General features: G+C 38.3%; 1 protein-coding gene and 1 pseudogene across 2 annotated transcripts; both read right to left on the bottom strand.

Moving 5' to 3' along the window:
* Positions 1–18,157: 18,157 nt before the first annotated feature.
* LOC108350862 (uncharacterized) lies at positions 18,158–62,172 on the bottom strand. Of its 2 annotated transcripts, XM_087659745.1 has the most exons (8): positions 62,099–62,172; positions 47,902–48,041; positions 46,170–46,304; positions 44,887–44,985; positions 19,795–19,929; positions 19,018–19,128; positions 18,485–18,586; positions 18,158–18,331 (listed from the first exon to the last, which is right to left on the bottom strand). In XM_087659745.1, exons 4-8 carry the CDS (start codon positions 44,957–44,959, stop codon positions 18,315–18,317), a joined length of 438 nt encoding a protein of 145 aa, XP_087515871.1. In that variant the 5' UTR covers positions 44,960–44,985; positions 46,170–46,304; positions 47,902–48,041; positions 62,099–62,172; the 3' UTR covers positions 18,158–18,314. The 2 variants fall into 2 exon arrangements, with proteins under 2 accessions (XP_087515871.1, XP_087515870.1); XM_087659744.1 differs by lacking the exon at positions 47,902–48,041 and having other exon boundaries at positions 62,099–62,158.
* A 6,837-nt stretch (positions 62,173–69,009) lies between these two features.
* Positions 69,010–70,805, bottom strand: LOC148006277 (uncharacterized; annotated as a pseudogene).
* Between the last annotated feature and the right edge of the window lie 1,284 nt (positions 70,806–72,089).

The following is a 72,089-nucleotide window of genomic DNA, read 5'->3' as shown; positions in this document are numbered from 1 at the left end:
AACTGATTTATTTGAGTTAATTTTATACCCAGCCACTTTGCTGAAGTTGTTTATCAGCTTTAGTAGTTTTCTGGTGGAACTTTTGGGATCACTTAAATATACTATCATGTCATCTGCAAATAGTGATATTTTGACCTCTAGTTTTCCGATCTGTATCCCCATGATCTCCTTTTGTTGTCTGATTGCTCTGGCTAGAACTTCAAGAACTATATTGAATAAGTAGGGAGAGAGTGGGCAGCCTTGTCTAGTCCCTGATTTTAGTGGGATTGCTTCAAGTTTCTCTCCATTTAGTTTAATGTTAGCAACTGGTTTGCTGTATATGGCTTTTACTATGTTTAGGTATGGGCCTTGAATTCCTATTCTTTCCAGGACTTTTATCATGAAGGGGTGTTGAATTTTGTCAAATGCTTTCTCAGCATCTAATGAAATGATCATGTGGTTTTGTTCTTGCAGTTTGTTTATATAATGGATCATGTTGATGGTTTTCCATATATTAAACCATCCCTGCATGCCTGGGATGAAGCCTACTTGATCATGGTGGATGACTGTTTTGATTTGCTCTTGAATTCGGTTTGCCAGAATTTTATTGAACATTTGCATCGATATTCATAAGGGAAATTGGTCTGAAGTTCTCTTTCTTTGTAGTGTCTTTGTGTGGTTTAGGTATAAGAGTAATTGCGGTTTCGTAGATGGAATTCGGTAGTGCTCCATCTGTTTCAATTTTGTGGAATAGTTTGGATAATATTGGTATGAGGTCTTCTATGAAGGTTTGATAGAATTCTGCACTAAACCCGTCTGGACCTGGGCTCTTTTTGGTTGGGAGACCTTTAATGACTGCTTCTATTTCCTTAGGAGTTATGGGGTTGTTTAACTGGTTTATCTGTTCCTGATTTAACTTCCATACCTGGTATCTGTCTAGGAAATTGTCCATTTCCTGAAGATTTTCAAATTTTGTTGAATATAGGTTTTTATAGTAAGATCTGATGATTTTTTGAATTTCCTCTGAATCTGTAGTTATGTCTCCCTTTTCATTTCTGATTTTGTTAATTTGGATGCACTCTCCGTGTCCTCTCGTTAGTCTGGCTAAGGGTTTATCTATCTTGCTGATTTTCTCAAAGAACCAACTTTTGGTTCTGTTGATTCTTTCTATGGTCCTTTTTGTTTCTACTTGGTTGATTTCAGCTCTGAGTTTGATTATTTCTTGCCTTCTACTCATCCTGGGTGTATTTGCTTCTTTTTGTTCTAGAACTTTTATGTGTGCTGTCAAGCTGATGACATATGCTCTTTCCTGTTTCTTTCTGCAGGCACTCAGCGCTATGAGTTTTCCTCTTAGCACAGCTTTCCTTGTGTCCCATAAGTTTGGGTATGTTGTACCTTCATTTTCATTAAATTCTAAAAAGTCTTTAATTTCTTTCTTTATTTCTTCCTTGAACAGGTTATCATTGAGTAGAGCATTGTTCAATTTCCACGTATATGTGGGCATTCTTCCCTTATTGTTATTGAAGACCAGTTTTAAGCCGTGGTGGTCCGATAGCACGCATGGGATTATTTCTATCTTTCTGTACCTGTTGAGGCCCGTTTTTTGACCAATTATATGGTCAATTTTGGAGAAAGTACCATGAGGAGCTGAGAAGAAGGTATATCCTTTTGCTTTAGGATAGAATGTTCTATAAATATCCGTTAAGTCCATTTGGCTCATGACTTCTCTTAGTCTGTCGACATCACTGTTTAATTTCTGTTTCCATGATCTGTCCATTGATGAGAGTGGTGTGTTGAAATCTCCCACTATTATTGTGTGAGGTGCAATGTGTGTTTTGAGCTTTAGTAAGGTTTCTTTTACGTATGTAGGTGCCCTTGTATTTGGGGCATAGATATTTAGGATTGAGAGTTCATCGTGGTGGATTTTTCCTTTGATGAATATGAAGTGTCCTTCCTTATCTTTTTTGATGACTTTTAGTTGAAAATTGATTTTATTTGATATTAGAATGGCTACTCCAGCTTGCTTCTTCTGACCATTTGCTTGGAAAGTTGTTTTCCAGCCTTTAACTCTGAGGTAGTGTCTGTCTTTGTCTCTGAGGTGTGTTTCCTGTAGGCAGCAGAATGCAGGGTCCTCGTTGCGTATCCAGTTTGTTAATCTATGTCTTTTTATTGGGGAGTTGAGGCCATTGATATGGAGAGATATTAAGGAATAGTGATTATTGCTTCCCTTTATATTCATATTTGGATGTGAGGTTATGTTTGTGTGCTTTCATTGTCTTTGTTCTGTTGCCAAGACGATTAGTTTCTTCCTTCTTCTAGGGTATAGCTTGCCTCCTTATGTTGGGCTTTACCATTTATTATCCTTTGTAGTGCTGGATTTGTAGAAAGATATTGTGTAAATTTGGTTTTGTCATGGAATATCTTGGTTTCTCCATCAATGTTAATTGAGAGTTTTGCTGGATACAGTAACCTGGGCTGGCATTTGTGTTCTCTTAGGGTCTGTATGACATCAGTCCAGGATCTTCTGGCCTTCATAGTTTTTGGCGAGAAGTCTGGTGTGATTCTGATAGGTCTGCCTTTATATGTTACTTGACCTTTTTCCCTTACTGCTTTTAATATTCTTTCTTTATTTTGTGCATTTGGTGTTTTGACAATTATGTGACGGGAGGTGTTTCTTTTCTGGTCCAATCTATTTGGAGTTCTGTAGGCTTCTTGTATGTCTATGGGTATCTCTTTTTTTAGTTTAGGGAAGTTTTCTTCTATGATTTTGTTGAAGATATTTACTGGTCCTTTGAGCTGGGAGTCTTCACACTCTTCTATACCTATTATCCTTAGGTTTGATCTTCTCATTGAGTCCTGGATTTCCTGTATGTTTTGGACCAGTAGCTTTTTCCGCTTTACATTATCTTTGACAGTTGAGTCAATGATTTCTATGGAATCTTCTGCTCCTGAGATTCTCTCTTCCATCTCTTGTATTCTGTTGGTGAAGCTTGTATCTACAGCTCCTTGTCTCTTCTTTTGGTTTTCTATATCCAGGGTTGTTTCCATGTGTTCTTTCTTGATTGCTTCTATTTCCATTTTTAATTCCTTCAACTGTTTGATTGTGTTTTCCTGGAATTCTTTCAGGGATTTTTGTGTCTTCTCTCTATGGGCTTCTACTTGTTTATTTATGTTTTCCTGGAATTCTTTCAGGGATTTTTGTGTCTCCTCTCTATGGGCTTCTACTTGTTTATTTATATTTTCCTGGAATTCTTTCAGGAATTTTTGCGATTCTTTCAGGCATTTTTGCGATTCCTCTCTGTAGGCTTCTACTTGTTCTCTAAGGGAGTTATTCATGTCTTTCTTGAAGTCCTCCAGCATCATGATCAAATATGATTTTGAAAATAGATCTTGCTTTTCTGGTGTGTTTGGATATTCCATGTTTGTTTTGATGGGAGAATTGGGCTCCGATGTTGCCATGTAGTCTTGGTTTCTGTTGCTTGGGTTCCTGCGCTTGCCTCTCGCCATCAGATTATCTCTAGTGTTACTTTGTTCTGCTATTTCTGACAGTGGCTAGACTGTCCTATAAGCCTGTGTGTCAGGAGTGCTGTAGACCTGTTTTCCTCTCTTTCAGTCAGTTATGGGGACAGAGTGCTCTGCTTTCGGGCGTGTAGTTTTTCCTCTCTACAGGTCTTCAGCTGTTCCTGTGGGCCTGTGTCTTGAGTTCACCAGGCAGCTTTCTTGCAGCAGAAAAGTTGGTCTTACCTGTGGTCCTGAGGCTCAAGTTCGCTCGTGGGGTGCTGCCCACGGGCTCTCTGCAGCGGCAGCAACCAGGAAGACCTGTGCCGCCCCTTCCGGGAGCTTAAGTGCACCAGGGTTCCAGATAGTCTTTGGCTTTTTCCTCTGGCGTCCGAGATGTGTGTGCAGGGAGCAGTCTCTTCTGGTTTCCCAGGCTTTTCTGCCTCTCTGAGGTTTAGCTCTCCCTCCCACGGGATTTGGGTGCAGAGAACTGTTTATCCGGTCTGTTTCTTTCAGGTTCCAGCGGTGTCTCAGGCAGGGGTCCTGCCTCTCCTGGGCCCTCCCCCACGGGAGCCCAGAGGCCTTATACAGTTTCCTCTTGGGCCAGGGATGTGGGCAGGGGTGAGCAGAGTTGGTGGTCTCTTCCGCTCTGCAGCCTCAGGAGTGCCCACCTGACCAGGAGGTTGGGTCTCTCTCTCACCGGGTCTGGGAGCAGAGAGCTGCTGCGGGCCGGGATCCGCGGGTGTGGGACTTCCGGTAAACACAGAACGTGCCAGGTCCTAGAGAAATTCTGCTTCCCTGTGTCCCAAGCTCACCAGGCAGCTTTCTTGCAGCAGAAAATTTGGTCTTACCTGTGGTCCCGAGGCTCAGGTTCGCTCGTGGGGTGCTGCCCAGGGGCTCTCTGCAGCGGCAGCAACCAGAAAGACTCTTTCAGGGATTTTTGCGATTCCTCTCTGTTGGCTTCTACTTGTTTATTAATGTTTTCCTGTGTTTCCCTAAGGGAGTTCCTCACGTCTTTCTTGAAGTCCTCCAGCATCATGATCAAATATGATTTTGAAACTAGATCTTGCTTTTCTGGTGTGTTTGGATATTCCACGTTTGTTTTGTTGGGAGAATTGGGCTCCGATGATGCCATGTAGTCTTGGTTTCTGTTGCTTGGGTTCCTGCGCTTGCCTCTCGCCATCAGATTATCTCTAGTGTTACTTTGTTCTGCTATTTCTGACAGTGGCTAGACTGTCCTATAAGCCTGTGTGTCAGGAGTGCTGTAGACCTGTTTTCCTCTCTTTCAGTCAGTTATGGGGACAGAGTGTTCTGCTTTCGGGCGTGTAGTTTTTCCTCTCTACAGGTCTTCAGCTGTTCCTGTGGGCCTGTGTCTTGAGTTCACCAGACAGCTTTCTTGCAGCAGAAAAGTTGGTCTTACCTGTGGTCCCGAGGCTCTAGTTCGCTCGTGGGGTGCTGCCCACGGGCTCTCTGCAGAGGCAGCAACCAGGAAGACCTGTGCCGCCCCTTCCGGGAGCTTCAGTGCACCAGGGTTCCAGATGGCCTTTGGTGTTTTCCTCTGGCGTCCGATATGTATGTCCAGAGAGCAGTCTCTTCTGGTTTCCCAGGCTTGTCTGCCTCTCTGAAGGTTTAGCTCTCCCTCCCCGGCACCTCTTATATATATAAAAAAAAAAAACATTGGCTTATGATTACGGAGCTTTAGTCCACAATTATCATGGTGCAAAATAAGAATAATTGAAGGTAGAGTGCTGAAGAAGGAGATGAGAGTCCCAAATCCTAATCAAAATGTAATAGGAAGAGACAATGACCATGGCTTGAGCATCTGAAATCTCAAAGCTCACACCCAGTAAACTTTGTCCAACAAAGTCACATGTTCTACCACAAGGCCAACCTTCAAATCTCAAGCAGCAAATTTCTGTAGTGACCAAGCATCCATATATCGGAGCCTGTATGTATGCATTAGAAAATCAATGTTTGCAGGGATATGTGTAATAGTATTTATGGGGAGAGGTTTTTCAAATGCCCCCTTTGCTCACAGATAAAAAGAGGGAATTTTCTGTCTGCTAGAACCCCCTTTAGCTTCTAAATATTAACATATTGAAAACCTAAGCTGGGAAAGTTTTGAGATATTCTAACCTGAGTAGGCTACTAATCACAAGAGAATGTCCTTGTCATCTGGCCTTGATCAGACTCCCTTTTGTCCATATGGGTCTTCATAACTGCTAACTCCTCGCAACCTTATAGTAAAATCCACCCTGTTCTCTCCATGGGGTTTCTCTACTCTTTCCTTTCCTTCTCTTCTCTCTTCCTTCTTCTTTACTAGTATCAGAAGTTCCTCCTTATTCTCTTCTGCCCAGGTAATCGACTGATCAGATCTTTTATTAACCAAATAGAGGTGATAGAAAAAAAATTATTTTCACAAAATAGAGACTGGACAGTCCCAAGTTCAGAGAGAGATAGATATCTCTGAATGTAATATCTATAATTTCTTTTTTCATCTTTGAGCAATAAGATGAACAAACCACAACCAAACCCACTGAATGACCAAGATTCTGGGCCAAGAATGAATGACCAATACCGAACCCTGGCTCTCAAGAACCTAGAAATAATATACCTCCTGAGAATGTCCTTGAATTCCAAATGTCACACATCTCAAAACTATCTGCAATCCACAAAATCTCAACTCTGCTAGAATATAAGCAAAATGGCAGTGAACTGCATTGGAAAATCTGAAGCATCCACATACCTGGCATTAACTGAAAACATATTCTGATAATATTTCTGTGTGTTTTAAAGAAACTAAAATTTAAAATTGAGATGAAGATATGAGATATTGGGAGAGAATCTTTAGGTTCAGAAAGGAGACAGCGAAGGTGGCTATGCCTAAGATACACTATATATTTAAATATATTTTTTTTAAAAAGTGTTATAGGCCTCTGAAAAAATACATTTTAAACAAAAAATAGCAAATTACTCAATTTATTGTAATGAGATATTCAGACTTTTGCTTAATTATTTTTTGAAGTTTACTGGCTTTTGTGTCACTGTTGTATTGTTGTGGCAATGCCACCAAACCATCTCGATCTTCTTGATCTTATTTCTGAATGTCAATAATTCAGGAACATTCATATTACATTCCACTGAATTCTAATCCCATGCTTTAAAATAAGGCAATTCCAAACACTTAATATGTACTGTCACACAGTTTGCCAACATGTTCTGATAATTTTAAAAAAAAGAGTGAATTAACAGGTTCATCACATATTACGCAAACTTAAATGCTTTGTGAGCCTCTTCAGTTCATTATTTCACCAGCAACTGAACACCTATACTCTTCTGCTTCAGAAGACAGAGAAGATTCTTGAAAATGATGCTTCTTCTTGCACTTGAAAGTTTGGTGCCTGCTGCTGAGGAACACTTAAAAGTACATGGATGATTTCTCAGGGATTTAGGCAGGAAGAAATGGGGCTCTGGTGAACTTATAACTGACTAGACAATCAGTATGATTATGTGAATATATTCGTTCCTTTTTTGATTTTGTTCCTGTAGTATGTCCCATGTTTTAAAACATTATTTGTTTATTTTAAGGTATAATTACATCTTTTGAAGTTCTTATATTGCCTAATTTTATTTTATCTGGGTAAAGGCTATGAAAAATAAACTCGTATTGATGCCCCTTTTTAACTTGTGAATAGATAACATTATTTTCAGAGCTGAAAGTCAATATACATTGGCAATAAATGTTTCACTATCTACACAAATTCAGGGATGACTATTAATCAAGATAATAGAAGCAAAGTCAATTTTACACATGCAGGGTAAACACATTGCATGATACATATTTAAGGAATAATTTTCTCTTTTTTATAATCATTATATGAGATAATATTAATTTTAATCCAGAAATATCTCCAAAACAGGAATTTATTTTTTGTAGTTTGATTTTGCACATTTGTATGTGTTTGTACGTCTGGATGTATGTCCGTGACTATAGATTTTGAATGGAATGTTGCAGGGCAAATATAGAAATCAGGGACAAAGTCACACAAAGTCTACATTTTTAACTCTTTCCTCCTCTCATCTGAATGATACCTAAAAAGAAAATTGCTCTTAATGCCTTGCCATACAAAGAATTTTGACATCAAATGTGATTGCTTTTATATTTACTTTGAATGCATTTAGTATGTAGATTTTATTACATATTTTAAGACTTTTTATGTTGATGCTGCTTCCTAGCAAGAACCTAGAATCTATTTTTGTCCTTTTTTCTTAATCATATTTTACATGATATAAAACAGTTTTCATGTATATATATTGTCAAATAAAATATTATGCAATTATAAGGTAAACACAAGAATATACAATAGTGCAAGTAGCATATTATATATAAACTTTTTCTATCACAATATTAAATACTTTCAATCTTTGCACTTCTTTGTGTTAGAGATTTTTTTTTATAATTTTGTTGAAGATGTTTATTGGCCCTTGAGTTGGGAATATTCACTTTCTTCTATACCTATTATTCTTAGGGTTGGTCTTTTCATTGTGTGCTGGATTTCTTGAATGATTTGAGTTAAGAGCGTTTTTTGGTATTTTTGACTATTGTGTAAATGTCTTCTATGTTATCTTCGTTTGTTGTTGTTGTTGTTGTTGTTGTTGTTTTTGTTGGTTTTTTTTTGTTTTGTTTTTTGTTTTTCCGGAGCTGGGGACCGAACCCAAGGCCTTGCGCTTGCTAGGCAAGTGCTCTACCACTGAGCTAAATCCCCAACCCCTATGTTATCTTCTATGCTTGAAATTATCTCTTCTATCTCCTGTATTCTTTTGGTGCTGCTTTCATTTGTGACTCCTGTTCTTTTTTCTAGGTTTTCCATTTCCAGTGTTGTGTCCTTTTGTGTTTTCTTTATTTTTTTTTCTGTTTCCTTTTTCAGATCCTGGGATTTTTTTTTCAATGCCTTCACCTGTTTGGTTGTATTTCCCTATAGTCTTTATGAGATTTATGTGTTTCGGGTTGGGGATTTAGCTCAGTGGTAGAGCGCTTGCCTAGCGAGCGCAAGGCCCTGGGTTCGGTCCCCAGCTCCGAAAAAGAGATTTATGTGTTTCCTCTTTAAGGGCTTCTATTTGTTTATGTGTGTTCTCCTGTATTTCCTTAAAGGAGTTATTTATGACTTCTTAAATTTCTCTAACATCTTCATGAGTTGGGATTTTAGATTTGTATCTTTCTTTTAATGTGTATTCTGATATCCAGGGCATGGTTTGTTGCGAGAACTGGGTTCTGATGTTACCAAGTAGCACTGGTTTCTGTTGCTTATGTTCTTGCACTTGCCTCTTGCTATCTGTTTATCTGCAGTGTTAACTGCCTTGCTGTCTTTAACTAGAGCTGTCCCTCCTGTGAACCTGTGATCCTCTGATACTGTGAACTTGGATATGTCAGGATTCCTGGGGGTCAAACTGCCTCTGGGTATGCGCAGAGTTAGTGGAGAACCAGAGCCCAGGGTCCATTCCTGGGTGCAGGAGAAACCAGAATGGATGTGTGCCTCTGGCTGGGAAAGTGTTCTTGTGTCCACTTAGTCCCAGTGGTCCCTGTTAGACCAGGTATTGTGGGGTCTCTGCGATGATCCTGTGTGTGTCAGAACTTCTGGGCCTCAAGCTACCTCTGGGTTAGGGTGAAGGAGATGGAAAGCTAGAGCCCAGGGTTTGCTGTCAAGTCCAGGTGCAAACTAGAAGGTTTGAAATATATATATATATATATATATATATATATATATATATATATATATATATATGTGTGTGTGTGTGTGTGTGTGTGTGTGTGTGTGTGTGTGTGTGTGTGTGTGTATTGCTGTTATTTTAGGTTCCACATTGGAATCTTAGAAGTTCCTTTATTCATATGTAAAGAATCTTCGAATTTCTCTTCTGTGTCCTTCAATTTAGCATTTAATATTTTAGTCTTGTCTTTAAAGTAGTCTGTTGTTTTCTGTCATCTCTTAAACAAAATACATGAAATTATAATCCCTATTTTTCATATACTTATTTTAATGTTGACAGTTAAAAAAACAACCAAAACAAACAAACAAAAACTCCATGGGATCCAAATTCCTGCCTGTACAATGTTTTCTTTTTTTAATGTAGAAAATATTTGCTTTATTCATTTCTCCATCACCCTTCTTTATATGGAAACATTCTTTTCTCTCCTTTCTTTGGAGACTTTATTTTTTATATCTAAATTCTATTTCTATGATTGTGTATGTTCTCCTTCTTTAGCATTTATATAACTTTTAAAACACTTTACCCATATTTTTCTCTTCCACAAAATTTTATATGCAATTATTCATATATTTATTTGCTTATTATTTTTTCTTTTAAAATTTTATTGGCTATTTTATTTATTTATAATTTAAATGTCATCTCCCTTCCTAGTTAGACCTGCTATCCCCTTCCCCTTTCCCACTGATACTATGATGGTGCTCTCCCACCCACCCCTACATACTTCAGCACCCTAGCATTCCTCTATGTTGGGTCATTGAGCTTCCAGAGGATCAAGGCTCTCCCCTCCCATTGATGCCAGATAAGGTAATTTTCTGCTGCATATGTAGCTGGAGCCATGGGTCTCTCCATGTATACTCTTTGGTTGGTAGTTTAGTCCCTGGGAGCTTTGGTGGTATCTGTTTCGTTGATAGTGTTGTTCTTCCCATGGACTTGCTATCTCCTTCAGCTCCTTCAGTCTTTCCCCTAACTCCTCCACTGGGGTCTCTATGTATAGTTCTATGGTTAGCTGTGTGCATTGGTCAGGCTCTGGCACAACCACTCAGTAGAGAGCTGTACCATGCTTCTATCAACAATCACTTCTTGGCATCAAGAATATTGTCTGGGTTTGATTGCTGTATATAGGATGGATTCCTAGGGACAGCAGTCTTTGGATGGCTTTTCCTTTAGTCTCTGCTCCACTCTTTGTCCCTGCATTTGACAGAAGGAATTCTGGATTAATATGGTTGAGGTAGGTAGGTGGCTCCATCCTTCAAACAGGTGTGTGCCTTTCCACTGGATATGGTCACTAAAGGTTCTCTCTGACCTTTGTTAGGTATTTCGCCTAGTTTCATCCCTGTTGTGTCCTGGGAAATTCTTTGCTCCCTGTCATCCTGAACTTTTTAGTGACTACCAGAAATTTCTGATAACTCATAGCTACATACTTCCATTCAATTACTTGACCCTTTGTACTCCTACCCTGTCTCCAACAGCAGATCCCACCCCCCTATTTTCCATACCCCTACTCTTTCCCTTTCAGATCGCTCCCCCCTCTACCTCCGATGATTAATCGCTTCCCCCCTCATGTAGGACTGCAACATCCACACTTTGGTCTTCCTCTTTGGTTTCATATGGTTTGTCAGTTGTATCATGGATATCCAGAGCTTTTTTATAGGTATTAGCCACTTTTCACTGAGGAAATACCATGTGTGTTCTTTTGTGACTGGGCTTCCTCAGTCTGGATGGTATTTTCTAGTTCCATCCATTTGCCTTCGAATTTCATGAAGTTATTGTTTTTAATTGCTGAGAGTACTCCAATGTGTAAATACACCATATTTTATGCATCCATTCCTCTGTTGAGGGACATTAGTCGTGTTTCTAGTTTCTGACTATTATTAATAAGGCTACTATGAACATAGTGCAGCATGTGTCCTCATTATATGTTGGAGCGTCTTTTGGGAATAAGTTCAGGGGTGATATAGCTGGGTCTTAAGGTAGTACTATATTCAATTTTCTGATGAATTGCCAGACTGACTTCCAGAGTGGTTGTACCACCTTGCAATTTCACAAGCACTGGAGGATTGTTCCTCTTTCTCTATATCCTTGCTATCATCTGCTGTCCCTTGAGTTTTTTTTTTATTAACTTGAGTATTTCTTATATACATTTTTTATATTAACTTGAGTATTTCTTATATACATTTCAAGTGTTATTCCCTTTCCCGGTTTCCGGGCAAACATCCCCCTCCCCCCTCCCCTTCCTTATGGGTGTTCCCCTCCCAACCCTCCCCCCATTGCCGCCCTCCCCCCATAGTCTAGTTCACTGGGGGTTCAGTCTTAGCAGGACCCAGGGCTTACCCTTCCACTGGTGCTCTTACTAGGATATTCATTGCTACCTATGGGGTCAGAGTCCAGGGTCAGTCCATGTATAGTCTTTAGGTAGTGGCTTAGTCCCTGGAAGCTCTGGTTGCTTGACATTGTTGTACTTTTGGGGTCTCGAGCCCCTTCAAGCTCTTCCAGTTCTTTCTCTGATTCCTTCAACGGGGGCCTATTCTCAGTGCAGTGGTTTGCTGCTGGCATTCGCCTTTGTATTTGCTGTATTCTGGCTGTGTCTCTCAGGAGCGATCTACATCCGGTTCCTGTAGGCCTGCACTTCTTTGCTTCGTCCATCTTCTCTAATTGGGTGGCTGTATATGTATGGGTCATATGTGGGGCAGGCTCTGAATGGGTGTTCCTTCAGTCTCTGTTTTAATCTTTGCCTCTCCCTTCCCTGCCAAGGGTATTCTTTTTCCTCATTTAAAGAAGGACTGAAGCATTCACATTTTGATCATCGTCTTGAGTTTCGTTTGTTCTAGGGATCTAGGGTAATTCAAGCATTTGGGCTAATAGCCACTTATCAGTGAGTGCATACCATGTATGTCTTTCTGTGAATGGGTTAGCTCACTCAGGATGATATTTTCCAGTTCCAACCATTTGCCTACGAATTTCATAAACTTGTTGTTTTTGATAGCTGAGTAATATTCCATTGTGTAGATGTACCACATTTTCTGAATCCATTCCTCTGTTGAAGGGCATCTGGGTTCTTTCCAGTTTCTGGCTATTATAAATAAGGCTGCGATGAACATAGTGGAGCACGTGTCTCTTTTGTATGTTGAGGAATCTTTTGGGTATATGCCCAAGAGAGGTATAGCTGGATCTTCAGGCAGTTCAATGTCCAATTTTCTGAGGAACCTCCAGACTGATTTCCAGAATGGTTTTACCAGTCTGCAATCCCACCAACAATGGAGGAGTGTTACTCTTTCTCCACATCCTCGCCAGCATCTGCTGTCACCAGAGTTTTTGATCTTAGCCATTCTCACTGGTGTGAGGTGAAATCTCAGGGTTGTTTTGACTTGCATTTCCCTTATGAATAAAGATGTTGAACATTTCTTTAGGTGTTTCTCAGCCATTCGGCATTCCTCAGCTGTGAATTCTTTGTTTAGCTCTGAACCCCATTTTTAATAGGGTTATTTGTTTCCCTGCGGTCTATCTTCTTGAGTTCTTTGTATATTTTGGATATAAGGCCTCTATCTGTTGTAGGATTGGTAAAGATATTTTCCCAATCTGTTGGTTGCCGTTTTGTCCTAACCACAGTGTCCTTTGCCTTACAGAAGCTTTGCAGTTTTATGAGATCCCATTTGTCAATTCTTGATCTTAGAGCATAAGCCATTGGTGTTTTGTTCAGGAAATTTTTTCCAGTGCCCATGTGTTCCAGATGCTTCCCTAGTTTTTCTTCTATTAGTTTGAGTGTGTCTGGTTTGATGTGGAGGTCCTTGATCCACTTGGACTTAAGCTTTGTACAGGGTGATAAGCATGGATCGATCTGCATTCTTCTACATGTTGACCTCCAGTTGAACCAGCACCATTTGCTGAAAATGCTGTCTTTTTTCCATTGGATGGTTTTGGCTCCTTTGTCAAAAATCAAGTGACCATAGGTGTGTGGGTTCATTTCTGGGTCTTCAATTCTATTCCATTGGTCTATCTGTCTGTCTCTGTACCAATACCATGCAGTTTTTATCACTATTGCTCTGTAATACTGCTTGAGTTCAGGGATAGAGTTTTTTATCTTAGCCATTCTGACTGGTGTAATATTAAACATTTCTTTAGGTGCTACACAGCCATCCAAGATCCCTATGATGAGAGTTTGTTGTTTAGCACTGTATGCAATTTTTAGATAGGTTTATTTGATTCTTTGAAGTCTTTTTTTTTTTTTCCCGGAGCTGGGGACCGAACCCAGGGCCTTGCGCTTCCTAGGGAAGCGCTCTACCGCTGAGCTAAATCCCCAGCCCCTCGATTCTTTGAAGTCTAACTTTTGGGTTACTTGTATATTTTGGATATTACCCCTCTATCAGATGTAGGGTTGGTAAAAATCTTTTCCTAATCAGGTTGCCATTTTGTCCTATTGACAGTGTCCTTTTCCTTACAGAAGTTCTGTGGTGATTTGATTGGATTTATGGTATTATTTAAATCTTCTTGTATCATTTGAGGCTTGTTTTATATTTGATTATATTGTCAGGTTTAGAGAAGGAACCATGAGGTGCTGACAAGAAGGTATCTTTAATTTTAGGGTGAAATGTTCTATAAATATCTGTTAAGTCCAGTTGTTTCATAACTTCTTCTAGTTTTACTTTGCCTGCTGGGTCTTATCCAAGTGCAGGTGCAGACCAGAAGGAAAGTTTGACTACGACTGGGTAGGCTTCATGCATTCATGGGTGCCAGGGGATGGGTTCTTAGTTATGCTGGGTAAGGTTGCAGATGTTGTGGCTTCACCTGAGAACTTGGTGTGTCAGTGTTCTTAGAAGTCAAGTTTGCTCTAGGTATTTCTGAGTGGATGTGGAATCAGAAGCCTCGGTCAGCTACAGGCACACATGTAGACTGGAGTGAACTTATTATTGCTTTCTAACCTTACAATCATTTTATATTTAATTAATGATCCTCGAGTCATTTGTTCTTTTCAATTTATTTAATTAATTGTGAACTGATTATATCTGTCTTTGATGTTTTATATCCCCTCTCTCTTTTTCTTTAGCATTTAAGCATAATCCCCAACATTTTACCTCATCTGATATTCATTTGTGTTCAGATTATATCTGAATCACTCTGTGTCCTTTTGTGGTTCAGCTCAGACATCTCTGTGTGACTAGCCCCAGCCCAATTTATCAGTTCACAGAACTGCTGCTGTTCTGTCAATCTGTAAGCTGTTTGCTAGCTGGGATGATACTAGCAATAGGGACTTTATTTCACTCCATGTAAGGGTGGAGTCTCATGTAAGAGGGCACCAGCTGGCAAACAACATGCTTACCCCAGGTATTGTCTACCTATCTAGGCTATGGTATTGAAAACTGCAATTGCATCCTGCCTTGTCTAAAAATGTCAAGTTTTCACTGTGATGTCACTGAGTTATGCCAGCTCAGTATGGTCCAATAAGGGTAGGAGCACAGCCATGCCCCAGGCATGACCAGGTCAGAAATAAAGCTGCAACTTGTGAGAGGTGGGCAGACACCTAGCCCACAGAAGCACTTGTGCCAGATCGACCATGCATTCTGATCTTTCTCCAGAGCCAAGTAATGCTGGGGAAATACAACCACTGCTAGCAAGAAATAAAGTAACTTAGCTGTTCCAACTGTGGGCCAACTTTAGTTACTGTGAAGCCATATAAATCAACCATTTCTTGGCATCTTTATACGAAAGGAACATGGCTAGAAAACTGCACTGTTCCCAGGAGAACTTGTTTGAGTAGTTCACCTGGAACATTTCAATCTCCAAGTCTGCCAAAGTGGAAATTTCTGGATCTCTCAAGTAATGCAGACTCATGTGCTGTTTTCCTAAGAGTCATATGGTATTTTTTTAAGACAGACTCACATGGTGCTTGCTGAAATAAGAACCATGATGGGACATATGATGTTTGGAAAGAGAATAAACAGGACACAATGAACAGTTTTTATGAGCTTGCATATCTACCTTTACAATGATCTCTTTGTCTGATGGATTAATCTTCACGTCAATGAAATAGGCATAGCAGACACATTCGCCTGGTAGGCGTTTGAGCTGGTTCTGTTCTTTAGCAGTCACTTGTACTGAACAGCAGAGGACTGGCTGTTGGTGTGTTTGGTATCCTGACACAATTGAAATGGACTGATGGTTTCCTGTCAAATGAAAATTGGAATTTTCTCCAGCAAAATATTACAAAACAGCACCATATGAACTTGTCCTATTTACCATCTTTTTTCCCCTATTTTGGATGCTAGGCTAGAAGGGTGATTAAAACATCCGAGAACCCTTATTAAAATGCAGTTTTAAAAATCTAAGCCTACAGGTCCAACTTGGTGAAGGCATAATTGGCAGTTCTGCTTTGATTGTGGTAGAAGATAGAGTGTATTATATAAGATGAGAGGTGTTTCTTAATGAACTTGGCAAAACAGCAACTATAGTACCTGGGTGTGCTCCTACCTACTTCCCAGAGGGGTTTTTAGTTTTGTTTCCTGGTTTTTATGTACATTCTTTTGAAAAAGATTTGTGAAAAGCTGACAATTTCTTATGTTAGAGAAGATTGTGGAGTTGCATAGGAATGTAGATAGGTTGCAAATACACTTAGTAATGCTTAAGAAGCAAAAAGGAGCCAGTGGGGGAAGAACAGCGTTCAGACCTGGTGTTTGACACCAGGAATGTACTGCATGATTAAAAATTGAAAAATAATAAGCTACAGACCTCCACACATTTTGACTCTCAGGTTGGCAGAGCACCTTCATGAAAGAGGGAAATATGAAGTGGAAATGTCTGGATATGTCAAGTGATGCCAACTCAGGTGGTATTTCACTAAGGCATATTCAGAGGGTTTTTGCTGAATTAAGATCCATGTTGGGAAACATGATGTTTGAAGAGAGTATAAAGGGAAATCAAAAGACAGTGAATGAAGCTTGCAAAGCTAGTTCGCAATGATTCATTGATCTTGCATCTTAATGTTCACTAAACTTCACTTTTTTGAGACAGGCAGAGAAAAAAAACTTCTCCTGCTGACAAAGCTTGTCCTTGTGACAATCACCAACTTTTACAGATTCAGCAGAGAATTGGTGGTTTCTGCTAGATCTAGCCACAGCTGCTGATTCATATTGGGTATAATAGCACTACTGAAATGTATGACTGGTATCCTGACAAACAGAAATTGGAATTGCTCCAAAGAACTACTTCTTTTATTTTGTCTTTTGTCCCCCTTGAGCGGAGGACTGAGCCCAGGGCCTTGAGCTTGCTAAACAAGTGCTCTAGCACTGAGCTAAATCCCCAATCCCCAAGAACTACTTCTAAACAGGTCTACATTCACTTCTTCTATTTACCAAAATGTCTCCCCTACCTTTGGATGGTGGGCTAGAAGGGTGGTCGAAAAGTTTGAGAATTCTTAGTAAAAGTAGGTTTTAATAAATCCAACCCTACAGCCTGGTTCTTTCTAAGTTTAGATTGCTGTCTTAGTGTGGATATTTCAGTGTTCTTGTCCCACATTAATTGTGCCAAATGCAATAGTGTTTCTTTGGGGAAAGAGATTCTCACATACTTTTTGATCCCAAGTAAATGCAGGACATTTCTCCATCTGCCCTACATGATATTAGCTCCAAGTAAAGACACAGAGCCCTGGTATTTTTAGTAACATACTGTAAGCCTAAACTGGGCAGGCACGAAATTATTATAACCCAACTGGGTTATGAATACCCACAAAAAGTATCCTGTTAGATGCTATCTGTGTTTGACCTGGCTTGCTCAGGTCTATATTTGTCATCACAGCTCCTCCCTCGTTACAACCATCATGGTGAATTTTTCAGTTCTCTCCAAGTGCTTTCTGCATACCTTCTCCTAATGGCCCTTCTCCATTCCCCCTTGCCACCCTCTGGGAACCCTTCAATGGGATCAGAAGTCCTGCACTATTCACCTTTGCAGAGCTAATTGGCTCACCAGATCTTTTATTAACCTATCAGAGATGATGGAAAACGATTTTACATAATATAGAGACCGGCGATAGTTGACAATGCTATCATCCATACTTCACCCAGATATCTGGACATAGAAACTAGCATCTGAATGCACAATACAAAAAAAATCTCCCAACAAATATATATCAATTTGTGCATATATTTAAATGTATAAAAGAGTGTTCCTTCTGTCATTTTTATGCCATACATTTGAGACTGTTTCTCTTTACATTTAACTGACAAGTGGGCTCTGGGATATTTTACTGGTTACAAGCACAGTCTCCATCATACGTTATTCAGTGCTAGAATTGATGATATAGAAATGATGCTTCAAGTCTTTTCTCTTGAACACACTATTTTAATTTCTCTTCTTTCATTTTTGCATTATTCTATATCACTGTTTTTTGTCTCCCTCTAAATTTTCCCATATTCCCCTTCTTTCTCTTTTTCAATTAATTGCTAAAAAACTAAGTGTGTGTGTGTGTGTGTGTGTGTGTGTGTGTGTGATTCTTGTTGTTTTACTTTTTGTTTTCTCTATGTTTCCTAAAGAGTTGTAGGTCACAGGAAGAGCTGGCCCCAATGGATCAAGCTTCATTCTTTCATTGAATAGTCTGCTGAGTGACAAATTGCCAACTCTGTGCCCTCACCTCTATTTACACTAATATGACAAGGCTGGCCTTCAACATGTCCCTTTAAGTTATTTTTGGAAATTGCTAAAAATAAACCATACTACATCAAAAATGTAATTTTAATACAAGATATACTTCGAAGATTTATATAATTGTAGATCCTACATTTTGAAATGCACAAAATATTCTTCTTCATGATAGGTTGATGAATGTGACTTCCATAGTATCTCCGGATAAATTCTACTTTATGATGCACATTGGGTACTTTATTGAAAGTTCTGTTGCAATATTGGAACAAAAAGATTTAACCATATATAAAGACCATAATGATTTTAATAGCAGTAGGATGTGCAAAAATTCCTGAGTGACAATTGTGAATAATTTATACAATCTTGAATCGACCTCAAAATTTAATTGCAGTGAATCAAGAATAGTGACCAATACAAAGATTCTTGTCCTGAGATTAAGGCTCCTATTTAGGGCACTCATCTGTGAGATGAAAAAAAGAGGGAGAAAGGTTAAAATGCTATTAGATTCCCTTCATGTTTTTATGTAATGATTTTATATTGCTGAGATGGAAAACAAGAATCTGATCTGCATCATTTGTTCTAATTTCAAGCCATTTTGCCCAAACCAACTTACCTGTTTCATACACATTTTCAATATTTTCTGTGGGAATTCTGACTTGCTTAGTCAGCTTCACATATATTTCCCACATTTCTTCAGTGATGTTTGTTCCAGTTGCTGCATTTCATGGAAGAAAGTTGGAAGAGAAAGCCACTATAACTACACCCAATATACTATGTTCATCAAGTCTTCTCATCAGTTGCTAAATCTTGATACTTTACCCCACCCTCCCTACCAGAATGGTGATGTCAGTCAGGGAAACATTCTGAAGTCAGGTCAGATATTCTTACTGGGGATAATATAATAAGTCTCCATCCCATCATCTCTAAGACACTGATTTATAATCAAGAATATTAAAATGAGCATTGAATTATTATTAAAATTATTATCCTGCACAATTCAACTTGAATTTCAACAATCATGATTATACTTGAAATATATTAGTAAACACATTCTTGCACCAGTCTGTCATGAAGTTAAACTCAGGGGACACAGTTATGTTGCAATTAACAACAAAAAAAGTTTTCTCCCATAAAAGATTTACATACCCAGTACTCCTGAAAGATTCTGGAAGATATTTCTATGGTCAATAAACTCGGCTTCAAATAGGATGGTGGTGTTTGAGACAAAATGTATCACAATAAAATATTCACTTGGCCCTGGTAATAAATATATTTTCCTTCATAAGAACATGATGTAGAGTTTCCAATTTATTTATGTATTTACTTGTTGCTTAGATTTGAGTTTTTTATATATTCTCACCATTTTGAACCTTCCTTTCCACCATAAATCAGAGTGTATGGCCATTGATACACTACTTCAAATTCATGGCATAGTGTTTCACTGAATATCATCATATGCTTATATTTATCATATTATAATAATTTTGATATATTATAATTTGATATATTATAAAAATCATGTATTATTTTACATGAAATAATAATTTATTAAATAGGAAATATGTATTCCAATGTATAACCCTTTCATTGTTTATAATGTACTTAGATGTATTTCATATTTGATTTTAATTCTATTATTTTAAAACATTTTAAATTCTTTCATAATAATCTCATTATTTCCAGTATACTGAAACATATATACAATCATTTTTGCATTAAATTATTGAATCATGGAAATATTTTATCCTCTAACATGAAATTAAAATATCAAGTTTATATCTGTATTTGACTAATTTTAGAAAACTTGTATTTAAATATTTGCTCAATTATTCCTTGTTTTTTGTTTTACATTGAAAGATTCATGCATAGCTGTATTTCCTTTCCCTATATTTGTGGAGAACAAATAATAGAGATTTTACTCACTTCGTCTTCTGCCTCCCTCATGTGCTGGATAAAAGTAGATTGTTGGAATATGATGAACTGCATCACGCAATGTCCAGGTCCCAAGAATGTAATCAGTCCCATTGGTTTTGGGACATTTTATTGGTACAAAATACCCTGTAAAATTAGAAACAGTGGACCATTTATCCATTATAGACACACTTGATAAAGATCACATCTCTTATATGTAAATAATGTAGGCAAACCTGAACTTATGTGTCAATGAACAATATTTCCTCGGAGGTTTATCAGCCCAAACTGTGTGTAGTTGGCAACTGCCATTTATCCTAAACTGTAAATATTAAACAATAAACACTCCTTATTTCACATTTATCATCACATGTCTATTTTTCTCCCAAGAAAACACATCTTGCTGAAAATGAGATACATTCCTGGCCTTGATCCTGTCTTCTATGATGTTATTCTTATGTTTATAATATCTTTATTAATCATCTTTTCAGTCTATGATTCATGTAGGGAATGGCGCAACTTCCTGTGTGCACCTAGATTTGTAGATGGGATTGGGTTTCAGACCCATAATTGACAGCATTTCCCAAGTTATCAAAGCAAAGCAAATGACTTCAATAACTTAATGCTAGGTTTCCAGATATCAGGATGTTTGTCAATAGGAGGAACATTCTACACATTGATCTTATAAACACTTTTGCCATATTTGGGGTCAGATTTTCCTTTACTCATATTCACACTTATTAAAATTTTTGCAAACAGGATTCATTACACGATATAAATTTTTATACTGTGTTGGTATTTTCATGTTTTTAATGTATAAAAGACTAAAACATCAAGATAGGAACACTCAGATTTAATATAATTTAGATGTAGTCACTCTCAGCTCTAGCATTCTGCTAATGAGTTTTACATCCCAATATTGTTCTTATTTCCAGAAACATATTGTATGGCTTGATTCCAATTTCAAAAAAATATTTTCTTCTACCCAAATAACTTTTCTTACCTGATATAGTACGTCATGCTCATGACTCTGTATTGGTTAAAATAGTTAACCTCACGCATCAGCATCCTCACTTGATATTTTTCTGTCATTGTAATCACATATTTCCCTGCTAGATATATGGTATTAAATTGCCCTGAAAACTAAAAATTAATATGACGTAAATTCATCAGAGCATATGACATTAAGGTGATGTATTCATATTCATGCATAATCTAGTGTTACTTCATTTCTGAGGGATATCTTTTGGCCTTTGTGGGTACTACATACACACAGTGCACCATGCAGACCAAACTCTCACACACATAAAATTATAACACAAATTTAATGAAAATTTAAGATAAATCAATGTTTAAAATATGTTACATATGTTCAAGTAAAGAAATTGTGTATAAATGATAGAAAAATTATTTATAATGTGTTAACAGCATTACTGTGTTTTTTCTACCTTGTAATTGCCTAACATCTTATTTGAAAACATATTTATATATACATAATAATAGTTTTATATCATGCAAAATATGATTAAGAAAAAAGTGTAAAAATTAGATAATAGGTTCCTGTTAAGAAGCAGCAACAAACTAAGAAACACATTTTTCCTTTACTTTGTTCCTTAGTTAATTTTAGTTCAAAGGGATTTGTATCATCATCTATATTTAAATTTTCATTAAGATGCTATGATATATGTACAAATATAACAACACCATGTCTAACAAATATAACAACACCATCTCTATATATATAACTTATAAAACATAAACATCTAAATCTGCCCTAGACATTGACTAGAATGGATAGAATGGATAATTTGCTATTAAAATGTTGTTCCAAATAATAAAACATGAAATAAAATGTTAAAATTCTTTCAGATTCAAAAACCAAACCTATTTTTATAATGGTATTTATGCTCAGAAATTTAATAGAAGTTTAGATAATTAGTTTTATTTTCTCATTATTCCTATTCCATCTATTCTGGCTATTTTTATATCAACCTAACAAATTTATTTGGGAAGAGTGAACATCAGTTGAGAAATGTCTATAATTCGTTGGACTATGGGCATACCTGTTGGGTATATTTTTGAGAGATGGTATATGTGGGAGGACACAGACGACTGGGTATTACTACTGCTAGTCATGTGTTTATAGGGTGTAAAAGAAACCAAACTGAGCAAGAAAGAAGATATCCAGTAAGTAAAAGTCCTTTGGGACATTTGCAACAATGACGGTCTCAAAGTTCTTGCCTTAAGTTCCTGCCCTGTATTTCCATGGATGATGCACTACAACTTGTAAAATGACATAAACCAAATTCTTCACTCTTTAAAAACAATTAAAAAAAAAGAAACTGCGACAACATAAAAGTGTAGTCTTAAAAACATGTTGTAAGGCAGTGAGCAGCAGGAAGCTGCTGGTTTCTGCTTGTGTCCAGAACTGAACTGAACCAGTCCCATAGCTCCCTGCACCCAAATACTGTGGGGGAGAGAGCTGGACCCTCAGAAGTATGGATGCTCTTGAGAACTCAGAGGAGATAATTACTTTCTGCCCAGGTTTTTGACACAAGAGGAAATTACCTAGGACAATCTGTGCCACCTGGGCAGAGGGACCTAGGAGTAGTCAGGGGCAGCACCTTTCATGGTCTACATTTCTGCTTACATGTAGAGCTGAAAGACAGTCACCAGGAGCACCTACAAAACTGAGAACTGATCTCTCTGTTCCCAGATCTGGTTGAAAGAAAACAGGTCTATAGGAGTGTTGACCCACAGACCTACAGGAGGGTCAAAACACTGTCAGGGACAGCAAGACAAGCCAACACTAGAGAACCTGGTGGTGACAGGCAAGCATAGAAACCTAAGCAACAGAAACCTAGACTACTTAGCATCATCAAAGTCCAGTTATCCCACCAAAGCAAATAATGGATAACCAAACACACTGGAAAAGCAAGATTTAGATTTCAAATCACATTTTCTGATGATGATGGTGGACTTTAAGAAGAACATAAACAGCTACTTTAAGAAATACAGGACAGCAGAAGTAAAAAAATAGAAGCCCTTAAAGAGGAAAATAAAAATCCCTTAAGGAATTACAGGAAAACACAACCAAACAGGTGAAGGAATTAAACCAAACCATCCAAGATTTATAAATGGAAATAGAAACAATAAAGAAATTACAAAGAGAGACAGCCCTGGAGAGAGAAAACCTAGGGAGCAAAAGATACAAGCATCAACAACAGAATAGAAGAAATAAAAGAGAGAACCTCAGGGGAAGAAGATACCATAGAAAACATTGACACAACAGTCAAAGATAATGTAAAATGCAAAAAGCTCCTAGCCCAAAGCATCCAGGAAACAATGAGAAGATCAAATGTAAGAACAATAGGTATAGAATAGAGTGAAGAACACCAACTTAAAGGGCCAGTAAATATCTTCATCAAAATTATAGAACATCTCCCTAACCTAAAGATAGACATGACCATAAATATATAAGAAGCCTACACAACTCCAAATAGATTGGACAGAAAAGAAATTCCTCCTGTCACATAATAGTCAAAACAAAGGAAGAATATTAAAAGCAGTAAGGGAAAAAGGACAATTAACATATAAAGGCAGACCTATAAGAATTATACTAGACTTCTCAAGAGAGACTATGAAAGCCAGAAGATCCTGGGCAGTTGTCATACAGTCCCTAAGACCACACAAATGCCAGAACAGGCTAATAAAACCAGCAAAACTGTCAATAAGCATAGATGGAGAAATCAAAGTATTACAAGATAAAACCAAATTTACACAATATCTTTCTACAAATCCAGCCCTACAAACGATAATAGATGAAAAAGCTCAACACAAAGAGGGAAACTACACCCTAGAAAAAGAAATAAAGTAATCTCCTTGCAATAAAACCAAAAGAAGAGACACAAACATAATTCCAAGTATAACAACAAAAATAACAGGAAGCAACAATCCCTATTCCTTAATATCTCTTAAGCTTGACTGCACACATAAAAACTCTAGAACAAAAACAAATAAATACACCCAACAGGCATAGACATCAGGAAATAATCAAACTCAGGGCTGAAATCAACCAAGTAGAAACAAAAAGGACTATGCAAAGAATTAGCAAAACCAGGAGCTGTTTTTTTTTTTTTGAGAAAGTCAAGAAGATAGATTAAACCCTTAGCCAGACTAACCAGAGTACACAGAGAGTATATCAAAATTACCAAAATCAGAAATGAAAAGGGAAACCTAACAAGATAATGTGAGTAAATTCAGAAAGTCATCAGATTCAACTACAAAAGCCTATGTTGAACAAAACTGGGAAATCTGGAGGAAATGGACAGTTATATTGACAAATACCAGGTAACAAAGTTAAACCAGGAACAGATAAACCATCTAAATAACACTATAACTCCTAAAGAAATAGAAGCAGTTATTAAAAGTCTCCCAACTTAAAAGAGCCCAGAAACAGACAGGTTTAGTGTAGAATTCTATCAGACATTCAGAGAAGACCTCATACCAACACTGTCCAAACTATTCCCCAAAATAGAAACAGACAGAGCACTACCAAATTACTTCTATGAAGCCACAATTATGCTCATACCTAAACCACACAAAGGTCCAACAAAGAAAGAGAAGGTCAGACTAAATTCCCTTATAAATATTGACCCAAAAATGCTCAATAAAATTCTCACAAATTGAATCTAAGAACACATCGAAATGATCATCCATCATAATCAAGTTGGCTTCATCCCAGGGATTCAGGGATGGTTCAATATATGGAAATCCACCAATGTAATCCACTATATAAACAAACTGAAAGACAAAAACCACATCATCATTTCATTAGATGCTGACCAAATTCAACACCCCTTCATGATAAAAGTTCTGGAAAGAAGAGAAATTCAAGGCCCATACCTAAACATAGTAAAAGCCATATATAGCAAACCAGTAGCTAACATCAAACTAAATGGAGAGAAACTTGAAGCAATCCCACTAAAATCAGGAACTAGACAAGGCTGCCTGCTCACTCCCTAATTGTTCAATATAGTTCTTGAAGTTCTAGCCAGAACAATCAGACAACAAAAAAAGTACAAAGGGATAAAAAATGGAAAGGAAGATGTCAAAATATCACTATTTGCAGATGATATGATAGTATACTTACGTAATAACAAAAGTTCCACCAGAGAACTACAAAACCTGATGAACAACTTCAGCAAAGTGACTGGGTATAAAGTTAATTCAAACAAATCAGTAGCCTTTCTCTACTCAAAGGATAAACAGGCTGAGAAAGAAATTAAAGAAATGACACTTTTCACAATAGTCCCAAATAATATGAAATACTTCAGTATGACTTTAATCAAAGAAGTGAAAGATCTGTAGGACAAGAACTTCAAGTCTCTGAAAAAAGAATATGAAGACCTCAGAAGATTGAAAGACATCCCTTGTTCATGAATGTCAGGATTAATATAGTAGAAATGCCATTTAATCAAAAACAATCTACAGACTCAATGCAATCCCCATCAAAATTGCAACTCAATTCTTCATAGCATTAGAAAGATCAATTTGCAAATTCATTCGGAATAATACAAAACCCAGGATAGCAAAAGCTTTACTCGAGAATAAAAGAATTTCTGGGGAATCACCATACCTGACCTCAAGAAGTATTACAGAGCAATAGTGATTAAAAACTGTATGATATAGGTACAGAGACAGGCAGGTAAATCAATTGAATAGAATTCAAGACCCAGAAATGAACGGACACATCTATGGCCTTTTGATCATTAACATTCAGTAAAACCATCCAGTAGAAAAAAGATAGGATTTTCAACAAATGGTGCTGGTTCTACTGGAGGTCACCCTGTTAAAGAATACAAATCAACCCATTCTTATGAATCAAAACAAATCTTAAGTCCAAGTGGATCAGAGACCTACACATCAAACCGGATACACTCAAATAATAGAAGAAAAAGTGGGAAAGAGTCTTGAACACATGGACACTGGGCAAAATTTCCTGTTCTAAGATCAAGAATCGACAAATGGGACCTCATAAAACTGCAAAGCTTCTGTAAGGCAAAGGACACTGCCAAAATGCCAACCAACAGTTTGGGAAAAGCTCTTTACCAATCTTACATCCAATAGAGGACTAATATCCAAATTATATAAGAACTCAAGAAGTTAGACTCCAGAGAGTCAAATAAACCCATTAAAAATGCGGCAGAGAGCTAAACAAAGAATTCTCAGCTAAGGAATATTATATGGCCAAAGAGCACCTAAAGAAGCGTTCAATATCCTTAGTCATCAGAGACATGCAAATCAAACAATCCTGAGATTCTAATTCACACCAGTCCAAATGGCTAAGATCAAACACTCAGGTAACAAAAGACGCTGGCAAGGATTTTGAGAAGGAGGAACACTCCTCCATATTTGGTGGGATTGCAAACTGGTACAACCACTCTGGAATCAGCCTGGAGGTTCCTCAGAAAATTGGACATTGCACTAAGTCAGAGCCTAGCTATAATTCTCCTGAGCGTATACACTAAAGATACTAAACATACTAAAAAGACAAATGCTCCACTATGTTCATAGCCATATTATTTATAATGGGCAGAAGCTGTAAAGAACCCAGATGCCCTTTAACAGAGAAATGCATACAGCAAATATGGTACACCAAAACAATGGAGTACTACTCAGCTATCAAAAACAATGACTTTATGAGATTCATAGGCAAATGGATAGAACTAGAAAATATCATCCCGAGTGAGGAAACCAAATCATAGAAAAACACACACTGTACGCACTCACAGATGAGTGAATATTAGACCAAAAGTTCAAATTACCCAAGAAACAATCCCCATACCACAACATGTTTAAGAAGCAGGATGACCAAAGTGGGAATGTTTCACTCCTTCTTAAAAAGGGGGAACAAAAATATCCATAGGAGGGGATACAGAGACAATGTTTGGAGTAGAGATTGAAGGAATAGTCATTCAGAGCCTGCCTCACATGTGATATATACATATATATATATATATATATATATATATATATATATTCACCAAAACTAGATAAGATTGATAAAGCTAAGAATTTCATGCTTATAGGAACCAGATACAGGTGTCTCCTGAGAGACACAGCCAGAGCATGCCAGGTCTACTTGTCAGAAGCAGGAATATATATGTACATACACATGTGTGTGTGAGTGTGTTTAATTAAAACTATATTTCCACTCTGTTATTATTTTCCTTGAGATTTGATTCAAGCTATAAAAAAGTTAATAGTTCAGAGTTAGACTGGGATTTCCAAACTACAAAAAGCTATTGACTTGTTTGTTTTTAAAATTTCAACCTGGGACCTCATTTCCTTCTTTAGCATTTAAGGAACGGAGCCATATATTGCTTATCAATGGCAGATTTGTTTTTCTGCTGGTCAAACAATATGCAATGACAAGGTCTGGTGCTGCTGAAAGACAGGAAAGCGGATTGCCTCTATTTTTTTCTGAGGGATTTGTTTCTTTCTCATGAGGATTTTCCTTTTTTTTTTTTTCCTTATAAGGGACAACATTTAAGTGGGGCTAGCTTACACATTCAAAGGTTCAGATTACCATCAAGGTAAGCAAAAACAAGCAAAATGGTTAGGTGTGAGGACTCCAAAATTATCCCCAATCTGGCAGGGTGAATATTACATCTGAAGTTTTATGTGTGATATGAAGGATTCTTAGTGCTGAACTCACAAATTTAGGTACACCAACAGACTTTAACGCTGACTTGGTATTGGAAAGCCTTCATAAACACTAGATTGCTCTCTGAAATGTTTTTTTTTTCTAATGATCTACATTTTTTTATTTATGTAACTATCCTGACTGTCAATTTCAATTCAATTCACTTTGACAACTTCCTCAAAAGAAGCATACTCAACAACATAAGGTTTTCATGCTTCACTATTTTGAGAATTCTTTTTTAATTCCATGGAGAAACACTTATGGTACATGTCTTGTAAAACAATCTATTGCTATAAAAAGATACAATAAATATGGCACATCTTATTAAAAAACATTAATTGGAACTTGTTTATGATTATTGGGGTTTAGTTCATAATCAGCGTGGACACTTAGAAGCAGTGTGCTGGGGAAGGAGCAGAGTTTCAATTCCCAATCATCATACAACAGGAAGAAACACTGGGCATGGCTTGAGCATTTGAAACACCAAAGCTCAACCCCAGTGAACTTCCTCCAATAAGGTCACATGTACTACCAAAAGTCAACCTTCAAGTCCCTGCCAAGTAACAACTCTCCCTAGTGACCAAGCATTCAAATATCAGAGCCTGTATGTGTGCATTTAAAAATGAGTGTTTTTTACAAGGATATGTATAATAGTATTTCTTGGGGGGTTTTCAAATTCTCTTTTTGCCCACAGATAGAGGGCATTTTCTGCCTACTTGATCTCCTTTTAGCTTCCAAATATTAACACAGTGCATATATAAGCTGGGCAAGTTTTAAGCTATTCTATCCCAAGTAGTTCATTAATACCCAGAAAATGTCCTGTTACTTGTATGCTAGTCTTGCTCAAACTTCTTCTTGTCCATATATGTCTTCATACCGGCTAACTCATTGTACCCTTATGGTGAAATCCTCCTGTTCTCTCCATGTGGTTTCTCCAATCTTTCTTCTCCTCCTCTACTCTCTTCCCTCTCCTCAGATACAGAACAGTAACAGAAGTTCCTCCTTATTCTCTTCTCCCCAGATAACTGGCTGATTAGATCTAATATTAACCCATAATAGGTGATGGAAAACATTTTTTACATAATATAGAGACAAGACAGTCCCAACTTGGGAGAAAGCTCTAAATCCAATTTGGTTTTTTTTCTCTTGTTTCATCTTTGAGCATTACAATTAACAAACCATGATCAATCCCACTGAATGACTATGACCCAGGAGCAACAACAAATGACCAATAACAAACCCTGACTCTCAAGAACCTAAAATGTATATATCCCCTTAGAATGTCCCTAAATTCCAAATTCCACACAACTGCAAAAACTATCTGCCGCTGGCAAAATCATAGCACTGTTAGATGATAAGGAAGTAGCAGTCAGTTGCATTGGAAAATCTGAAGGAGTCTCACACCTGATATTAACTAAAAGCACATTCCCATAATATTTCTGTGTGTTTTAAAGAAAATAAAATTCGAAATTCCTTTACAATGAAGTTGAGAGAAAGATATGATATATATGGGAGGGAATTTTTGAAATCTGAAAGAATATGAGGGTGGCTATAATCAAGATACACCATATATGTACATAAAATTTTGAAAATGTATAATACACGTCCATAAAAATACATTATAACCAACAAATTTCAAAATTCCTCAATTTATTGTAATGAAATTGTAAACTTGTTCTTAATTATCTTTTGATATTCACTGGTTTTCTTAGTCATGTTTTATGGTTGTGAAGAGACATTAAGTCCAAGGCAGTTATCAAAAAGAAAGTGTATAATTGTGTTTTACTTACAGTTTCAGAAAATTATTCCATTATACTCATGGCAGGAAGCATGGAAACTAGCTAAAGAGCTACATCCTGTTTCATAGGCAGAAAAAATGATTGAATGTGGTGTGCATGTGTGTGTGTGTGTGTGTGTGTGTGTGTGTGTGTGTGTGTGTGTGCGCATGCGAGAGAGAGAGAGAGAGAGAGAGAGAGAGAGAGAGAGAGAGAGAGAGAATGATAACTCGTATGACTTTCAAAAGTGGTGATAGGATGTTGAATGGAAAAAAGCAACATTGTATACATGGAAGTTTAGCAAGTCAAAAGAGTAGGAATTATGGATCTAAGGAATATGTATATTCCAAGTAGAATTTAATCTTTGGCAAAAATTAAATAAATTGTCTTCCTATCTGAATGTTTTATTTTTCAGAGCAAAATTAATATAAACACGTATACGGGTCTTATTTTAACTTAAAGCTATACAATTAATATGCTATCTATACATTGCAGAATGAAGAAACTACATGACTGCATTTAGTTGATTATTTCCTGCCTTCTACTCCTCTTGGATGTATTTGCTTATTTTGTTTTAGAGCTTTTAGGTATGCTATCAAGCTTCTGATGTATGCTCTCTCCTGTTTCTTTTTGCAGGCACTCAAAGCCATGAGTTTTCTTCTTAGCACTGCTTTCATTGTGTCGCATAGGTTTGGGTATGTTATGCCTTCATTTTCATTAAATTCTAAGAAGTCTTTAATTTCTGCTTTTATTTCTTCCTTGACTAAGTTATCATTGAGTATAGTATTGTTCAAATTCCATGTACACGGGGGCATTCTGTCATTATTGTTGTTATTGAAGACCAGCATTTATGCATGGTGATTTGATAGGATGCATGGGATTATTTCTATCTTCCTGTATATGTTGAGATCTGTTTTGGAACCAATTATATGGTCAATTTTGGAGAAGGTACCATGAGGTGCTGAGAAGAAGGTATATCCTTTTGTTTTAAGATGGAATGTTATATAAATATTTGTTGAGTCCATTTGATTAATAACTTCTGTTAGTTTCTTTATGTCTCTGTTTAATTTCTGTTTCCATGATGTGTCCATTGGTGAGACTGGGGTGTTGAAACCTCCTACTGTTATCATGTGAGGTGCAATGTGTGCTTTGAGCTTTAGTAATGTTTCTATTATGAGTGTAGGTGCCCTTGTATTTGGAGCACAGATATTTAGGATTGAGAGTTCATCTTGGTGGACTTTTTCTTTGATGAATATGAAGTGTCCTTCCTTATCTTTTCTGATGACTTTTGTTTGAAAGTCAATTTTATTCAATATTACAATGGCTACTCCCGTTTCCTTCTTTGGACCATTTACCTGGAAACTGTTTTTCCAACATTTTAGTTCAAGCTAGTGTTTGTCTTTGACTCTGAGGTGTGTTTCCTGTGGGCAGCAAAATGCTGATCCTCTTTACATATCCAGTCTGTTAGTCTATGTCTTTTTAGTGGGGAATTGTGTCCATTGAAGTCAAGAGATATTAAGAAGTAGTGATTGTTGCTTCCTGCTATTTTCATAAATAGAGGTGAGATTATATTTGTGTGTGTCTCTTCTTTTGGTTTTATTGAAAGGAGAATACTTTTTTTTTCTTTTTCTAGGGTGTAGTTTCCCTCCTTGTGTTGGACTTTTCCATCTAATATCCTTTGTAGGGCTCTATTTGTAGAGAGATATTGTGTAAATTTGGTTTTGTCATGGAATATCTTGGTTTCTCAATCTATGTTACTTGAGAGTTTTGCCAGACATAGTAGCCTGGGCTGGCATTTCTGTTCTCTTAGGGTCTGTATACATCAGTCCAAAGTCTTCTGTCTTTCATAGTCTCTGGTGAGAAGTCTGATGTAATTCTGATAGGTCTGCCATTATATGTTATTTGATATTTTTCTCTTACTACTTTTAATATTCTTTTTTTGTGCATTTGGTGTTTTGACTATTATGTGACAGGAAGAATTTCTTTTCTGGTCCAATCTATTTGGAGTTCTGTAGGCTTCTTGTATGTTTACGGACACTTCTTTCTTTAGGTTAGGTAAGATATCTTCTATAATTTTGTTGAAGACATTTACTGCACCTTTAAGTTGGGAGGCTTCACTCTCTTCTGTAACTATAATCCTTAGGCTTGATCTTCTCATTGTGTCCTGGATTTCCTGTATGTTTTGGGTTAAGAACTTTTTCCATTTTACATTTTCTTTGAGAGTTGTGTCAATGTTTTCTATAGTATCTTCTGCTTATGATATTCTCTCTTCTAACTCTTGTATTCTGTTGATGATGCTCCCATATGTGACTCCTGATCACTTCTCTAGGTTTTCTGTCTTCAGGGTTTTCTTCCTTTGTGCTTTCTTTGTTTCTATTTCCATTTTTAACTCCTGGACAGTTTTGTTCAATTACTTCTCTTATTTGGTTGGATTTTCCTAGAATTCTTTAAGGGATTTTTGTGTTTCCTCTTGAAGGGCTTCTACATATTTATTTGTGTTGTCATGTATCTCCTTAAGGGAGTTATTTATGACCTTCTTTTTTTTTATTAACTTGAGTATTTCTTATATACATTTCGAGTGTTATTCCCTTTCCCGGTTTCCGGGCAAACATCCCCCTCCCCCCCTCCCCTTCCTTATGGGTGTTCCCCTCCCAACCCTCCCCCGATTGCTGCCCTCCCCCCAACAGTCTAGTTCACTGGGGGTTCAGTCTTAGCAGGACCCAGGGCTTCCCCTTCCACTGGTGCTCTTACTAGGATATTCATTGCTACCTATGAGGTCAGAGTCCAGGGTCAGTCCATGTATAGTCATTAAGTAGTGGCTTAGTCCCTGGAAGCTCTGGTTGCTTGGCATTGTTGTACATATAGGGTCTGGAGCCCCTTCAAGCTCTTCCAGTTCTTTCTCTGATTCCTTCAACGGGGGTCCTATTCTCAGTTCAGTAGTTTGCTGCTGGCATTCACCTCTGTATTTGCTGTATTCTGGCTCAGGAGCGATCTACAGCCAGCTCCTGTCCGTCTGCACTTCTTTGCCTCATCCATCTTGTCTAATTGGGTGGCTGTATATGTATGGGCCACATGTGGGGCAGGCTCTGAATGGGTGTTCCTTCAGTCTCTGTTTTAATCTTTGCCTCTCTCTTCCCTGCCAAGGGTATTTTTGTTCCCCTTTTAAAGAAGGAGTGAAGCATTCACATTTTGATCATCCGTCTTGAGTTTCGTTTGTTCTAGGGATCTAGGGTAATTCAAGCATTTGGGCTAATAGCCACTTATCAATGAGTGCATACCCATGTATGTCTTTCTGTGATTGGGTTAGCTCACTCAGGATGATATTTTCCAAATCCAACCATTTGCCTACGAATTTCATAAAGTCGTTGTTTTTGATAGCTGAGTAATATTCCATTGTGTAGATGTACCACATTTTCTGTATTTATGACCTTCTTAAAGTGCTCTATCATCATGTTAAAATGTGACTTTAAATCTAAATCTTGCTATTCCAGTGTGTTTGGTGTGTTTGGATTTCCAGTATTTGCTTTGTGGGAGAACTGGGCACTGATGATGCCAAGTAGTCTTGGTTTCTGTTGCTTGAGTTCCTGCACTTGCCTCTCACCATCTGGTTGTCCCTGGTGTTAGCTTGTCTTGCTGTTTCTGATGGTGACTTGACCTACCTATAGGCCTGTGTGTCAACACTCCTGTGGACCTGTTTTCCTGCTTTCTTTCAGTCAGTTCTGTAAACAAAGTGTTCTGCTCTCAGGCATGAAGTTGCCCCCTGGCAGCTGGTTATCAGCTTTCTGCAAGGGCAGGAATCTGGAGGTACCTGCCCTTGACTGCTCCTAGGTCCCTGTATGTTGGGGGCACAGATGCCACTACACGTTTTCCTCTTGGGTCAGAAATGTGAGTAGAGAGTATTCTCCTCTGATTTCTCAGAAGTGTACACACTTCTGAGGGTCCTGTTTTCTCCCACCCCATGGGAATTAGGTGCAGGGAACTGTTTGACAGGTTCAGTTCAGTTCAGACACAGAACTGGACCATAGATTCCTGCAGCTGACTGCTCCTATACTCCTGTGTCCAGAAGCACTATGCAGATTCCTCTTGGGCAAAGTTGGGCAGAAGTGGCAGTCTGTCCTGTGGTCTCAGATTTCCAAGAAGAAACAAAGAGGACTAGCCAGAATATAAAAAATAAAAGATAAAAGCTGGTTCTTTGAGAGAAATCAATAAGATAGATAAACCCTTAGCCAGACTAATCACAGGGCACAGAAAATGTATCCAAATTAACAAAATCAGAAATGAAAAGGAGATATAACAACAGAATCTGAGGAAATTCAAACATTCCTCAGATCCTACAGCAAAACTTGAAAATCTGGAGGAAACGGACAATTTTCTAGATAAATACCAGGCACCAAAGTTAAATCAAGAACAGACAAACCATCTAAACAACCCCATAACTCTTAAAGAAATAGAAGTGTTATTAAAAGTCTCCCAACCGGGATTGGGGATTTAGCTCAGCAGTAGAGCTCTTGCCTAGCATGCACAAGGCCCTGGGTTCAGTCCCCAGCTCCAGAAAAAAAAAGTCTCCCACCAAAAAGAGCCCAGGACCAGAAGGGTTTAGTGCAGAATTCTCAGACCTTCATAGAAGACATCATGTCAGTACTGTCCAAACTATTCCACAAAATAAAAACAGATGGAGCACTACCAAATTCCTTCTATGAAGCCAGAATTACTCTTATACCTAAATCACAGGAAGACCCAACACAGAAAGAAATTTCAGACCAATTTCCTTTATGAATATAAATTTAAAGCTACTCAATAAAATTCTTTGAAATTGAATCCAAGAACACATCAAAACAATCATCCATTATAATCAAGAAGGCTTCATTCCACAGATTCAGGAATGGTTCAATATATGGAAATCCATCAACGTAATCCACTATATAAACAAACTCAAAGATAAAAAAAAACACATGATCATTTCATTAGTTGCTGAGAAAGCATTTGACAAAATTCAACCTTCATGATAAAATTACTAGAAAGAACAGGAATGCAAGGTCTATACCTAAACATAGTAAAAGCAATATACAGCAAACCAGTAGCTAATATCAAACTAAATGGAGAGAAACTAGAAGCAATCCCACTACAAGGCTGCCCACTCTCTCCCTACTTATTCAATATAGTTCTCAAAGTCCTAGCCAGATCATTCTGAAAACAATAGGAGGTCAAAAGGATAGAAATTGCACAGGAGGAAGTCAAAAGATCACTATCTTAAGAAGATATGATAGCATACTTAAGTGACCCTGAAAGTTACACCAGAACTACTAAGCCTGATAAACAAATTCAGCAAAGTAGCTGAGTATAAAAATAACTCAAACAAATCAGTAGCCTTCCTCCACTCAAAGAATAAACAGGCTGAGAAAGAAATTAGGGAAATGTTACCCTTCATAATAGTCCAAATATATAAAATACCTTGGTATGACTTTAACCAAACAAGTGAGAGACCAGTATAACAAGAACTTCAAGTCTCTGAAGAAAGAAATTGAAGAAGATTTGAAAGATGGAAAGATCCCCCATGCTCATGGATTGGCAGGATTGATATAGTAAAAATGGCCATTTTGCCAAAAGCAATCTACAGATACAATGGAATCTCCATCAAAATTCCAACTCAGTTCTTAACAGAGTTAAAAAGAGCAATTTGCAAATTCATTTGGAATTACAAAAAACCCAGGATAGCAAAAAAAAAATGTTCTCAACAATAAAAGAATTTCTGGATTAATCACCATCCCTGACATCAAGCAGTATTACAGAGCAATAGTGATAAAAAAATCATATGATATTGGTACAGAGACAGGCAGATAGATCAGTGGAACAGAATTGAAGACCCAGAAATGAACCCAAACACCCATGGTCACTTGATCTTTGACAAAAGAGCTAAAACCATCCAATGGAAAAGAGAAAGCATTTTCAACAAATGGTGCTGGTTCCATTGGAAGTCAGCATGTAGAATAATGCAAGTAGATCCATTCATATTTCCCTATACAAAGCTTGATCCAAGTGGATCATGGACCTCCACATCAAACCAGATACACTCAAACTAATAGAAGAAAAAGTGGAGAAAAGTCTCGAACACATGGGCACTGGGGAAAGTTTCCTGAACAAACTACCAATGGCTTATGTTCTAAGATTAAGAATCCACAAATGGGACCTCATAAAACTGCAAAGCCTCTGTAAGGCAAAGGATGCTGCCATTAGGTCAAAACAGCAACCAACACTTTGGGAAAAGATCTTTACCGATCCTTCATCCAATAACGGGGTAATACCAAAAATATACAAACAAATCAAGAAACTAGACTCCAGAGAGCTAAGCAACCCTATTAAAAAGTGGGGTACAGAGCTAAGAAAAGAATTCACAGTTCAGGAATATAGAATAAAGAAATGTTCAACATCCTTAGCCATCAGGGAAATGCAAATGCAAATCAAAACAACCCTGAGATTCCACCTCATACCAGTCAGAATGGCTAGGATGAAAAACTCAGGCAACAGCAGATGCTGGCCAGGATGTGAAGAGAGGGGAACATTCCTCCATTGTTGGTGGGATTGGAAACTTGTACAACCTCTCTAGAGTCGGTCTGGAGGTTCCTCAGAAAATTAGACATTGCACTACTTGAAGACCCAACTATACCTCTTCTGGGCATATACCCAAAAGATGCTCCAACATGCAACAAAGACACATGTTCCACTATGTTGATATCAACCTTATTTATCATAGCCAGAAGCTGGAAAGAACCCACATGCCCTTCAACAGAGGAATGGATACAGAAAATGTGGTATATCTACACAATGGAGTACTACTCGGCTATCCAAAACAATGCCTTCATGAAATTCATAGACAAATGGATTGAACTGGAAAATATCATCCTGAATGAAGTATCCCAATCACAGAAAAACACATTTGGTATGCTCTCATTGATAAGTGGATATTAGCCCGGAAGCTCGAATTACCCAAGATGCAATCCACAGACCACCTGAAACTCAAGAAGGATGACCAAAATGCAGATATCTCATTTCTTCTTAAAAGGGGGAATAAAAATATCCATAGGAGGGGATTTGGAGGCAAAGTTTAGAGCAGAGACTGAAGGAATGGCCATTCAGAGTCTGCCCCACATGTGGTCCACAAAAATTCAACCACCAAAACTAGATAAGATGGATGAAGCTAAGAAGTGCATGCAGACAGAAACCAGATATAGATCTCTCCTGAACATGTCAAATAAAGCAGTGAATGCTAACGGCAAACTACTGAACTGAGAATGGGGACCCCATTGGAGGAATTAGAGAAAGGATTGAAAGAGATGAAGGGGTTTGCAAGCCCATAAGAACAACAATGTCAACCAACCAGAACTTAAGAGACTAAACCACTACCCAAAGACTATTTATGGAGTGACCCATGGCTCCAACTGCATATGTAACAAAGGATGGCTTTGCTGGGCCCTTGGTCCTGCCAAGGTGGGAACCCCAGTGTAGTGGATTTTCAGGGGAAGGTTACTAAGGAGGGGTGTATGGGGAGGGGAATACCCTTATAGAAGTAGAGGTGGAGGGGTTAGGTGGCTTATGGATGGGAAACAGGGAAAGGGAATAACATTTGAAATGTAAATCAATGCCCAATAAACAAAAAGGGAAAAATTAAAAAGTAGAAACTAGATGACTGGAAAAATAATCTCGATGTGACCCATGTATAGGTTTTTATGTATATTAAGATAAGAATGAATAGGTAGTACTTAGATCTGGGTTATATATTACTCTGAAAATAACACCAGTCAACATTGATGTTCTTGGAACATTTTGTGAAGTCTGTGCTCTTTTGTGTGTACTATGTCACCAATACAGGTTGCTCTTCTTGATTTTGTTTCTGAACATCAATAATTCAGAAGCATTTATCTTACACTCCCCTGAATTCTAATACCATGGTTAAATGGAACCAATGCCAGCCACATACAAATGCTGCCATCCTATCTGACAAAGTGTTCTGAGTATTTAAAAATAATAAAGAATGAATTAACAAGTTCACCACACATTGTGAACATAGAAATGTTTTTGGCCCGTTTCAGTTCATCATTTCACCAGAAGCTGAACCCTTTTACTCTTCTGGGCAGAAAGGAAGAGAAGATTCTGGGAGATGAAGTTTCTTCTTTTCCTTGCTCTAGGCTGTTCGGTATCTGTGAGTGAGGAACCTTACCGTTACAAGTATGGGATTTCAGGAAATTATACAGGAAAAAAAGTGACTGTAGTGCATTTATCACAAGTTATCCTGGCAGTCTGTGTGACTCTATTGGTTTGATTTAGGCTTTTGTACTTGAAATATGAATGTATTAAAACACTATTTGTTTTAGTTTGATTATAATTACCTCATTTGACCTTCTTACGTTGCCTCATTTTCTTTTACCTGTATAAATGGTATGAAAATCAACCTCATACTTTATTTAAATTTCTCATAGTGCACATCTATTGGTCAGCAATGTTTTTTATTTCATCTGAAAGCTGAGGGCAATAAAGGGTACAAGGAATTAATCATCAGATTGATCACCTGCCCAGTTCTAGAAGAAGAGTCATGTCAGGTAGTGCTAGTATGACTGCCATTGTTCTTGTTCACTGACCACAAAAAATCCCTGGCTCAGCTACCTAGAGAGTTTCTTTCTAAACTTCAAATTGTTTTCCACAATTTTGTACAGCAGGACCATGGATGAAAAATCTTAATCTAACTTCACTGAAAAGCTACATCTCCAAATTCTAAAGGTGATAGTCATTGCTGACAATCTTCATCTCTAAATTATTTTCAAGTGTAGTGAATGAATAATTAATTTGTTCCAGCAACAATGCTTAATTAAGATCAACAATTATTATTGTGAATGCTAATAATACTGCCTAGTGAGGGGTTGGAAACCCTCTCTGAGTTTTCACACAGCACTTAGATTAAGAAGGATGTGAAGACTGAGAGTACAACAACCCAAGCTATGCTCCATAGCAGCATGAGGTCCTCAGGACACCAAATCCTCAGCAATCGACCTGCGTGGGTCAAGCCTTTGGAAGTTGTATTACTGGGTGAGCCACAGTCCATGAAATCTGAAGCAGTTTGTTGTTCCTCTCAAGAAGGCCTCTACAAGGACACAAGAGCATATAGTATCCCCCAATGCCAGATTCTCATATGTACATGTCTGACCTGGGTTTCTTATGAATTATTATAATTGTTTCATAAAAATCAAATAAAAGAATCAATCATAAATTATATATAGTATGTGCATACACATATAACAGCAAATATTGAAATATTGTTATATTAAAATTCATAGTAAAATTGTTTCACAAACTGCGCTTGGGTATATATACATATATTGCCTTTACACTAATTAGTTTCAAAAAAGCAAGAGGGGACATATGGGAAGATTCAGAAGGAATGAAACAGTGATGTGAGTATAGTATAATACAGAAAATAGAAGAAATAAAAAGAGTTGTCATCAAAAATAAATCAGGAAGTATCATTTCTGTATCATATATCCTAGCGCTGGATACAGCAGAATAGATACTGGAAATATAGCCATGGCAAGAGCTCCGAGCGTCCTTGCATCCAAGTTGCAGGAGACCCTGTATCAAATATATGGCCACGCTGGGCACAAATGCTTCTGTGGGGTGGGTGCCCCCTCCCTAAATATGCAACCACATGACTGACCTGACTACTTGTGGGGCAAGGCTGTGCTACCACACATACTGATCCTCTTAGAACTGGCATAACTCTGTGACATCACAGCTTAGACTTGGTCTTTTAAGAACAAACAGGATGGAAATGCAGTACACAACACCATGGCCCAAAATAATGGACCATATCCTACATGGGACAAACATGCACATTGCCAGCCCAGGGCACTCTAACATGAGATTCCACTCTTACAACAGAAAAAAATAGTGTCCCGGGTCTTCTACACCTGCTGGTACCATCTTACCTGGTCAGTAAACTGTTCACTGTAGGAGAACAGGGGCTCCTCTGTGAGCTGATAGTCTGTGCTTGGGCTAGTCACAGTGAGGTGTTTGAACTGAACCACAAGGGACACAGAGAGTCTCAGAAATAATCCAAGTTCAAATGAACTTCTGATGAGATGAGGTAAAATGTTTGGAATTATGCAAAAATACGAAATAAAATAGGGAGAGTGGGTATAAAACATCAGAGACAGATGTAAATAATAAATAATTTAAGGTTATAATTTGTTAACAACATATTATGAATATATGTTCAACTCTTTTCTAAGGTATTGTACTTACATAATTTTTAAAAATATATGTTTATAGCAATACATCAATTTATCCTAACCAGATTGTAAGAAGGGTTTAGTATTTGAAAGTCAATATAATAAACAATTGAGAGAAAAAATATATGTTAAATTCTAGGTCTTTTGAAAGATTCTGTACAAAATATTTAGGATAAGTAAGAAATGCAAGGTAGTAATGAATGAATCAAACTTATTGGTCATGTTAGATACTATTTAGTTAATTATAAAAATAAGCTTTAGTTAACTTCCTTAGATAGTTCATAGTTACATGCATATTAGAGAGCTAGAGACAAGCAAATCAGATGTACCATAGATAGAAAGATAGATACTTTTCAGAAACCTCAGAGATCTACAGACCATGGAATATAAAGAAGTATTATTAATAAAAGCCTTTGTATGTCAATGACATGTCTGCTCCTGGCTGCACCACCTTTCTACTGCAAAGATGATGATGAACTTTCAAGAACCTCCTTATGATGTTTGGTTCATCTGTGGCAAGCTATCTACAGTGAGGGGTCCCTCCAAAAAGAAAAAAACAACAAAAATCAAACACAACAAACAAAAGAAACCAGAAGCACACACAGAAAAATCATCAAGAACAAAAACAAATATCCAAACAAACAAAAATAATAATAATAATAATAATAATAATAATAATAATAATAATAATAATAATATCTACCTTCCTTTGCCTTACATGCAGACAGAATTTTACCAGACAGGACAAATGAGACACATATGAGTTGACTGCCAAGCTTTGCAAGGACAACATAGGCAACTCCATATGATCAGTACTCCCGCTTCATAAAGATAATCTGTCAAATCCTTTGGCAGAAGGCTAAAGATGGTTGCACCCATGACTCAGAAAACTTTAGGGTGATTGTCCAGGCAGTCAGCTGTCTCTGCCACTCCTATAGGTTTGAAAGCTGCTTGCTCTGTATTTCTTGCATACTCAGGTAATATTTATTTCCCTTCTGTGTTTCTGCTGGAGTTGAAGTCGTAACAGGTATATTCTCACAATTAAGTGTAAATCCTTTAGGAATGAGAAAATGTTTTTAGATCTAAGAAGATAATCCTAATATTAGAAATGCAAATTTGATAGAGAAGAATTCATGTACAGAACTCAAAACTCACCAAGAGAAAATAGATAGTACTTTTTCCAAGGATGCTAAAAAGTTGACTGGACATTGTAAATGTAAATTTTACCTGATAAGTTTTCATAATTGTTATTATTGTTGTATATAGTTTATTAACAATAGAAAAAACTTTTATTGGACAAAATGTGAATGTTAGAGGAGGTTTTGTATGCTGTGTATTCAGATGCTGATATCTGTGCCTAGACATCTAGTTGCAGTCTGGACCGTGGCATGGTCAAACACAGGACAACAGTGGAGGGATGGAATCACCAACCCATCTTCAAAAAGGAAATGCAGGATAAAAATGGAGCAGAGACTGAGGGAAAAGCTACACAGTGACTGGCCCATCTTGGGGTCCATTCCATGTATGGGCACCAAACTCTGAAACTATTGCGGATGCCATGTTGTGCTTGCAGACAGGAACCTAGCATGGCTGTCCTCTGAGAGGCTGTACCAGCAGCTGACTGAGACAGGTGCATATATTTAGAGCCAACCAGTGGACTGAGATCAGGACCCATTTGGAAGAGTTAGGGGAAGGACTGAAGGAAGAGAAGGGGATTGCAACCCCTTAGTACAAACAACAGTATCAATTAACCCTGAACACTCAGAGATCCCAGAGATTAAACCACCAACCAAAAAGTATGCATGGGTTTGTCTGTGGCCCCCTGCACATATATAGCACTGCACTGTCTTGCCTGGTCTCAGTGGGAGAGGATTCACTTAATCCTGTAGAATTTGAGGCTCTAGGGAAGAAGAATTCAGACAGGGGTGAGTTGTATGTGAGGAGGTGGATGGGGGAGCACACTTTCAGAAACAAAGGGGGATTTAAGTGAAGAATTTTGTGGTGATTCATGTTTGTATTTAAGGTATATTAATATAAAATTAAGGTGTTTTTAAATTTTTTTATACAGATAGTAATCTAAGGCTGTTTTGATTTATTGTGTATTAGAAATTTAAGACTGTTTTGTTTGAATTATATTATACTGATAGGAATTTAAGATTGTGTCTTTAAACTTGTATACTAAAAAACTTTAAAGTTATTTTATTAGACTATATTGTTCATAAGCTGTTCCTTTAAAATATGATATAAAGTCCTAATTTTGGTTCTTATTATTATTTTTATTATATGTAAGTTTTTAAGGGAAAAGTTAGGGGAGAAGACAAACTTTAAACAAAAGGGGGAATATGAAGTGGAAATTTCTGGATATTTGAGGTGCTGCCCACTCAGGTGATAATTCTCTAAGACAAACTCCTGGGTTTTGTGGAGGCAAGATCCGTGGTGGGACACATGATTAGATTAGATTTCTGTCTAAGTGTGGATGTTAACTAAATTCTTGCCCCACATTCAGTGTGACAAATGCAATAGAATTTCTTTGGGGAGAGTGCTAATTCTAACATCCTGTTGGATCCCAAGAAAATGCAGGACATTTCTGTACCTGCTTTACGCAATTTTATTTCCAAAAAAAGGACACAGAGACCTGGTATTTTTTATTAATACACAGTAAGCCTAATCTAAGCAGGTTCTGAACTTTTCTAACCCAACTAGGATACTAACACCCAGAAAAGTGCCACATTTCTTGTCATCTGTGCTCATCTTTGCTTGCTGTTCCGTGTTCATCCTCATGGCTGCTCCCTCATTCCAAGCAATATATTTACATATATTACTTATTTATTTACTTTTTTCTTGCTTTTTATGAAACAACACTACCATGATTTGTAATAAAACTAGGTCAGATGTCTACACATGAGAGTCTGCCTACAAGGAGACATTGAATGATCTGTGTTTTTGTAGAGGCCCATTTTAGAGGAACAACAAACTGCTTCAGAAACATCAATTGTGGCCCACCCAGTAGCACAACTACCATGAGCATGCCCCAGACAGGCACTACCAAAAGGACTAAGTGTCCTGAGGAGTTCATGCTGTGATGGAGCATAGCTCTGCTGATTGTCCTCTCAGTCTTCACATCCTTCCTAATCTAAGTAACCCGTATAAATTCAGACCCTCACTGGGCAGTATTACTAGCACTCACAGTAATAGTGTTTGATCTTTGTTAAGCATCACTACTGAAACAGATTAACAGTTCATTCACCACCATGTGAAAAGGATTTAAATATGTAAATTTCAGCAATGACCACCACCTTTAGAAAGAATTTGGAGTTGTAGCTTGTTAGTTAAGTTAGTGTTGGGAGTGATGCCCTTGAAGCGCTCCATTATTGATGTTATTATTATGGTTAGAATTAAGTATAGCTGGGTTCCTGGAAAATCCCCAGCCAGCTGCAGAAGACTAATACAAATCTGGTGGTCAAAATAATAATCATATGATAAAGATACCCAATGTAATGACCTGTAACTTTTCTGAAAAACCAACATCCTGCTGATTAATAGATATGACAAACCTGTGACTTTTCTGACATCCTGTCAACATCAGCCTACTCCCTGACCACACAAATATTGTGTCCTTGGCCTGCGTAAATGTTTCTTACTTCCACCCTCCCTCTGTTACCCATGTTATGGTATAAATTCAGCCTTGGGGAAAAATAAAATTGTCGCCTTGATCAGACTCTTGTCTTGACATCCTTCTTCACGTCCCTTGTCCCCCATTCTCTTTCAGGTACCCCCGGACCCTGTCGTTTACAAGTTAGGATAAGATATTTATGTCCATGCTACTTCTGACAAAATCTTGGGTACTAATTTGAAGTTCAGATTTATAGTTGATCTACAGATTTTTGTTGTCAGTGAACAGGAACAATGGAAGCGCTGCTAGCACTAACTGGCATGACTGTCTTTCTACAAATGGGCAGGTGATCATTCAGATGTTGATTAATTTCTTGTACACATTATTTCCCTCATTTCCAGATAATTTACTAAAAACTTTGGTGATCAGTAGATGTGCACCGTGAAAATTTAATGTAGAAATGACTGATAGATTTTATATAAAATTTATATTTGTGATTTTTGAAAATTTATATAAGATTATTTTTAAAGATAAATAATAAAATAGCTCATCATCTCTTCATTAACCACAAGTTGCAGCCTTTCAGCAAAAAGAAAATGGCCAAGAAAATTACATAGCCATCTTATGTATGTTGTTTCCTGGGAATGATTTGTTTTTTTCCTTCACATGTGATATATGAATTGCTTTTCAAGTAAATATACTTCAGAAAACACTGTTTAAATCTCATCATTCATTAAAAGAAAAATAGAATGTAACCACATTGTAATGTTTATGCAGCTTGAAAGACGTTGCTGGGATATATAAGCTGTGGGAGAAAAAGTAAAATTTTTTGGAGCTTCTCGTACTTCATTCACTGACTCTGTGAGTGTGTGTGTGTGTGTGTGTGTGTGTGTGTGTGTGTGTGTGTGTGTGTCTGTGTCTGTGTGTATGTGTGTGTGTCTGTGTTTGCATTTGTTTGTGAATCTTTTCCCTGTTTTATTTACTCTTTGCCTTCTCTCGAGCTCCCAAAGACATCCAATAGACTCTTATAGATCCCAGGAAGTGCTGACCCCAATGATCAAGTTTTCATTCTTCAGAGAATAGTCTGCTGAGTGATTTATTTGCCCTAACCTCAATTTATTCTAACCTGACAAGGTCCTTCAGCATGTTCCTTTAAGATATTTTTGGAAACTACCCAAATAAACCATACAACAACAGAAAAGTAACTGAAATACCTGATATCCTTAGGAATTCTATGTAATTGTAACTCCTACAATTTTGAAATGCACAAAAATATTCCCATTTATGGTAAGGTGATTAATGTGACTTTGATATCAGCTCTTGATCAATTCCACTGAATAATGTGCATTGAGTACTTTGTTGAAAACCCTTTTGCAGAACTGAAATCAATTGAATTTATCAAATATAAATCCAGTAATGGTTTTCAATAACAGTATTGTGTGCAGAATTTCCAGTGATAATTGTAAATACTTTGTATTTACGATCTTGATTTGAACTCAAAATTTAATTCTAGTGAATCGAGAATAGTGACTCATACAATGATTCTGCTCATTAGATCAAGGCTCCAATTTAGCACATTCATCTGTGAGGTGAGACAAAAAGGGAAACAGTTTCAAATTCTACTGGATTTTCTTCATATTCTCATGTCAGAATATTATATTGCTGAAATAAAAAACAAGAATCTTTATCATTTGTACTAATTTCAATTCATTTTTACGGGAACTAATTTACCGATTCCATAGACATTTTCAATATTTTCAGTAGGAATTCCAAGTTGCTGAGTCAGCTTTCGGTATTCTTGCATTTCTTCTGTGATATTTCTTCCAGTTGCTGTGTTTTATTGAGGAAAAGTCAGAAGAGACAGTCACTATAATCGCACCTAATAGCCTAAGTTCAAGTCTTCTCATCAGTTTGTAAATCCTGCACTTCACCCCACCCTCCCTACCAGAATGGTGATGCCAGTCAAGGAAATATTCTGAAGTCAGATCAGACATTCTTATGGAGATAAGATAAGTCTCCATCCCATATTACCCAGGACACAGATTTAAAATCAGGAATATTAAAATTAGAATTGAATCGTTATTAAAAATTATTATCCTGCACGATTCAACTTGAATTTCATACAATCATGATTATACTTAAAATATGTTAGTAAGCACATTTCTGCACCAGTATATCATGAAACTAAATTCAGGGGACACAGTTATGTTGCAATTAACAAAAAGAAAAAACGCTTTCCCCCATATAATATTTACATACCTAGTGCTCCAGTCAGATTCTCATACTAATTCCCATCATTAAGAAACTGGACTTTGAATAGGATGGTGGTGTTTGAGACAAAATATATTACAATAAAAACTTCACTTGGTCCTGGTAATAAATAAATTTTCCTTCATAAAATGTGATATACTGTTTCCTATTTATTTACTTATTATTTAGTATTGAGATTTAATATAGTTACACAATTTTGAAACTTCCCTTTTCCTCATAAAAATCTGATTGTGTGCCCATCCACACCCTCCTTCAAATTCATGGCATCATGTCTAACTGATTATCATCAGATGATTATATTTATCATATTATTATAATAGTTATATTATATCTTATATTATGCAAACTATGTATTATTTCATATAAAATAACTTATGAAATATAAGTTTATTCATAAATATAACTATTTCTATCTATATAATATTACTCAGATATAGCTGCTATTTGTTTTTAATTTTTATTTTTAAAACATCGTAAATTCTTTCATAATAATCCCATTATCCCTAACATACTATAACATATATTATCATTTCTGCATTAAATTATTGAGTCAGGGAACCTTTTTTTATCTTCTAACATGAAATTTAAAAAATCCAGTACATGACTGTTTTGTTTTACCAATTTTATCAAAGCTTGTATTTAAATATTTGTTTTTGTTGTTTTTTGTGCCACCTGGCAAAATTCGTTCGTATTTGCATCTTCCCCCATACTGGTGAAGAACAGATAATGGTGATTTTACTCACTTCATTCTAAACCTCCCATAGGTGGTGGGTAAAAGTAGATTTTTGGAAAATGATGACTTGCATCAAGCAATTCCCAGGTCCCAAGGATGGAATCAGTCCTGTTGACTTCAGAACATTCTTTTTGGAAGAAATACTCTGTTAAATGAGACACAATGAATCATTTATTTACTAAAATCACTCTTGATAAATATCACATCCCTTACAGAACATGTAAATAATGCAGTCAATCCTGAAACAGCGATACTCGCCTAAATTAAAAATGAATGGTTTTTATCAGTTCCTGGGAGCCAGATCCAAGTTGATCCGGCTGCTACTATCCAAGCTGCCTTCTCCCAACTGTCTCCGTTTTAGCAGCCCTCTCCTCCTGGTCCCCTAGGTAGTAATTACCACGCCTGGCACACACACACACACACACACACACACACACACACACACACACCCTTCATTCTGTGAGCCCTGCGCATTCTAACTCCATATCGGCAACAGAACCAGATCCACATGCTCCAACTGCCTCTTAGCCATTTCTTTCACACACTGTCCTCTTGAGCCCAGTAAAATCAAAGTTCTAGAAACTTGTAATTTAGCAATTAGATTTATATGTTAAATTCTCAATCCACTGGCCTAGTTGGCCACCAATGGGAGGAGAGGTCCTTGGTCCTGCCAAGGCTGGACCTCCCCCCAGTGTAGGAGAATGTTGGGGAGTAGGAATGGGAGGTTGTTAGGAGGGGTACACCCTTATAGAAGATGGGGGAGGGAATGAGATATGGGGCTTATGGCCAGGAAACCGGGAAAAGAAATAATATTTGAAATGTAAATAAAAAATATCCAATAATAGTAATAAATAAACAATTCTCAATCAACAATTCATCCACACAATAAATTCACTGCCAATTGATAAAGATATAAACTGTCCACCTACACAAGATAAAAATCAACCTAGTTCATCAAAATCTGAACCATCCTCCTCCGTAGACTCCATCTTAATCTCCTCTTTCCTCTTCTTTCCCACCTTACAAAAACTTTGTCCCACTCTCTACTGTCCAATTATGTATCAACTTGACATCAACCTACAACTTCTTATTTCACATTTATTATCACACATCTGTTTGTCCCCCAAGAAAACACAACTTGCTGAAAGTGAAACACATTTCTGACCTTGATTCAGTCTTCTATTATGCTATTCTTTTGTTTGCAAATGTCTTCATTGATCATCTCTTTAGTCTAAGATTCTTGTCAGAAATGAACTGACTTCTTGTGTGCACCAAGGCTTATGGATGGGAATGGGGCTAAGATCCTAAATTGACAGGATTTTCCAAGTTACCAAAGTGAAGCAAGTGACCTCATTCATGCAATGATGGTATCCAGTTAACAGGATGGCTTGCAAGAAGAGGAGCATTCTTCACAGTGAAGTTATAACACTACTTTTTTCATATTTGATATTAGCTTTTCCTTTACTCATATTCACATTCAATAATATTTTACTTTTAGCAAAAATAGGTTTCATAACAGATTTCTATTTACTGTGTTAGTATTTTCATAATTTTAATATAAAGATTAAAACAATCAAAATGTGAATACTCAAGAATAATATATTTTAGATGCAGAAATTCTCAAATCCAGTTTTCCACAAATTACATTCAAATCATCCTTTGATTTGCAGAAACATATTGTAATGTCTTGATTCCCATTTCAACAAACACATTGTTTCTTCTACCCAAGTAACTTTTCTTACCTGACATAGAATGTCATGCTCATGACTCTGTATTGGTTAAAATATTTAACCTCACGCATCAGCATCCTGAATTGACTATTTTCTGCCATTGTACTCACATAATTGCCTGCTAGTTAGATAGTACTGAATTTCCCTGAAAACTAAAAAATAACGTGAGTTAAATTCATCAGGAAGAACATATGTGCTTGAGTCCCCGCACCCAAATGTTTGCATTTAATCTCCTGTAACTTCATTTCTGAGAAATGTCTTATAGAATTGGAGGGTACTATATACTCACAGTGCACCATGTGGACCAAACACCCACATGCATAAAATGATAAAATACATTTAGTGAAAAATTAAGGTAAACCAATGTTAGGAAAGTAAATTATACATGTTCAAGTAAAGAAATAAAAAGTATTTAATATTGTGATAGAAAAACTTATATATAATGTGCTCATTGCACAATTGTGTATTCCTGTATATACTTTATAATTTTCTAATATCTTACATGAAAATACATATGTACATGATAATGATTTTATATCATACAAAATATGATTAAGAAACAAGTGCAAAAATAGATTATAGATTCATGTTAAGAAGCTGCATTGACATGAAAAAAATAATCTTAAAAGTATGTAATAAAATCTGCATATTAAATGTATTCAATGAAAATAAAAAAGAAGCAATTATATTTTTATTTCAAAAGTCTTTGTATAGCAAGGCATTAAGAACAATTTTCCTCTTAGAAATCACTCAGATTAAAGGAAGAAAGAGTTAAAATTGTACACTTTGTTTGACTTTGTCCCTGTCTACATATTTCCTGCAATGTTCACTTCAAAACCAGTAGTCATGTACATACACCCACACCTGCAAACAAACACACACATGAATAAACATGCAAATTGAAACATCAAAAATAAGTCCTTGTTTTGGACATATGGCTGGATTAAAATTAATATTATTATCTCTGATATTAGCTATGATACAATAACTCTAAAAGAGAGAACCTATTCCTCAAATATATGATACACAATGTTTGTTCTACAGAATCAATTGATTTTGTTTCTATTATATTGATAAGTAGTCATCCCTGATATTCCTGAGTGGCTGGCATAGTTTTTATTTAACTGATGGGATTAGAATTCAGTGGAGTGTAATGTAAATGTTCCTGAATTATTGACATCCAGAAACAAAGTCAAAAAGAACAAGTTGGTTTAATGACATTGTCATAACACTACAACAGTGACTAAGAATGCCAGTGAACATCAAAAGATAATTAAGCACTAGTTTGAAAATGTCTTCAAGATAAATTGAGTAATTTTCAATTTTGTTGGTTAAGATGTAAGTTTTTCAGAGGTGTATTATACATTATTTTTAAAATTTTTATATAGATACATAGTGTACCTTGGTCATATCCACTCTCACTATCTTTTTTCAGATTCCAAAATTCTCTCCCAAATATCCGGTATCATCCTGTGAAATTGGTTGTAATGAGAATTTTGGAATTTTAGTTTCTTTAAAACACACAGAAATATTATAAGAATGTGCTTTCAGTTAGTACCAAGTGTAGGGTTGCTCAAACTGTCCACAGTAAATGACTCTCATTTCTCTCTCGTCTAGCAAGGTCATGATGTTGTCAGCTTCAGTTAGTTTTTGCAGTTGTGCAACATTTGGAATTCAGCAACCTTCTCAGGAAGTGTAAAAGCTCCAGGTTCTTGAGAGGAAGGGTTGGGTGTTGGCCATTCTTTTTTGGTCCTGAGTCTTGAAGTCTTGAAGATGAGATTCAGGGCTCTCTCTCTCTCTCTCTCTCTCTCTCTCTCTCTCTCTCTCTCTCTCTCTCTCTTTCTCTCTCTCTCTCTCTCTCTCTCTCTGTGTGTGTGTGTGTGTGTGTCGCACTCTTACTCTGTGTGTGATTCACTCTATCATGTTTTTCTCTTTTAACTCTCATTATGAGTTTGAAAGTTTAACCAAATTATTGGACAAGCACCCAGGAGTGCAGACATCCTGAGACTACAGGACAGACTGCCACTTCTGCACACCTCTACCCAGGTCCCTGGTCCAAGGGGATACTAGAGAGTGCTTCTGGACACAAGAATATAGGAACAGTCAGCTACCTGTACCCACAGTTCTGGTCTATGCCCAGGACTGAACTGAACCAGCCAAACAGCTCCCTGCACCCAAATCCCACAGGGGAGAGAGCTGGTCCCACAGAAGTATGGACACTCCTGAAAAATCAGAGGACAGTACCCTCTGCCCACAGTCCAGATGCAAGGAATCGCCTAGTGCCAACAGTGCCCCCTTGGTGCAAGGACCTAGGAGCAAACAAGGGCAGGAACATGTGATCCATGCCCATGCCTAGAGCTGGAAGACAGTTTCCAGCAGTGCCGACACACCTGAAATCAGAGCACCTGTTCTCAGGAAAGGCTGAAAGAAAACAGGAAAACAGTTCTACAGGAGTGCTGACACAGAGGCCTACAACAGGGTCAAGACAAGCGAACACTAGAGACAAGCAAATGGCTAGAGGCAAGCACAGGAACCTAAGCAACAGAAACCAAGAATACTTGGCATCATCAGAGCCCCCACCAAAAAAATACTGGATATCCAAAAACACCAGAAAACAAGATGTACATTCAAAATCGCATCTTTTGATAATGATGGAGGACTTTAAGAAGGACATAAAGAACTCCCTTAAGAAAGGCAGTAGAACACAAGTAAACAAGTAGAAGCACTTACAGAGGAAACACAAAAATCCCAGAAAGAATTATAGGAAAAGACAACAAAACAGGTGAAGGAATTGAGAAAAAAAACTTTCAGGATTTAAAAATTGAAATAAAAACAAAGGGAGACAACCCTGGGTATAAGAACCTAAGGAAGAAACAAGGAGTCATAGATACAAGCATCATCAACAGAATACAAGAGATAGAAGAGAGAATATCAGGAGGAAAAGATATTATAGAAAACAATGAAAAAAACAGTCAAAAATAATGTTAAACACAAAAATCTCCTAGCCCAAAACATCCAGGAAATCGATGACAAAATGAAAAGATCAAACCTAAGGATAACAGGTATAGAAGAATGTGAAGATTCCCAACTTAAAGGGCCAGTAAATATACTCAATAAAATTATAGAACAAAACTTTCCTAACCTAAAGAAAGAGATGCCCATAAACATATAAGAAGCTTACAAAACTTCAAATAGATTGGAACAGAAGATAAATCCCTGTCACATAATAGTTAACACACCAACTGCACAAAACAAAAAAAGAATATTAAAAACAGTAAGGAAAAAAGGTCAAGTGACACATAAAGGCAGACCTAAAAGTATTACACCAGACTTCTCAGCAGAAACTGAAAGCCAAAAGATCCTGGACAGAAGTCATGCACAAACTAAGAGAACACAAATGCCAACCCAAGTTACTATATCCAGCAAAACTCTCAATTAGCATAGATGGAGAAACCAAGATATTCCATGACAAAACCAAATTTACACAATATCTTTCTAAAAATCCATCCATAAAAAGATAATAGAAAACTGCAACACAAAGAGAGAAAAGACACCACACAAAAAGCAAGAATATAATTTCCTTGCAATGAAACAAAAAGAGAGACACACAAACAAATTTGACCTCTAAAACCAAAAATAGAAGGAAGCAACAATCACTATTCTTTTTTTCTCTATCTTTATTAAATTGGATATTTCTTATTTACATTAAAATTCTTATTCCCTCTCCCAGTTTCCAGGCCAACAACACCATAAACTCTCCCCCTCCCCTTCCATATGGGTGTTCCCCTCCTAATCCTCCCCCCATTACCTCCCTCCCCCAACAATCCCAATCAATGGGGGTTCAGTCTTGGCAGGACCAAGGGCTTCCCCTTCCACTGGTGCCCTTACTAGGCTATTCATTGCTACCTATGCAGGTGTCGCCCAGAGTCAGCCCCTGAATAGATTTTGGGTAGTGGCTTAGTCCCTGGAAGCCCTTATTGGTTGGCATTGTTGTTCATATGGGGTCTTGAGCCCCTTCAAGCTCTTTCAGACCTTTCTCTGAATCCTTCAACAGGAGTCCTGTTCTCACTTCAGTGGTTTGCAGCAAGCATTCGTCTATGAATTTGCCCTATTCTGGCCGTGTCTCTCAGAAGAGATCTACATCCGGTTCCTGTCAGTTTGCACTTCTTTGCTTCAGCCATCTTATCTAGTTTGGTGGCTGTATATGTATAGGCCACATGTGGGGCAGGCTCTGAATGGGTGTTCCTTCTGTCTCTGTTCTACGCTTTGCCTCCCTATTCCCTCTCAAGGATATTCTTGTTCCCCTTTTAAAGAAAGACCGAAGTATTTGAATTTCAGTCATCCTTCTTGAGTTTCATGTGTTCTGTGCATCTAGGGTAATTCAAGCATTTGGGCTAATATCCAGTTATCAATGGGTGCATACCACGTGTATTTTTCTGTGATTGGGTAATCTCACTAAGGATGATATTTTCCAGTACCACCCATTTGCCTATTAATTTCACAAAGTCATTGTTTTTGATAGCTGAGTAGTATTCCATTGTGTAGATGTACCACACTTTCTGTATCCATTCCTCTGTTGAAGGGCATCTGAGTTCTTTCCAACTTCTGGCTATTATAAATAAGGCTGCTATGAACATAGTGGAGCATGTGTCTTTGTTATATTGTTGGAGCATCTTTTGGGTATATGCCCAAGAGAGGTATAGCTGGGTCCTCAGGTAGGTCAATGTCCAATTTTCTGAGGAACCTCCAGACTGATTTCCAGGATGGTTGGACCAGTCTGCAATCCTACCAACAATGGAGGAGTGTTCCTTTTCTCCACATCCTCACCAGCATTTGCTGTCACCTGAGTTTTTGATCTTAGCCATTCTCACTGGTGTGAGGTGAAATCTCAGGGTTGTTTTGATTTGCATTTCCCTTATGACTAAAGATGTTGAACATTTCTTTAGGTGTTTCTCAGCCATTCGGCATTCCTCAGCTGTGAATTCTTTGTTTAGCTCTGAACCCCATTTTTTAATATGGTTATTTGTCTCCCTGCGGTCTAACTTCTTGAGTTCTTTGTATATTTTGGATAAAAGGCCTATATATGTTGTAGGATTGGTAAAGATCTTTTCCCAATCTGTTCGTTGCCATTTTGTCCTAACAGTGTACTTTGCATTACAGAAGCTCTGCAATTTTGTGAGATCCCATTTGTCGATTCTTGATCATAGAGCATAAGCCATTGGTGTTTTGTTCAGGATATTTTCTCCAGCACCCATGTGTTCGACATTCTTCCCCACTTTTTCTTCTATTAGTTTGAGTGTATCTGGTTTGATGTGGAGGTCCTTGATCCACTTGGACTTAAGCTTTGTACAGGGTGATAAGCATGGATTGATCTTCATTCTTCTACATGCTGACCTCCAGTTGAACCAGCACCATTTGCTGAAAATGCTATCTTTTTTCCATTGGATGGTTTTGGCTCCTTTGTCAAAAATCAAGTGACTGTATGTGTGTGGGTTCATTTCAGGATCTTCAATTCTATTCCACTGGTCTATCTGCCTGTCTCTGCCCCAATACCATGCAGTTTTTATCACTATTTCTCTGTAATACTGCTTGAGTTCAGGGCTAGTGATTCTCCCGGAAGTCCTTTTATAATTAAGGATGGTTTTAGCTATCCTGGGTTTTTTGTTATTCAAGATGAATTTACAAATTTTTCTGTCTAACTCTATGAAGAACTGAATTATAATTTTGATGGGTATTGCATTGAATCTGTAGATCGATTTTGGTAAAATAGCCATTTTTGCTATATTAATCATGCCTATCCATGAGCACAGGAGATCTTTCCATCTTCTGAGGTCTTCTTCAATTTCTTTTTTCAGAGGCTTCAGGATCTTATCACATAGATCTTTCACTTGCTTGGTTAAAGTCACACCGAGATACTTTATATTATTTGTGACTACTATTTCTGTCTTGGCTTGTTCCTCTTTTGTGTAGAGGAAGGCTACTGATTTATTTGAGTTAATTTTATACCCAGCCACTTTGCTGAACTTGTTAATCAGCTTTAGTAGTTCTCTGGTAGAACTTTTGTGATCACTTAAATATACTATCATATCATCTGCAAATAGTGATATTTTGACTTCTTCTTTTCCAATCTGTATCCCCTTGATCTCCTTTTGTTGTCTGATTGCTCTGGCTAGAACTTCAAGATTTATTTTGAATAAGTAGGGAGAGAGTGGGCAGCCTTGTCTAGTCCCTGGTTTAGTGGGATTGCTTCAAGTTTCTCTCCATTTAGTTTAATATTATCTACCCGTATATGGCCCTTACTATGTTTTGGTATGGGCTTTCAATTCCTGTTCTTTCCAAGACTTTTATCATTAAGGGTTGTTGAATTTTGTCTAATGCATTCTCAGCATCTAATGACAGAATAGTGTGAATTTCATCTTTCAGTTTGTTTATGTAGTGAATTATGTTGATGGTTTTCCATATACTAAACCATCCCTGCATCCCTGGAATGAAGCCTACTTGATCATGATGGATGATTGTTTTGATGTGCTCTTGGATTTGATTTGCAAGAATTTTATTGAGTATCTTTGCGTCGATATTCATAAGGGAAATTGTTCTGAAGTTCTCTTTCTTTGTTGAGTCTTTGTGTGGTTTAGGTATAAAAGTAATTATGGTTTCATAGAAGGAATTCGGTAGCACTCCATCCGTTTCAGTTTATTGGAATAGTTTGCATAGTATTGGTATGAGGTCTTCTATGAAGGTCTGGTAAAATTCTGCACTGAATCAATCTGGACCTGGGCTCTTTTTCGTTGGGAGACTTTTAATGACTGCTTCTATTTCTTTAGGAGTTATGGGGTTGTTTAAGTTGATTATTCGTTACTGATTTAACTTGGGTACATGGTATCTGTCTAGGAAATTGTCCATTACCTCCAGATTTTCAAGTTTTGTTGAATATAGGCTTTTGTAGTAGGATCTGATGATTTTTTTTAATTTCCCCTGGCTCTGTTATTATGTCTCCCTTCTCATTTCTGATTTTTTAATTTGGACACACTCTCTGTGTCCTCTGGTTAGTCTGGCTAAGGGTTTATCTATCTTCTTGATTTTCTTAAAGAACCAACTTTTTGTTCTATTGATTCTTTGTATAGTCCTTTTTGTTTCTACTTGGTTGATTTCAACTCTGAGTTTGATTTTTTTCCTGCCTTCTTCTCCTCCTGGATGTGTTTGCTTCATTTCATTCTAGAGCTTTTAGGTGTGCTGTCAAGCTGATGATATATGCTCTTTCCTATTTCTTTCTGCAGTCACTCAGTGCTGTGAGTTTTCCTCTTAGCACAGCTTTCATTGTGTTCCATAAGTTGGGGTATGTTGTACCTTCATTTTCATTAAATTCTAAGAAGTCTTTAATTTCTCTCTTTTTTCTTCCTTGACCAGGTTATCACTGAGTAGAGCATTGTTCAACTTCCATGTATATGTGGCTGTTCTTCCCTTATTGTTATTGAAGACCAGCTTTAGCCCGTGTTAGTCTGATAGCACGCATAGGATTCTTTCTTTCTTTCTCTATCTGTGGTCAATTTCGGAAAAGTACCATGAGATGGTGAGAAGAAGGTATATCCTTTTGTTTTAGTATAGAATGTTCTATAAATATCTGTTAAGTCCATTTGGCTCATGACTTCTCTTAGTCTGTCTATATCTCTGTTCAATTTCTGTTTCCATGATCTGCCCATTGATGAGAGTGGGGTGTTGAAATCTCCTACTATTTTTGTGTGAGGTGCAATGTGTGCTTTGAGCTTTAGTAAGGTTTCTTTTATGCATGTAGGAGCCCTTGTATTTGGAGCATAGATATTTAGGATTGAGAGTTCATCTTGGTGGATTTTCCCTTTGATGAATATAATGTGTCCTGCCTTACCTTTTTTGATGACTTTTGGCTGAAAATTGATTTTATTCGATATTAGAATGGCTACTCCAGCTTCCTTCTTCAGACCATTTGCTTGGAAAGCTGTTTCCCAGACTTTTACTCTGAGATAGTGTCTGTCTCTGTCTCTGAGGTGTGTTTCCTGTAGGCAGCAAAATGTTGGATCCTCATTGCGTATCCAGTTTGTTAATCTGTGTCTTTTTATTTTGGAATTGAGTCCATTGATGTTGAGACATTTTACGGAATAGTGATTGTTGCTTCATGTTATATTTGTGTTTGGATGTGAGATTATGTTTGTGCTTGTCTTCTCTTTGTTTTGTTGCCAAGACTATTAGTTTCTTGCTTTGTCTACGGTGTATCTTGCCTCCTTGTTTTGGGCTTTACCATTTATTATCCTTTTTAGGGATGGATTTGTAGAAAGATATTGTGTAGATTTGCTTTTGTCATGGAATATCTTGGTTTCTCCATCTATGTTAATTGAGAGCTTTGCTGGATACAGTAACCTGGGCTGGCATTTGTGTTCTATTAGGGTCTGTGATACATCTGTCCAGGATCTTCTGGCTTTCATAGTCTCTGGTGAGTCGTTTTGTGTAATTCTGATAGGTCTGCCTTTATATATTATGTAACTTTTTTCCCTTACTGCTTTTAATATTCTTTCTTTGTTTTGTGCATTTGGTGTTTTGACTATTATGTGACAGGAGTAGTTTCTTTTTTGATACAATCTATGTGGAGTTCTGTAGGCTTCCTGTATGTTTATGGGCATCTATTTCTTTAGGTTAGGGAAGTTTTCTTCTATGATTTTGTTGAAGATATTTACTGGTCCTTTGAGTTGGGAGTCTTCACTCTCTTCTATACCTATTATCCTTAGGTTTGATCTTCTCATTGTGTCCTGGATTTCCTATATGTTTTAGGCCTGTATATTTTTCCATGTTACATTATCTTTGACAGTTGTATCGATGATGTATATGGAATCTTCTGCTCCTGAGATTCTCTCTTCTATCCCTTGCATTCTGTTAGTAATACTTGTTTCTACAGCTCCTTGTCTCTTCCTTTGGTTTTCTATATCCAGAGTTGTCTCCCTTTGTGCTTTTTTTTATGGCTTCTACTTCCATTTTTAATTCTTTCACATGTTTGATTGTGTTTTCCTGTATTTCTTTCAGGGATTTTTGCATTTCCTCTCTATAGGCTTCTGCTTGTTTATTTGTGTTTTCCTGCATTTCTCTAAGGGAGTTCTTTATGTCTTTCTTGAAGTCCTCCATCACCATGATCAAATGTGATTTTCAATCTAGGTCTTGCTTTTCTGGTGTGTTTGGATATTCAGTGTTTCCTTTGGTGGGAGAATTGGGCTCCAATGATGCCATGTAATCTTGTTTTCTGTTGCTTGGTTTCCTGTGCTTGCCTCTTGCCATCACTTTGTCTCTGGTGTTATCTTGTTCGGCTATTTCTGACAGTGGTTAGACTGTCCTATAACCATGTGTGTCAGGAGTGCTGTAGACCTGTTTTCCTCCTCTCTTTCAGCCAGTTATTTGAACAGAGTATTCTGCTTTCAGGCGTGTAGTCGTTCCTGTCTACTGGTCTTCAGGTATTCCTGTGGACATGTGTACTGAGTCCACCAAGCAGGTCACTTGGAGCAGAAAAGTTGGTCTTACCTCTGTTCTCAGGCCTTGAGTCACTTCTCAGATCCAGGTTTCAGCTCTCTGTGAGGGCCGAAACCAGAAGGGCCTGCCCCGCCTTCAGTAGGGACCCTGTGCACAGGGGGCCCAGATGGCACTAGGCGTTTTTCCTCTACTGTCAGAAATGTGGGCAGAGAGAAGTCTCCTCTGGCTTACCAGGTTTGCCTGCCCCTCTGGAGATCTAGCTCTCCCTCCCATGGGATTTGGGTGCAGGGAGCTGTTTGACTGGGTCCCTTCAGATCCGGGCAGTGTGTGAACCGCAGCATTGAGTGCCCCATCTTCCTGTTCCCAGAGGCCCTGTAAGGTTTCCTATTGGGCCACAGCTGTGGGTAGGAGTGGGCAGTACTAGAGGTCTCTCCTGTCCTGCAGTCTCAGGAGTGCCCACCTCTCTGGGCGGTGAGCTCTCTCTCCCACAGTGTTTGGGTGCAGGGAGCTGTGGGCCGGGATCAGTGAGTTTCGGGCCCCAGCTAGAAACCCTATGTGCTTTTTTAAATCATGTCCAAGGATTTCTAATATAAGAGTTTACCACGTTTAGTCTGTTCTGTGTTGTTTGTATTTTCCTGTATCTTAAAAAACAACTGACTGCTTACCCCTGGATTTTTGCTGCTCCATTGCACCTAAGACACAAATATATCAACACTGAGTGTCAGCTACAGGTAGAATGGAAGGGCAGTGTTACTCCTATTTGAGGGTCAGGCATCTCGATATCAGGTATATACCCTCTCACTATCCAGTGTTCTGGGTCCAGAGTTTGTCTACCCATCCTGTATGTACTCCAAATGAAGAGACACCCTGAATACTTATTTTTTCATATTTCTTATATTAAAACATTTTTTCACATATCTTAAGGTGTCACATTGTATTCATAAAGACTGATTGAAAGTGATGAAAATGAAGACAAACAGCCCTAAATTGTTTACTTGGCATATATATCACATATAGAACTTACATCATGGTCATTATTTGCTTACCGACATTTCCACTACACTTGCTGTATTACCTTCAATGAATTTCTGTACTCATAAGGACAAACAGTTTTAAAAGTTAGCAGTTGACTTTCCCATACAATACAAACCTATCTTAAAATGTTAAGTTACCCATATCCCTTTGGCAATTCTTCCCCATAGCTTGTTTCCTGACAGTTTTCATTTTCAAGGAAGCAGGTTCTATTTAGCTATTTGGGAACATTTTTGTATATTACAATGCGTATATGTGTGTAACAGCAACTAATGAGAAAAGAGGCTATAAATTTCAAAGAAAGCAAGGAGGGGTATATAGGAAAGCATTGAGAAAGAAAAGGGAAGTGGGACATTATGTAGTTATGTTATAATTTCAAGAAATAAAGTAAATAATTATAATATAAATAAGAAAGAAAACCTTAAAATTTTAAGTTTATAAACTTTTGTTAACCTGTGCAGATATTGTCTGTTCAACCTGGGGTTTAAGGACCTGAAAAAATGGGTTTGATTACAGTCTAATGCTGTAGACAACCTTACTTCAGCTTTAATGTACATTTATACATGAATGTAACAAAGAAACAATTTATGCAGGGAAAGTTGTTTGAAATCAGAAAACAATGTTAGAAAAATATGTAAATAAACATTTGTTGGCACATACAAAATATCAACATTTGTAGCCCTTAACTGTAACTTTCTCAGGACAGACCAGATTGTGTTCTATAGTTATGATCTGACAGCCAATGAACATATCTTATAAAAATGAATAAAAATAATTGTTATAGGAGACAAATAATCACATCATAGAACAATCCATGAAACAAAATGCACTTGTGGTAAAAGCTTTTTACTCCTGGAGCATCTCTCACAGTTCTCCCAAGACATTATTCACCATGCATCATTCTTTTGACCATTTTCCAATAGATGCTCATTTGTTTTTGAAATATTTATTTATTCTTCAATGTCAGATCCCCTGAAACTGGAGTTATACATGATTGTGTATGAATTTGAACCCTGCTTATATGTTAGGGCAGTAAGTACTCTTAACATATGAGCCAACTCTCTGCCCTCTTGCTATTTAATGTTTTAAATCTTTCTTAATGAATACTTTAAGTCTGTAGTCTGCAATTGCTTTCATGTACATAACACACTGATGAGCATTCATTTCTTGAACACAAATATGAAATGGTATCAGTTTAATACAGACGTAAGGAATGTCATCTAGACAATGCAAGCAAATGGGCAAAGAAGAAATACATCAGAGACTATGTCTTCATACAACAGAGGGAAAAACACAATTAGGAAAAAACAGAATATTTTGCCTTCACAAAAATGAATTAATTGCCATGGAGAAGTTACTATTGCAAATATTCTTGATCTTATCACTATCAGTAGAGATAAAAAAGAAAAAGTTTTAGGTAGATGAGTTGTTCTTAGCAGTATAATGTTATTAACTTTTCAAACCTGAACCAGACTAGACCATCTACAGTGGAGTTACTGAAGATCATGATAACCCCACCATTTCTGAGCCTATATAGAAAATAAAGATTACTGGGAGACAGGGGGGCCTCACAAGTTCTCACTTATTTCTGAGAATCTACAGGCAATTAATGATTACTGGGGAAGGGATAAAGATGATTTTCAGTGGTGTAGTTGATGATGAGGTGCCCGTGTTCCTGTAAATAACTCTGCACATATGCTTATGTGATTACTCCTAATTAAACTTACTGGATCACCACACATAACATATGACACATATATGCATATATTATAATATATTATTTAATTTATATAATACATACTATAATAAAACTTTATAATACATTTATGTGCACATTATATATGTATATATGAAAGTAGATCATCAGTTGGGATGAGGAAAGAGACAAGAACAAAAGGGAGAATATGATCAAAATACATGGCATATATGCATAAAAAATTCATTGTGAAAATCATTGCTATACCTAAATAATATATGAAGTTAAACAATTTTACAATTGATTCTACTGATAAGCAGTGGAATAAAAGGAAGTTTATGTAATAGTCACTTCACAGGGTTCCACCTCTGTACAGTAAACAGTAGATGTTATTTTGAAGAATTTTATAGAAAATTATATTAATTTTATAAAACTCTGCATAAGTCCTGAGATTAATATTACAAATTAAATACTGAGGTCTGCACGACAAAGAAAAGTGCAAAAATACTTGCAACCTCTAAAGCTTCAAAATATTTAGCTTCCCAAAATTTACCCTAGAATTAATATTTCATAGTTCAGGAATTTCTTTGTCTTCAAAGTTAAAATTGTTTTACTATTTATCTTCAAGTTTTAAGGGAACAAAGAAGGTAGTGAAAGCTAGCATGAGTGTTGACAGAAGAGGGCTCAATTCTGGGATCAGCATGATGTGACTCTATGTAAGCTTCTGCCATCTACTGTCTGCCACAGGTTATGCACCCACATCATTCCCACACTTTCCCACACCCACTCACACACATCTATTTTTACAAAAGTAAAGCAAACAAAAAAACATTTTTATAAAAATAAAAAGTTAATTATGTTTCTATTCACCCAAGGTATGTATGTCTCTATTTAGGACAAAGATTTGCAGAATAGGGAGGAGATCAAACCAGTAAGACAAATGCAATTTTAAACTTTTTCAATAGTTTTAAGAAATATAAGCTTGAAAGACAATCTGTGAATAGTAAATTCACATCAATTAAAATACTGCTTTCTAAAATTTATTTTAAATGAAGTCCCAGGGGACAACTAGTGTTCTCTTTATGGCTATTCCCTTTCCTTTCTCTACCATGTGTCTTAGGTTTTTCTTTAGAATGAGCACATGACACACAACGGCACAAACTCCTGCTGCGCTTCACCACTCACATTGTCTACTTTCCCTTCATTTTATGGGAAGAAAGACAGACACGGGGGATTGGGAGTGATGGAGAGAGAGAGACAGAAAGAGAGAGAGAGAGAGAGAGTGAGAGAGAGAGAGAGAGAGAGAGAGAGCGCTGTGGAATGTTCTTCACTATGGAATCCCCCCCCCATGCGATGTCATAATGTGTGAACCACCCTGTCCATCCGTCCATTCTCTCCTCACTACTCTAGTTAGCATTGTTCACCTCTGTCTTTCGTGGTGACTTCAGAATTATTCAAAATGTGGGACATTGCACCCTTCAGGTCTCCATCTGTGCCCAGAGCTAAAGCTGTCCCACAGCCCTCCATACCCAACTCCCACCCGGCGAGAGCTGGTCTCCCCGGAGTGCTCTTACTCATAAGATCACAGGCTCACAGGACCACAAGAGGGATAAGCTACCGTCAGAGACAGCAAGACTAACTACCACCAAAGATAACCAGATAGCGAGAGGTAAGAGGAAGAACATAAGCAATAGAAACCAAGATTATTTGGTACCATCAGAACCTAGTTCTCCCACCACAGCAAGTCCTTGATACCCCAACACACCAGAAAAGCAAGATTTGGATTTAAAATCACATCTCATGATAACGATAGAGATAGTACTGATAGATCATGATAAGGAGGACATAATAACTCCCTTAAAGATATACAGGAAAACACAGGTAAACGAGTAGAAGCCCTTAAAGAGGAAATGGGGGATATTACACATTCACAATACTAAACTATTGCATTCACAACCGTACTCCTACTAAGCACTTTACAGCTTGAGCGCTCACCTGGTATTCTCCAAAAATAACTACTTTAGGCTCAAAGTTAGTTGCATTTAAAAGACAGGAAGGTTTCCAATTATGGCTTTCCCCCCTCCTTCTCCAATCTATATTATTATCATCATAATCGTTCCCTTTGTTCTGTAGACTGCTGATGAAATGAGCTGGATACATAATGTTCTATTTCCACAAACAAGATGATGATGAAAAAGAAACCCAGATCTCCTCTTTTACATTTCTCAAACATAAATTAAATCCCATTTTCCTTTAAAACGTCTGAATTCAAATTTTTATTCTTGGACTATAAGGTGCCATAAGTCAGGTACCAATGAGAATTTGAAGGAGCATCATAGAATAGTGAACCCACTGTGTAGATATATCTATGAATCAAGGCATTCTACATAGATAGAATTTTAATTAAAAGCAGAAATTGTGTGGCTTTGTTTTGTATGATAGAAAAAGACCAATGATGGGCTGGAAAGATGGCTAGGCAGTTAAGATCATTGGCTGTCCTTTGGAAGACCTGGGTTCCATTCCCAGCACCCACATGGTGACTCACAGCCATTTGTAGCTCTAGATCTAGGGTATTTGACTCTGTAGTTTGGATACTGTGAATACCAGGCACACTCTGGTATCACACATGCAGATATGTATGCAGTCACGCACAAGTAAACTAAAAAGATAATAATGATGACAATAATGATGAGTCACAATACTCACCAACCAATGTAACACACATGTCAAATCCTTATCCTCACTGAAATCATAATTATAAATACAATTCAATTTATATTGTCCATCTTCTCCACAAAGTGAATTACTCAAGCATCTGGTCATTCGTTCTCTAAGCCTGATGATTATAAATGATTGTCAATTATTGGAAATCATAAACAAAAATCTGCACACTTTGTTTCCATTAAAATTGAAGTTTAAATTAAGTAGGCTCAGGTATGAATATTTTCATTGGTTATTTTAATTACTGCCATTTTTGTCTTTGACATTTCATCTAATCATATATTCATCAAATTCTTTATTAAATGTCTTTTGAAACACTTGAACATTTTATTCTTTTTAAAGATTCATTTTACCTTATTTATATATACATATGTGTCTCTGTTTTTATGTATATGATGGAGTGTTCTCACAGTCCAGAAGAAATCATTGGATCCCCCAGAGACAGTCACAAGATTGTGCATGAAGAGATGTGGGTTCTGGTATCAAAGCAAGGGACTTTTGAAAGAGCATCAAGCTTTATTAACTGTTGATCATCTCTCCTGCCCATGAATAATTATTTTTATTGACATTTTGCCAAATAGTCAAAATAATATTTATATTATAATGTAAATGAGATTTAAATTATTCTACATAGAATATATTCAGAGCTATTTTTCACGTTACTATCTTACAAAGAAACGTGAGAGATTTTTGTTTTGTTTTTTATTTGTTTTGTCTTTCCTTTTTTCAATTTAATCTGATGTATGGGATCAGATCATGTGGCTTTTTCAAACACCAAGTGTAAGGCTCGATGGGAAACTACAAAAAAAAATTTTCAGGCTCTAGTTGTGAGATGATATCAGCACCAAGGAATTTACTCATGCTCCAGTTTAGGTCATAAACCTTGCAAATATGTTACATACACTCAAAATGTAAAGATAAAGTAATTGAGTATTGTCCCGCACTACGTCTCGCCAGCAGGAACGACGCGGCACACACGGGATCCTTCTGCAGAAAAGCTTTAATGCGTCTTGAGAGGGAGAGCATAAGCTTACAATGCGGAGACGCCAAGTGAGGAATAACCGTCCCTTATATAGGAAACTATCCTCGCCTAGGACGTGTCACTCTCTGACTGGTCGCTGCCAATTATGCCAGATGATGTACCAAAGCGTACATGTCCCTTTGAGTAGGGAAGTTACCAGTTGCCTGCGTATTGCCCTTTTTACTAGGTGCGTTCTGCCGGATGCCGGTGCCATCTTGTAATGGAGTATGTGAGGACAGATCCTCACATCTCCCCCTTTTCTGTTTTTTAAGCAAACAGGACACCCAGATATAGGAGGGCGAAGACAGAGGTCATATCCTCGTACAAAGTTGGCGAACCTGTACAAGAGAGATACCCTTAGGCTGTTGTTGGGACCCAGGGCACTCCCGACCCGTCGCACTGCCATTTTTCGAGGGAGGGAAAACTGGGGCAGAAACCCTCATGTAATATGACATGCCTTCCAGGGAGCGTATTTGGTAGAACTTCCCTGTGTGATGCTAAGCTCGTCACCCCTCATGGGCTGCTCAAGCCGGACACTCTAATCCTGTGCAATGAACCGAGGTTCTAGGAGTGCAAGAGCTGTCCAGCCAGCGACCTGTTGCTTGAGCATGGTCAACCAGATATCGGCTGACGCTCCTTGTTCAAGGGCTACAAGCACCTGGGCGATCACTACTTTGTCCTTTCTTGTTTGAGATCTCAATTTGCAAAGCAACCAGAGGAGTAACACTAATCCACAGCAGAGGATCACTCCAAAAAGTCCCACTCCCACCCATTCCTTGAAATAAGAGACTGCTGAGGTGATCCAGGACAACAATCCCTCCATCAAAGACAGGTCCAGTCGGGTAGAATTTACTTGAATGATGGTTGCTCTCAGCTCCCGAAGTGTCTGTTCAAACTCCGAGGTCCAATTCTGTAAGAGATGCTGTGAAAGACTCTTAGACAGATTAGCAGCTCGGGTAAATTTGTCATATTATATGGAGGTGACACAAAGGCCTGGGAGTTTTTGCTCACAGCCAAGCTGGGCCAGTTGCTACAGAATGTCTAATTGCTCTTGGACCAGATCTATACGTTGGTTGACAAGCATAAGGCCTCCCTGTATCTGAGTATTGTCCGAGGCCTGTCTGTCCCGAGCCACAGAGACGGTGGCCGATAAATCATTGATAGTTTGGGTTGTCTGTACTGAATTTGACAAGGCCAATGCCGAGGCAGTAACCGAGGCAGCGACTGCTGTCGTAACAATAATGCCAGCAATAATTGCAGAAATACCAAAATCTCTTTTTCCTCTAAATAAGGTCATGGTCCCCGGGGTATCAACAGGGATCGGGATAAAGCAAGGCATGCGGGTAACTACTGCGATATTTTATATGAGTAGCTGTCCAGACAGAGGCAGCAGGTTTGATGTTCCCCGTCCAGGAAAATGACAACCGTCCCTTTTCGCCCTTTCCTCCAAGTAGCATCGCCATGGGCGTAAGATCAGTGCACCTACCATTAATGCAATGTAAGGCCACCACCATAGAGAACTGTGGTGTTAGCCACAATGTCCTCCTCACCAGTTCCCCATGTGGCCTCCCTTAACCAAGCGGAAGATTGACTACATAACATAATGCAAGGGAGATCAAAAGATGTTTTGTTGAATAAGCCAAAACAAAGGCTGCCCTTAAGGGGAATAGTCCTATTTTCTTTTAGTCGTTCAACCTGTGGATCCTCAGGTAAATTCAACCTGTGGATCCTCAGGTAAATAGGCCAACCCTAAATCCCTGTTAGTGGTACATCACCGGCATCGGGAGTGGAAAGGTTGACATTATTCCCCATCGTAGCTCGCCCTGCACCGTTGCTGGCATCCATGGAAGAAGAGTGAGGAGGTGCAGGAGTCCCAGGCCCTTCTTGATCACTTGCTGTGATGCTCCGAGTAAGTCGTCCTGGGATCCATATGGGATTTTCATTGTCCTGTGGAAAAACACAGACAGCTCCCCTGGATCTTATTAAAACAGGATCCGGGCCTTTCCATTCATTTGTCAATACATCCTTCCATTTGACTAATTCTTTTGTCCTCTTGGGCTCTGAGCAATGTCGCTCAGCCGCTGTTTGTCCAGCTTAATCAAGATTTAAAAAATTTAAGGTAAAAAGGGCCAGAGCAGTGGCCACTCGGGGTGTTGGGGGGAGTTCTATCATAATTCCCCCTCTTTGTTTTATTAAATATGATTTGAGCGTCCGATGAGCATGCTCTATGATTCCCTGTCCTTGAGGGTTGTAGGGCAGGCCCGTCAGGTGGGTAACCTGCATCTGAGCACAAAACTGACGGAATTTTTGAGATGCGTAGGCGGGGCCATTGTCAGTTTTTACACATTTTGTCTTTCCCCAAGCACTCCATGCTTCAAGGCAGTGCTGAATGACATGTGTTGTTTTTTCTCCTGTAAGTGGGGTGGCATGTAGAATGCCAGAACATGTGTCTATAGATACATGCACATACTGTAATTTTCCAAAAGTAGAATTATGAGTAACATCCATTTGCCAGATTTGCAATGGCTGTATTCCTCTCAGGTTGACCCCGATGTGAGGAACTGGGAGGAACTGGCAGCACTGTTGGCATTGGGTGACTATATCACGTGCCTCTTTTCTAGTTATAGAGAAGCGGCGGCGTAAAGTTTCTGAGGTGACATGGAAATTGCCATGAAAGGCTTTAGCGGCCTCTAAAGGAGAGGCCAGGGCCACAGCTATCATTTTTGTGGCTTTGTCAGCCAAATCATTCTCTGAACTCATTGGGCCAGGGAGTCCAGAATGGGCCCGTATATGAGTAATGTATACAGGGAATCTTCTATTTAATAGGATAATTTGGATTTTTCGGAAAATATCTGCCACCTTACTAGTGGTTTTAATTATACCGGCGGTTTCAAGAATACTAACAGCATTAACCACATAGGAGGAATCTGAAACAATATTTAGAGGAACCTGGAATTTTTCAATGACCTCCATGACCACTAGGCATTCTACCACTTGGGGTGAGGTTTCAAAATATTGTCGTGAGAATACTTGGGAATTTACCACATATGCTCCCACCCCTGTTTTTGACCCATCCGTATACACTGTATCCCCTCCTTTAATGGTCTGTGGGATGTGATGCAAGGGAAAACAACAGGTTGTGATCTTGCAAAACACAATAGGGGGTGTTTAGGATAATGATTATCTATCTTCCCTGTAAAGGATGTGAGCAGCACTGCCCAATCATCAGAGGTAGCGGCTAGAGTTTGGACCTGGTAGGGTGTATATGGGATAATCAAGGATTGGGCTGGAGTCCCAAAATGACAGATGGCAGCTTTTAGGCCCTTAATAGCCAGATGTGCAGCTGCGGCTGGATAACAATCAATAATCTTCACAGGGGAAGCATGTGGATGGATCCATAACAGTGGACATTGTTGCCATAAAACTGCAGTGGGTAAATCCTTGGTATCTAGTACACAGAGTGAAAAAGGTAGAGACCAATCAATGCGTTGCAATTGGGCCTGTTTTATGGCATCTTCTACTTTTAGTAAGGCCTTGGTTGCAGCGGGAATTAGCACACGAGGGGAGGTGATGTGGCCGTCCCCTTCCAATATTTCGAACAAAGGTTTTAATTCCGCGGAAGGGATTTTCAAAAATGGTCTCAACCAGTTGATATCTCCCAAGAGCTTCTGAAAGTCATTAAGAGTATGGAGGTGGTCTCTACGGATTTCCAGTTTCTGGGGTATAATCTTATCAGGGAAAATAATGGATCCTAGAAAATGACCTGTGTCAGCAATTTGGACCTTTTCTGTAGCAATATGTAAGTACCATTGTTTAAGGGTTTTTTGTAATAAGGAATAGGCTTGTTTGAGTAATTCTAAGTCTTTATGACACTTCAATATATCATCCATGTAATGGATTAACAGTAAATTTGGATAGGTCTCCCTGACTGGTTTGAGGGCTTCCTGAACATATAACTGACACATCGTAGGGCTGTTGGCCATGCCCTGAGATAGGACCTTCCACTGGTATCTTTTATCAGGTTCAGTATGATTAATTGATGGGACAGTAAAAGCAAACCTGGGCCTATCAGGGGGGTAAAGCAGAATAGAGAAAAAATAATCCTTGATATCTATTATTACCAAATTCCAATCTTTTTGTAGGGCCGAGAGTATAGGAAGGCCCCGCTGAATGGGTCCAAGGGATTCCATCTGATCGTTAATGGCCCTCAAGTCATGGAGTAGTCGCCATTTTCCTGATTTTTTCCTTATTACAAAAATTGGGGTGTTCCAAGGAGAGGTGGAGGGCTCCAAATGTCCCAATCTTAATTGTTCATCCACCAGTCCTGTAGCTGCCTGTAATTTCTCAGAGGTTAATGGCCATTGGGGAACCCACACCGCGTCCTCCGTCCTCCATGGTATGGGTCGTGCTGCCCCAATGGTGCCTAGGAAAAACCCAGGCCTTGTTTATGGGGGTTGGCAATCGGTTCAATGGGCATGAGACGACCCTGTTCTAATCGCCCTAGGCCTTTCCCTTCCTTATAGCCCATCCTTGACATCATGTGGGCCACTTGTAGGGGGTATTCATTAGATAAGGTCAGTCCCATGGTCTGCATAACATACCTCCCCCAAAGATTAACAGGCAGGGGAAGTACATAAGGAATAAATTGTCCCTGTCGGCCATCGGCAGTTGTCCAAGTTAGAGTGGCAGAGCTGATCATAGGGCGTGACTGGTAGCCTAATCCTTGTAGAGAGTGAGAAGATTTTGTGGTAGGCCATGATTGAGGCCACCATTTTGAGGAAATTATACTTTTATTAGCCCCAGTATCCAGTTTGCCTTCCATTAATTTCTAAGCTCAATTTTGGGCGGTTGTTAAGGTGAACCACCAAATATGCCGAATCATGACCAGTGGACCCCATGGGTCCCTTGGTATCCTGTATCGTGGCCTGGGAGCACGGAAGGAGTAATAACTGTGGTATTCTATCTCTTTTACTTATGGAAAAAACCCCATCGGGACTTGAACAAAGAATCTGAACATCAAGAGAGCGCTGAGCTTCAACAAGGCCTGGATGGACTATCAGTCCTTGTAGGGCAAGAGATCCTCTCCCAAGGACAAGGCCTATGGTTCCTGGGGGTAGAGGCCCCACAGTCTGAGCAGGAATTGGCTGAATGCCAATCTGGGGCATTAGAAAGAAGTCTGAGGCAGCACGCAGGTCCAATTTTGTGTCGCCTCTTGGGGGACCTCCTCTGCCGGGGTCGTGGCCCTGTGAAAGCTGTTCCCATATCTTTGAGGGCCCTGGGACCGGGGGCCCACCAGCCCGTTTTATGACATCTCATTAGGCCAAGTCTCCAAAGGAGGGAGTAGTTTGCCTTTAATGTCTCTCACTGATCGGCACTGGTCAGCCCTATGGTAGCCTTTGCCACATCGGACACAGAGGGTTGCAGACCCCCTGTCTCCTTTTGTCATCCTGCAGTCTCCTTTTAGATGGCCTGTTTTCCCACATTGAAAGCACGATCTTTTATCCGTCCCTTTAACGGGGTGTCGCTGTGATTGGAGAATGGCAGCCGCCAGGCCTGAGTTAGTAAGGGGCCCTCCAAGTTCCCTGCAGACTCTAAGCCAATCCTGTAGCCCTTTATTTCTTCGGGGGGCTATGGCTACTCGGCACTCCTGGGTGGCTTGCTCGAAAACGAGCTGTTCTATAAGCGGTGCTGCTTGTTCAGGATCGCCAAAGATTCATCCTGCAGCCTCTGTCATTCTAGCTACAAAATCTGAGAAATTTTCCTGGGGTCCCTGAATGATTTTTGTAAGTTGATTATCAATCCCTCCTCTCCTGGACAGTGCCTTCCAGGCTCTAATAGCCGTGCTGGAGACCTGAGCATAGACGCCCCAGTGGTAAGCAGACTGATCAGCTGCAAAGCGGCCCTGTCCTGTTAAGAGTTCGAAAGTCCATTCCTGTTGCTCAGGTATTAAGGCCGTAGCATTCACTCTGGCCTGTGTTTGGGCTGCCTCATACCAGAGCGCTTTCCATTCCATGTATTGGCCTATGCTGGCAAGGGCTGCCTTAGCAACCATCTGCCAATCAGCTGGTGTCAATGCCGTCATGGCCAACCTGTCGAGTTGTGTTAGAGTAAAGTTGGCCATGACTCCATACTTTCTAACTGATTCTGCTAATTCCTTAATCTGATTATATTCAACAGGGGCATGGACCCGTCCTCCCTCCGGAGTCTCAAAGACAGGAAATGTCATACTCAGCTTTCTTCTCACCCTCTCTGGGACTAGTGAGAAGGCATGTGAGGTGTCTCATATGGAGGGGGCGCCGTTGGTGGTGGCCGCGCTAGAAGCCTTCTATTACTTCCCCTACATTCATCGGGGTAATATCTTTCCTCCTCATATTTAGCTGCTTCCTCATCTAGCTCGGCCTCCTCCTCTGAGTCTAAGGTTTTATTTTCAGAGCTTTCAGAACTGTCGAGGTTTAGCGCTTCTAGCTCTTTCACAGGGTATAGGCTGGCTCCCCCTCCTGGTTTATGTGTAGAGGAGGAAGTGCTGGAATCTGAAAATTTCAATGCTCCCTTGTCTGCGGACTTACCGGGAGGGCCTTTTTTCTTTCTTAGGACGTCCTTTTTCTTGCGCGCGCCCAACCTCTCACTACGTTCGGTTTCTGACATACTGTCCCGGACTACCTCGAGAGTGGCCTGTCCTTCTACTACTGCTGCCTTACACGTTTCATCCTTTAAACAATTCTTAACCAGCTTCCATATAGCTTTGGTCCCTAGGCGCAGATCCTCTTCCACCAATTTTCTGTCAAGGTCTTTTCCAAGTTTGTTCCATGAGGCTATTGTAAACGAGCCTGAACAAGCAAACCAAGGCGCCACACTCTCCACCTCCTTCACAAAGTTTTTAAGTGCTCTTCCTCCAATTTTGATGTCCCTCTGCTTTAACACTGTTTCCAAGGCCGTGACCACAGACTGTGAGGATCCCATAATGGGCCAGGAACACTGGCGGCTTATCTATGTCCGTCTGACAAGGCGTGAGGTGAAAGGGTAGAGACGGACACGCTGCTCTCTTATGTACGGGAGTCTTACACGCGCCTCCCCAGACGGTGCCGCTTATCTACGTCAGCCTTATCGCGTCCTTGCTCCTCAACAGTCAAAATCGAAGGTAAAAGGGAGCTGCGCGAAGCTCACTTATATACGAGAGACTGAGACGCGCCTTCAGCTGCTGTGATCATCCTTTTAGCAGCGAAAATGGTGAAAACAGAACATAATAATAAGAAAGAGTAGGGTGGCTCCCAGGACAAATACTATAGCCTCAACAAATCCTTCCCAAGGCGGTGACAACCACAGACCAAAGTCCAAGAGAGGCCTGCCTCTCCGAACGTACATGCCTGCAGTTCTGAATCCCCCTTGTCGCCAAGGGATCTCCAAAGGTGCTGACGATGGCGAGGTCTTTCCCGGGTTTTCGGCACCAGATGTCCCGCGCTACATACATCTCGCCAGCAGGAACGACGCGGCAAACACAGAATCCTTCTGCAGAAAAGCTTTAATGCCTCTTGAGAGGGAGAGCATAAGCTTACAATGCGGAGACGCCGAGTGAGGAATAACCATCCCTTATATAGGAAACGTCCTCGCCTAGGACGTGTCACTCTCTGACTGGTCGCTGCCAATTATGCCAGATGACGTACCAAAGCGTACATGTCCCTTTAAGTAGGGAAGTTACCAGGCGCCTGCGTATTGCCCTTTTTACTAGGTGCATTCTGCCGGATGCCAGTGCCATCTTGTAATGGAGTATGTGAGGACAGCTCCTCACAGAGTATCCACTTGTGCTTAAACTTCAAACTTTTCATATTGTTCATCCACACAAAAAGGCAAGGAGACAGACTTGAATAATCCAACTTTTAGATCATAGGATATTGACACACTGTTGTCATAGAAACCATGAAAATTGACTTAGTTTCTATGGATGGATCACTTCCAAATGTTTCAGAAACAGATATCAACAAAGTTTAGCTTATAGCCAGAGCAGATTCCTGTGTTGATACGAAAATTCTTAATCTTTTCCTTGGCAATGAGTAATCTACTTTTTGAAAAATTTATTTTTTATTTCATATTTCTTCTTCAATAAATACTTCTGCTTTTAGGTAAACTGAAGTTATCATTGTTTAACTCATACATTTACTTTTGCTAATTTATATTGCCTTCACTCAACAAGAAAATTCATGTAGACATCAATGATAGACATGGATGGATATAAAAACCTGCATGGGG

The sequence above is a fragment of the Rattus norvegicus genome, chromosome 4 (assembly GCF_021556685.1).
Source record: "Rattus norvegicus strain SHRSP/BbbUtx chromosome 4, alternate assembly SHRSP_T2T, whole genome shotgun sequence".
Classification (NCBI taxonomy): domain Eukaryota; kingdom Metazoa; phylum Chordata; class Mammalia; order Rodentia; family Muridae; genus Rattus; species Rattus norvegicus.
The sequence above is the reverse complement of the archived record's forward strand: the minus strand, read 5'-3'. Positions and strand labels throughout refer to the sequence as shown.

Bases quoted from the DNA above. Each gene is read 5' to 3' on its own strand.
- LOC108350862 (XM_087659745.1), bottom strand. From the start codon at position 44,959: ATGCAAGAATACCGAAAGCTGACTCAGCAACTTGGAATTCCTACTGAA. The intron at 19,129-19,794 runs GTGAGTAAAATC...ATTTATTACCAG, and splicing joins TGAGGGAGGCAGAAGACGAA to GGCCAAGTGAATATTTTATT. The intron at 18,587-19,017 runs GTATGTAAATCT...CATGAAATGCAG, and splicing joins GAATCTTTCAGGAGTACTGG to CAACTGGAACAAACATCACT.